Genomic DNA, 72089 nt, shown 5'->3' with positions numbered 1-72089 from the left:
CTGTAAATTTTACAACAAGGCTGCACCGCCGTGCAGCGTCGCCTTTTCACCGGGTGGTGGCGCCCCTCGGACGACCTCACCCAATCTTCGTTCACCAGCGCCCAGCTCGTCGTGTCGTTCACCGCACGCACCCATCGTTCGGCTTGCCCGCTCACCGAACTCGTCGTTCAACTCGCCCGCATATCGAGTCGCCCCCCCAACGCCACTTCGTTCACCGACGCACCATTTCACATTGCCCGGACACGTTCCACCAAACTCGCCCGTTCGTTTCTACTCGCCGACGCACTCCACCCGAGCTCGCCCTTCATCGTTTCGTCGTGCACGGGTGTGCTCCACTCGACTCACTTGTTCGACACGAGTCGTCGCACATCCACACGACTTCACCAACCAGCGTTCTCACCCGAACTCATCGTTTCGTTGTGCATGGGCGCGCTCCACCCGACCGCCCAACTCTCCGTTTGCCCGGCGTGTTCAACCTGCCCAGCTCGTCGTTCACCGGGTGCGCTTACCGCAACCAGCCAACACTCCGCTCGCCTGGCGCGTTCGCCCCAACACGCCAACCCACCAGTGCCCTCGTGCAGACCTACCCGCCGACCTACGGTTGCCACCCGTTGTTCAGCGTTTGTTCGCCCGATTGACCTGCGCTCCCCACGTTGGGTTCAACCCACCCATTTCGCTGCGCCTGCGGCCCATCCATTTGCGACTGCCACTAAATGCCTTAACCTGCGGCTTGGGTGCTTCGGCCTAAGAACTGCCTGTACCGGCACCCAACCTTTAAACTCCTCTCTTCGGCTCGCCCTTGGCTCTTCGTTGAGCTCGCACTTGCCTTGTGAGATCGTTGAATGATTGATGCCTTTCTCCTCTTCGCCCACGCTCTACTTATACCAATTCCCCATTGTGTGAGGGCATCGGCCCATGGCCCATCCGACCCACTGTTTGGCATTTTGGCTAACTTCTTCACGTCGTCCATGGCGGGGGCGCCCACACCCGAGACCACCCTGCCATATAAGTCCACCACCGAAACCTCCAACACTTAATCATTTTTTCCATCGAATGAATTCGCGTTTCTCCTTCAGTTAACCGGTTCGTCACACCATGCGGGCGCGCCAGCTTGCTGGTTACTCCAGCTCGCTGCCCTCGCCATCGTGTGCCCGTCGCCACGCATTTTCAACTCGGGGGCGTTACATCCTCCCCCACTCCAAGCCTTTGTCGTCCTCGACAAACCTTCATCCCAGCAACCACCTGTCACCAACACTGCCAATCAACCATCGTCGCAAAGTGCTACCAGCTCCAACATCCAAGATGCTCATACTGCCTACCTTCACTCCAATGTCACATAAACCATCGGTCTATGTCCTCCATGAACAACAACCTTCTTGATCCATGACTTCAACCAGTCCATATACTGCAACATATGTAATACGACCATCTCCACCATGTGTCGTTTCATCATGTGAACTTCTGCATAATACTCCAGCCAACACAACATCTCAGTTGAAACCAAGACATCTATCTAACACAAACTCGGCGCACTGCATGCCACCATGTCATCGAACTAGTTGGGTAGTTAATCCAATCATGATGCTCAACCCATGAGAATGTACCTTCTCCATGCCACCGTCGGTGATTTCTTCAGCATCCTGTCACAATCTTAAACTCAATCAAGAATTTGTCAAAGTAAGCCATGTTCAGGTCCATGGTATATCCGTCCATCTGCAACATGTTTCCCATGATGCTAATGCCAATGTGCTACAACGCAGTCGCATTCATTCCTGCATCATTCACCTATCAACATAAAGAAACCTCCTCCAAGGCCCCTTGTTAAGGTGGTGCAGCCCCTTCCAGAGAAGGTCCCTGCACCAACCTATCCCCAAGGTTTTCTATCAAGAAAGGAGGGCCAGGAAGTTTCCTCCCTGACTCTCATCCACCCATGTATCAGATTGATTTTACGTCCCCAAGTATCTGTGCATAGCCTCAACCTCCTCACATGTACAGCCAAGCTTCCCAATCTTGTCTTCCGTCAACTGGAAGTCATAAATGCCCATGGCATATCTGCCAAACTCCACTATGCCAGTCAGACCCCTACTTGCATAATATTCTCCAACCACTGCAACTAAAGAAGTATTCGAACTTCCTTCATCTGCAACTCCATCGTGAAGATCTTTGGTAGAAGATGCTCCTACCAAGTGTTCCAAGATTCGTGAAATTGATCTTCCACTTCCCTCTTTCTTCTTCGCTCTTGCAACGAAGTCAACTAACTTCTCTTCCTTCGTTGTTTGAGTCATACTCCCAAGTCCTCTTTGCTCCACATCCACATGCTTCACATTCAGATCTTTGGGATACAAAGTCATAGAAGCCATCCTTGGTCTATATCCCAAGCAACTTCTTCTATTCATCGGAACCAACATGGTTCTCCCTTCAGCTGTGATCAAGAGAATGTCTCGGTCCACCATCGGTATGGCTTGTGCAAGCTTCAGAAAATCTTGCCCCAACACCATAGAATGATCATCCAAGTCCACGATCCTCAAGTCCAACTTTCCAAACCAAGAGCCCACTCTCACCTGAGTGTTCTCCATCACACCAGTAACAGCTTTCATGGTAGAGTTTACTGCTTTGAAAGCACTCCACTCTCTTCCCACTTTAGCTTTCTTCCCAAAAGACTTTGTTGCTTTCCTACTCAGGAAACTATGAGTAGCTCCCGTGTCCACCAAAGCTGCAAATCTCTTGCCACATACAGTTACCTGCACAAAACTCAACTTCAAGGAATCACCATCTTCCTTTGGCTTGATCTTGCGCCTTACATCAGCAACCTTTTTCAACAATTCGACCTCAGAAGAGTCTATCAACTTATGCTTCAACTTGACTTCCTTCTTAAGGTACTTCACTTCCTTGCTTGGCTCCTCTAAGCAACTCGATCCTAGTCTGGCTTGATTTCCTTCAAGCTCACCCTCCATCGCTTCCTGCTTAAGTGCACCAACCAAGTGTCCATTGACTCCTTCTATCCGTAGTGAACTAAGCCTCCAGACATCTATCTGATTGTCTCAGTGGTAGTCCCCAAGTCTGTCAATGTAGTCGAGCTCATCCTGCTCTATCACAACGGCCTTTCTATCAAGAAAGTCCTTCTTCATCGCATCCTCAAGCTGCTTGACTTCAATCTCCGCCATGGTGCTTTTCTCCCTTAGTCGAACTCTTTCATCCAAGAGTTCTTGGAGTCCAAGACCATCCCTTGAATTTCTTCATCAAGTTCCTTGAGCTCATCAGTCTCCACATGAAGATTATTCAAGTCTTCCCACAAATCTGCCATGTTGCTCCCTATCTGCATCAAGGGTTCACACACTTGAACAATAGGTTCATAGTGTTTCTGCAGTTCTTCTTTCCAATAATCACCCATGTCTTTCAGCCTTTGAAGTGCTCCTTTGACCGCCCTCATATGTTCGGCAAGTAATCGTTACCCGCTTCACCTTCAACAATCATCGGTCTTCAAACCTAAAACTTCAACTGAAATCACCTACAAACCTAAATCACCAATCAGATTTCTTCTTCAATTCTAAATCACCAAATCCTGCGGAATACGGACTTCTGATACCACCTATCATGAAGTGCAATGGGATCATCTCCTCATCGTGGATTCTGCAAAGCTCTGATACCACTTGTCACGAAGTGCAGTGGGATTAGCTCCTCGTCATGGATTCTGCAAAGCTCTGATACCACCTGTCACGCCCCTACCCTGGCAGATCTTTCAACCGCACGATCGGGGGTGCGACACCACCGACCACTTTCTTTTTAACAATACTTGTGATCGTGGACTACGCCTACTCCTATACTTTAGTTCATTTTTCAACTGCTAAGTATACTTTCATTAACACGACGGAAACTTTCACATTAACCATAAACACATTATCATCATTTAACACAAGTACACAGCGGATATAACTTGGGAGGGGAAACTCCCTGTAATTATGAGTCTGCCTGAAACAATGATAATACTTCAATTTTTACAAATTTACATTCAGCCTATAAATTTTACAACAAGGTTGCACCGCCGTGCAGCTTCGCCTTTTCACCAGGCAGAGGCGCCCCTCCGATGACCTCACCCAATCTTCGTTCACCGGTGCCCAACTTGTCGTGTCATTCACCGCACGCACCCACCGTTCGGCTTGCCCGCTCACCGAACTCGTCGTTCAGCTCGCCCGCCTATCGTGTCGCCCGCCCAATGCCACTTCGTTCACCGTCACACCATTTCACCTTGCCCAGGCGCGTTCCACCAAACTCGCCGATGCATTCCACCTGAGCTCGCCCTTCGTCATTTCGTCGTGCACAGGTGCGCTCCACCCAACTCGCTTGTTCGGCACGAGGCGTTGCACGTCCACACGACTTTACCAACCGACATTCTCACCCGAACTCGTCGTTTCATTATGCACGGGTGCGCTCCACTCGACCGCCCAACTCTCTGTTTTCCCGGCGCGTTCGACCCGCCCAGCTTGCCATTCACCAGGTGCGCTTACAGCGACTTGCCAACACTCCACTCACTGGGCACATTCGCCCCAACATGCCAAGCCGCCAACGCCCTCGCCCGAGCTCGCCCTCGTGCAGACCTACCCGCCAACCTACGGTTGCCACCCGTCGTTCGGTGTTCATTCGCTTAACTCACCTGCGCTCCCCACGTTCGGTTTGACCCACCAGTTTCACTGCGCTGCGGCCTGTCCATCTATGACTGCCACCAAATGCCTTAACCTACGGCTTGGGTGCTTCGGCCTAAGAACCGCCTGCACCTTCAGCCAACCTTCAAACTCCTCTCTTCGGCTCGCCCTTGGCTCTTCGTTGAGCTCACACTTGCCTTGTGAGATCGTTGAATGATTGATGCCTTTCTCCTCTTCGCCCACGCTCTACTTATACCAATTTTCCATTTTGTGGGGGCGTCGGCCCATGGCCCAGCTGACCCACCGTTTGGCATTTTGGCTAACTACTTCACGTCGACCATGGCAGGGGCACCCACACCTGGGACCGTCCTGCCATATAATTCCACCACCGAAACCTCCAACACTTAGTCGATTTTTCCATCGAACGACTTCGTGTTTCTCCTTCGGTTAACCGGTTCGTCGCACCGTGTGGGCGCGCCAGCTCGCCACCCTCGCCCATCGTGCGCCCGTTGCCACAAGTTTTCAACTCGAGGGCGTTACAATTCGTCTCGGGCAAGAGATGGAGGAGCGAAGTGAATGCAGAAACATAGTTGCAAAGGAGAAGGGAGGCAATATTTCTTGGGTTTCCTTTTTCTCTGGTTGGGATATGCTAGCAAACAAATGTGTGGGAAGGGAGAATGAGGATTTGTAGAACCTCAAGCCTGAGCAATTCACTACCTGGGACACGAGCTCACATTCTCTGGTAAGCACAATATTGATAGAGAAGGACGGTAGGAGAGAGGTTGGCGTCTATGGGTTTGCCTTCCACTAGAAATTCTGAGAAGTAAGCCTCCCTCTCATTCATGTTTACGTGTCTTATCTTTGTTTTGTGAATTCTCAGTTACATTGGTTTCTGCTTTGACAGGGGGGTGTGTGTTGGGTGGACGCTAACAAGAATTGTGAGCCCTGTCGGAGGTTGTGAGGATCCTCGTTCTATGGTCGATTTAGTTCTTGGGAACATTGGATGTTGTTTTCAAGCTTCTTGTATGTTGTTGGGAGGTGGGGATTATTTTTCTGCCTAGCATGCATCTAAAAGTGTAGTGAGCTAGTCGTAGGGGGAGGTGGGTTAGTTCGGGGGTCCCCCCCTTTTGGTTTGGGCGTTGTATATCAAGTAACCTCACTGCAAGTGGTCGGTAGAGTCTTCTCGAGTTCTCCTAGTGTATTAGTCAATGAGCGAGGTCAAGGGTGGTTTGTTTGGGCAGATTACCGAATCAGTGCTTGTATTCTATGGTGGCAAGACACTAGAAAAGTGTTTGTTGACGTGGCTAAGGGTGGGCGGTCCTTTGTTCTCTGCGTAGTTGGTCCTGAATTTGTGGTGAGGGGGTCTTAGAGATTCCAGTGGGGTCCTGTGATGATATGACAAAGAGGGAGGCCAAGGCAGGGGGAGGCAACCGCGGGCAAGGTGTTGCTCACTCGGCAGCCCCGAATGAGAAGGAAGATTTGGTTCAACCACAGGATTCGTCACCAGGGCATGTGGGCCTCCCACCTCCCTTCAATTCATTGCAGGCCCAAATCTGGGTGGTGATAGCGGCATTGCAGCAGCAAGCAAGAGACAAACAACATGATCACAATGAGGTAATGAGTTTTTTGGAAGCTATCCAACATAATCAATGGCACAGCTTAGACAAACACATATCCCTTTGAAGAGGCCAAAATCGACTTCAGGAGCGAATGTGTGCTTTTGAAGGGAGGATGGTTCATATGGAATCGCATATGCACAAGGCTTTTAGATGTCCTAGAGATGGTGTTCCTGACAACCCAGATCCAGGTAATATGGTTGGTTGAATTATGATTTTGGGACATCTTTTGCTTTTTGGTCAATTTTGGGCCTTTTCGGTTGTAAATCTTCGGTCTTCCTATTTCGAAAGGTTGTTATCTATGTTATTTTGTTTGTGCTTAAAGACCAACAAATCCAGTAGGAGTATGAGGGAGATTTCTCAAGAGATGAGAGCTCCTAAGGCCGCCCGCGCACAGCCCTAACTGATGTTGCAGCTCTCAGAGACACAGGCCTGCTTCTCCTCAACGGCCTCCAGCTGTTGAGGATCGACTTCTTCTGGACTAGAGAGATCGCGCACCTCCCTGCAGCAAGCAATTAGTTGTTGTCCTCAGTAGCCCCTTGCTGCTAAGGCTCAAGAAAATGGATCCACCAGAGAAGGAAGATCATCATTCAGTCCTCCATCAGGAAAAAGAAGAAACAGCCAAAGCATTTGCCTCCCTCATTTCGGCAATGGGACCGGCAAAGAACAGACCAGCAGTCTCAAAGTTTGTTAAAAGAATGGAAGAAATACCAGAGATATCTCTTCCTCCGGCCCTCCCACGAAAATCAGCTCTTTCCCTGGCAGAATGAGGATTAGTAGGGCAGTTCACGGGGTTGTGGCCATCACCGAGGACTGTCCAAAAATGGGTAGAAAGAAACTGGTCGACTTCAATAAACAGGAAGATCTCAATTAGGTTTTGTGGCAGAGGATATTATACCTTTCACTTCGAGACCAAGGAAGATCGAGACTTGATTTTCAGAAATGGTCCGTATTTCATGGATACGAGGGGGCTGTATCTGAACAGATGGACCCCAGACTTTGATCCAGAAATGGATGTCCCAAGCGTTGTACCTATCTATGTTAGATTGCCGCACCTCCCTCTCCATTGCTAAGGAGACGACTCAGTTAAATCCATAGGAAATGCAGTGAGAAAGTACATCGATTGATGCGAGCCAAAGGAAAATATGCATGCATGCGCCCAAATATGTGTCGAATTGGATCTAGGGAGAGGCCTCCCGGAAGCTATCAAAATCAAAGTGGACAAGTAGACGCACATACAGTAGCTGGACTACGAGCAAATTCCCTTTAAATGCAAAGTATGTCATGAATACGGTCATTTCGCAAATATATATACAAAAAAAAAAAAGAAAATGAAAGTGAAAAAACGAAGGATCTGGAAAATAAATGGGAACAGGTTAAGAAAAAAAAACTGCAATCAAGCATCCAAACCACTCTTCTTCGCAGCCCTCAACATCCACAGAAGCCCAGCCTATCTCGCCGAATGTAGACCTTGCAACTGCAAACCCATTCGATCCATTGGATTTCTCTACTCCCCCATCTTCTCATTCCAAATCTAGATCTAGATCTCCTCATTCCCCTAACCCTTCTCCCCACTCCCCTAGAATCTCAAATCCCCACCTCTCTCCACCCCCCTCAGTAGACAGAATCTTAACCAGAAAGCAAGCAAAGGAAGCACTCCCTAATACACTAAAAATCAAAAAAAAGTGGGAAGGAAGACAAACAAGGAACTAAGGGACGAAGCAGCAACAAAAGAAATGGCTCTAGGAACACAACAACCTATGGACACTTTCCTAGGGAAGAGCACAAGGAACAATGAGAGAAGTCAACCCAAGGGGAAGGGCACCATGTACCACCAAGCAGGTAAATAATGATAATAGTCTCCTGGAATTGTAGAGGAATGGGGTCAACCATTAAGGAAAATGCAGCAAGAGATATATTAATAAATGAAAACCCAGATATTCTAATGATCCAGGAGACAAAGGCGAGCAATCAAGACACCGAAAATCTCAAAAAAAAGTTTGGGAAGTATGAAGGGGAAGCCATGCAGGCAATAGGAGCATCCGGAGGCATATGCACAATATGGAAAAAAGGAATATGGGAATTGATTCAAAAGAAAACATATCAGCATTGGATAATAACGGACCTCAAGAAAATCAGTACAAGGGAGAGATACAGGGTCATAAACATCCTTGCCCCCAATCACTATAAGGACAAAGAGCAGTGTTGGGCTTCTTTGAAGGAAATCTTACAGGAAAATCAAGCAGGGAAGGTGATTTTAAGAGGAGATTTAAATCCGGTAAGAAATATTGAGGAAAAATTTGGAGGAAATTATCAAACGGACCCCTCTAGGAACTCTCTAGAAGAAATTATGGAACAGCATAACCTTCTTGACATTCCCCCAAATAACGGGAAATACACCTGGAACAACAAAAGAGTAGGTAAAAGTAATATCAAAGAAAGGTTGGATAGGATATTAATTCAAGAAAGTATAGCAGCAGAATACAGCTCTATAAAATCAAAAATCATCCACACCTCTGCTTCAGATCATAAACCAGTTTTAATAGCTCTGGGTAAGCTGGAGAACCAGGGCCCGCTCCCCTTCAGATACAGCTCAACCTGGGACAGCAACATAGAAATAAGAAAGTTAGTTAAAACAGTTTGGGAACCAAGAGTAGAAGGTTCACCCCACTACATATGGGAGACAAAAATTAAAAATTTAAGAGCCAAGTTAAAAGAATGGGCAAGAACAGAGGAACAAACAAAAAAAAAGAAAAGAAAAAAGAGCTCCAACAAAAAATGGACATCATGCAAATGGAGAAAGAGGGCAAAGAGGAAAGAAGGCGGGACTATTTAAAAGAGAGAGAAATATTTTGGGAAATCTATAGGGAAAACAGGAAAGACGAAGAAGAGCCCAGATTGAAGTCCAGGAGTTTATGGCTCAAGGCAGGTGACAGGAACACTTCTTTTTTCCATAATTCTATGAAGATTAGAAGAGCCAGAAATCAAATAGAAAAGATCCAAGTGGAGAATCAAGAAATTAAAGGAGCAGAAGAATTAAAAAAAAGCATCCCACAAGCATTTCAAAGATCTACTGTCAACCACAGATGAAACAGCTGAGTATGAAGAAATTTTGCAGCACACAAAAAAGAAAATAAAGAGAGAACATAACACAGATTTGTGTAAAGAGCCAACAGAGGAAGAGATAGTGGAGGCCATAGGGAGTCTACACCCGGATAAAGCACCAAGACCAGACGGTTTCACCATAGATTTCTTTAGAAATCACTGGTATACAATAAGAAAGGACTTAATAAGAATGGTGAAAAGCACCTTCCAAAAAAAAAGATGGAAGGCAATACAAAATCCTCCTATCTGGCGCTTGTCCCAAAAGAGGGAAATCCCATTACTTTCAATAGATTCAGGCCCATCTCTCTATGTAATTCATCTTATAAGATAATAACCAAATTAGTGGCAAACATAATCAAGAAAGTGCTACCTCAAATCATATCTAAAAACCAAGGAGGGTTTGTGCCAAACCGGAAAATCATTGATAATGTCATAATTGTCCAGGAAGTTGTCCATTCTAGTATCCAGAAGCAAGAGAAAGGTAGGATAGTTAAACTAGACATGGCAAATGCCTTTGATAGGGTCAGCCACCCTTATCTCATGGTTGTCCTCCAGAAACTTGGCTTCTCAGAAGAAATAACAGGTGTGATTTAGGCATGCATCTCCACTCCATGGATATCCCCTCTCATAAATGGAAGACCCAACGATTTCTTCCAAAGCACAAGAGGTCTCAGGCAAGGTTGCCCTCTTTCCCATTTTTTTTACATAATAATGGCAGAGACTTTAGCAGAGCTCTGGAAGCCCAGAGGAAAGAAAGAGCTACAACAAGATAAGAATAGCAAAAGGAATAAAAACCATAAATCACTCCTTGTTTGCGGACGATACCCTGCTGCTGGGAGGAGCATCAACAATAATAGCCAAAGGATTTAAAAAAACATTGGATAAATTCCTACAGGTGTCAGGGGGGCTATTAAACAACACTAAATGCAGGATTTATGGCTGGAATGTTCCACCTAGAATTATGCAAAGGATATCCCAAATCATGGAAATCCCAGCACAAGAAAGATGGAGCCATTTCCTCTACCTAGGACTCCCAATCTCCAAAGAGAGCATGAAAGCTGAAATATGGACAAAACAGATCGAAAAAATGCAAGCTAAGATAAAAAATTGGGGAATGATGTGGTTAAATATGGTTGGAAGGGTGACTCTAATTAAAGCTCTTCTTGCAGCACTGTCGATTTATCAATATGCTATAATCATGGCACCAGCAAGCGCCCATAAACAGATGGAGTTAATTATAAGAAGCTTTCTATGGCAAGGTGGGAAGCAGGAAAACAAGAAGTTCAGCCTGGTCAAGTGGGATCAAGTAGTGTTACCATATGAAAAGGGAGGGCTATCTATTCGACTACCTGGACTAATGAATGCAACTCTGGGTATGAAAATAGTGTGGAGACTCATAACAGGGAAAGAATGCTGGTGGAAAAAAATCCTAATTAACAAATACATGGATGGATCCAAAGAAAAGTTGCTGAAAGGAATCAACCCAATCAGACAAAGATCCCAAGTATGGAAGCTAGTCAAAAAAGTAATTCCATTAATGAGAAGCCACATCTCAAAAATTCCAGGTAACAGGAAAACCATTTCGATATGGAAGGATTGGGTCATGGGGAAAGATCAAATCCAAAATGCCCCGGAAGTTGAAGGCATTCAAGAATGGCTAAAAGAAAATGGATACAACACTATCCATTCAATCTCTCTATGGAACCAGAAGGAGTGGCAGGGGTGGAAAATTCTAGCCATTCCAGGAAACCTAAAAGGACAATGGAAAAAAATCAAAAAACATTTAAAAGGGGCAGCTCCTACCCACTATGATGAGGAAGACAGCTATCTATGGGATCCAAACAATGGGGAGTACACAGTCAAATCTGGATCTAATATCCTCCAAGAGCAGATTGATCACCGGGAATGGGACCCCTGGAAACTAGCTTGGAAGTCAGAAAGCCTGCCAAAAATAAAAATTTTCATATGGACCTTGTTAAAAGGGAAAATTTTGATTGCAAAAAAAAAAATTTTAAAAGGGGCACTCAAGAGCCATCAAGATGCCCTTTATGCAGGCAAGCGGAAGAAAACATACAGCGTTTATTCCAAGAGTGTGAATTCTCAAAGGAATGCTGGAAGCAGCTAATACAGCCATTGGAAATTAACTTAAGCTTTGAAAAACCATTGCCGGAATTTCTCGGAAACTTGGAGAAATTTTACCCTTATGAAACAAAGAAGAAAGCTATGATTATAAGAATATGGAAATGTATACCAACAGTATTATGTTGGAAAATCTAGTTGGCTCGAAACAAGAGCATTTTCAAAAATGAAAACCCAAGAATTGAGAAAGCACTATCCAAAACTTGGGGAATGAATTCCGAAATTCTCAACGCAAAAGGAACTACACCAACGAATTATAGCATTCTCCAACAAGAGGAAATGGATTGGCTCAACAAGGCCATAATAAACAATAATGGGCAGAAAGGTTAGAGAAAAGAAAATACAAAAGGAAAATGGAAATTAAGAATGACGGAAGAGGAGTTGGAAAGTTGGAAGAAAACTCAGAATAGACACTGTATGTATTTTGACGGAGCCTCAAAGAATAATCCCGGAAAAGCAGGAGCGGGTGGAATAATTTATGATCCAAATGGGGAAAAAATAACCACCTACGAGTGGGGATTGGGACAAATGTCAAATAATCAGGCGGAAGCATACAGTTTACTGATGGGAACAAGGCTGATTCAAAAAAAAGGAATTCAAAATCCTATCATCATAGGAGACTCAGCTATCATAATCGAGATTATGGCTCAAAACAGGGACCCCAACAACAAGTTTATGAGCCGAATCATTCAAAGAACTCGAAGGAATTTAGCAGGATCTGGAAATGCAACCTTCAAACACGTCTTGAGGATGTATAATAAGCAAGTGGATCATCATGCAAATCATGCTGTGGAGAAGGAAGAAGGAATCGTCAGAGAGAATCAGGAGGAATACTATCTCAGCGTGCCATAACTCCCATCGAAAAATGACAAGAATGAAGTTTTGCTATACAATAGGACAGCGCAGAAGAAGTAGAGAGAAACATCAAGGAAGAGAATGTATAGCGCAACAAGGAATCCGCAGCCATCGGGAAATTCAAAAAAACTCTGATAGTCAAAGGAAAAATTAGGACAGCGAGGAACAGCACATGAAATATGTCAGTGATGGCAGCTCGAATCACAAATTTCAGGAGAAAAGCAGAGGCACTAGGGAAAATCGGGGCACACTGAAGGAACAACAAAAAGACAAAGGAACAACAGTAGAAGGAACAAACCAAAAAGAACAGCGCTAGAAGGAACAGCGCTGAAGGAACAACGGGCAGAAGGAACAGCAGTAAAAGGAACAGCAACCAAAAGGAACAGCAGTAGAAGGAACAGCAACCAAAAGGAACAGCAGCAGAAAGAACAGCAGGCCGAAGGAACAGCATAACGAAGGAACAGTAGAACAAAGGAATAGCAGGCCGAAGGAACAGCAAAACAAAGGAACAGCAGGCCGAAGGAACAATAGCAAGGAACAGCAAGCAGAACGAACAACAGAAGAAGAAACAGCAACCAGAAAAAGGAACAGCAGACGAAAGAAAAACAGACCAAAGGAACAGCAGGTCGATGGAACAGCAGCAAGGGACAACAAGCAGAACGAATAACAGCACAAGGAACAACAAACTTAAGGAACAGCAAAATGCAAAACATATGGAAAAGGCCACAGAATATACTCTCCCAGTTTACAAACCATAAATTTATGTGAAATATGCTATGTAAATTTGTTTTCTTAGCAGGTCAATATATAAAACAGTACTCTAGAATAGCTAAAAAAACTTATGAAGTTTTGATACCAAGCACAGAAGAAAGGTCTGCGTGTCTATTTAACCGCTCAATCTATCATATCAAAACAGCGGAATGTAAAAGGAGCTTGCTCCAAAAACTTTTTTGATAATATAACAACTATTCGATCTTGTTAAAAAAAAACAAAAAAAAACAAATCCAGTAGGAGTGAGGCCTTCAATATGATGAATGGGTGTAATCTACGATGTATTTTTCTTCTGAATTAATAGAAAGAGTTGATTCACAAATATATATATATATATATATAACGAGACCCCATAATTTGATAGTTGGTTTTTAAGTTTTCATTACAATGGATCAAGTTTGTCTCCACTTTCTTTCAATTTGATGATTGATTTTAAAGTTTTCATTGCAATGGGTCAAATCTGCCACCACTGCATATCAATTTGAAGGTTGATTTTCAAGTTTCGTTGCAATATGTAAAGTTGTCTTAGGCTAAGATTTTAAAAGAGTTAAATTTTTAGCATTTGGTATAATGATTCTTTGATTTAGGTATTCATTTTTAAGGTTTCTTTTAGCCATGCTATTTGGTCTCGAAATATGTTAAAATTTTAAAGTTTTTTAAAGTCATGATATTTGGTTTTAATTCCATAGCTGAAAAATGTCGAAATTTTAAGGTTTTTGGAATCGTGATATTTTATCTTTAACACAATGGTATAAAAATGTCAAAATATTAAGGTTTTCCAAAGTCATGATATTTATCTTTAACATCATGGTTGAAAATAATTGGAAGTTTTAGGTTTTTTGGAGTCATGATATTTTGTCTTCAACAATATCATCAAAATCTATTGGAATTTTAAAGATTTCAAAGTAGTGATATTTTATTTTCAATGCCATTCCTAAAAAGTGTCAAAATTTTAACCCAAAAAAAAACATTGATTCATCAACACATTTTGATTTCGAGGTGTTTTTTCATGTTTATTGCACAAAAAAATTAGTTTTTAACGTCATTGTTAAAAGAAAGATTGGAATTTTAACCCGAAAAATGAAGAAGAGTGTTGATACGACATAAGTTGCATCAACACTTTTCGTTTCGGTGTGTTTTTTCATGTTTATTGCACAAAAAAAATTGTTTTTAATGTCGTTGCTAAAAAAAAATGGAATTTTAACCCGAACCAAAAAAAAAAAAAAATTGAATGCAACATCAACACTTTTCATTTTTGGGTGTTTTTTCATGTTTTTTCTCAAAAATATGGGTTTTTTGGGCTAGAGTTATCATTTTGAGGTTACAGTTCTCGTTAAATTGGTAACTTTGTTGTTGATTATTTGTGTAGCATCGGGAGGTATTCTCACATGACTAAAGAATATTCAAGTCGGTCATAGATGCATTATGTAAATTTTTATTTCACTAAGACAAGTCATCCCAAGAAAAAGTCAAAGTCCACCAGCCAATGAAGGGGCATGTCCCTTGGGTTGTCACACCCCTTCTACATGTATAAATAAGATGCGTGTCTCATTTGAACACCAACCAAGAATAAGTCTTTCTCTCTCTTCATTATCTACTATTATTTTTGGAGGCCATACATGTGAAGGAAAGCCAAGTTTGACCAAGCATTGACCAAGTCGAGTTTTGACCAACAATCTAACCAGTCGCACGTGTGAACAATTGACCAAAATTTTAACTGCATGAAGGCCACATGTATGGATTAACCACATGGATTTGACCACAACTTTGTTAACCATTGACCGCAGCGCTGAAGTTGACCAGCCTAAGTTGACTACAAAGTTTGACCAAAGTTGATCGAGTTGGTTTCACTAATTTTGACCAGTATTATCTTGTTGTTGTTTGACCATGTTTCACTAGTATTTGACTTTGATTATTGGCATAGATTTCTAGACGAATAATTGATTTGTAAACTGCTAAAGAATAATTTCTCGTAAGAAAAGTTGTTGGATTTTCTCCCAATGCTAGGTTTTCCAGGGTAAAATTATTGTCTCTATTGTACATGGTCGTCTTTCTAAGATCTTCACTATTTCTGTTGCATCTACTATTGAGATTTTCTTAGTATAATTATTCAATGATAGCAATGACATAAAATACTATTTGAAAATCATTAGGAAGTAATTATGTAGCAGAAAATTGCATTCTACTGTACTTGTCATAGAATTTCACCTAAGGTGACATTCAGCTTTTCCGCATCAGTCTGATGGATTTCTAAAGTTGTTACTAGAGTTCTAAAAGTAAAAATTATATTGCAAAATCAACACTAGAAGCTATAAGGGTGTTGGGAAATCTTTCATTATTTCTCTTCGACTTCGGGATGTTAATGCTGCAAATGGAGAATGGTACAATATTTTTTAGGTAATTTTTCTAAAAAGTTGTATTGTAACATGCAAATAATTCTTTTGTAAGTTTAATTGTATTTTGGAATTAAGTGGGTTTGCATTGTAAATGGGTGCATTTTCGGTTTAAGCCAACACCATTCATTTGTTGAGCTTGAACTGTTAAAATAGGGGCCAAAATTGATGAGTTATTAGAGTTACTGAGCACTCTAATAGTCTCTATTGTTGACACTACAATGAAAATCAGCAAAGCCACTCTCCAATATTCAAGCTTGTTTACACGATGCACAAGAGAAGATTAAGTTTCTTCAACTTGAGTCACAACTCCAACGAGATTAACTACATCAAAAGAATCAACATTATGAACTGGTTCGTGTTCAGAATAACTCTCTTTTTAAGATTGAGGTTGATTCTCATCAATAGCCAACACTTGATCAGATCAGTGAGTCCATTTTAGGAGAAGATCTACATAAAGATGCACAGGTCGAGATTGCACTTCCCAAGTCCATCATCAAACCTTTGGATGAACTTATCAAGAAGAAGCATAGAATTAGTCTTGGATATGACTAGGTTGTGTCTTTTAACATTCCAAACTACTCCAAACCAATCCAATTTCAAAGTGTTGGGTTCCTTCATGACAGTCCAACTTCACCTACTCCACATCCTGGCCATGTGAAAAATCAACATTTTGATCTTCACCCTTGTGAGCATTCTAGAAAACATACTCATCATTCAAACAAATGTTCCACACACGGAACTCCTTCAAGAGAAAACATTCGCCTTGGATGGATCACTTCTTAGTAGTGGTCTTCATCAACCAAAAAGATATATCGATCATACATCAGAGTTCATTTTCGAGTATTGACATGTCTTGCAATGGAGATATCTTCATCTTCTCACCTTGTATCTAACAGAGGGTAATTGATAGTCAGCTACTAGCTTCAAAGATATATCAAGTGAGTCTAAGCCATGACCTGAACTAGAGCTAGCCGCCACAGCCTAGAGCTAAAGTCAACCATAGCCAAAGACAGTCATGTTCAATGGGCATGATTTGGTCGGTGGTCAACCTTAAACCACCACCCATAGAAGACTCGGTATCTGCTACCCAATTCATCAGTTTGTGGTCATCTTGAAACCATCATCGGGGAGCAATTGCACTTCGCAAAAGAATTCAACTTCTAGCTAGAATTGAAATTGCTCTAAGAACTACTTCAAGCCAAGTTCCAAAGTTGATGGTCAACCTTAAACCACCACCAATAGAAGAATTCGGCTTCTACTACCTCATTTGGTTTTTGGTCTTCCTTAAACCACCATTTTAGAGAGCACATCCATCCAATGGATGTCATACACCTTTGTATTTTAGATCTCTTCTTGGACTCATATATACCCCTTCATATTAAGGGGGAGAATGCTGGAAACATAATCCTCTTGGGTTATTAAACTTGCTCATTCACTTGAATGGAAGGCAAAAAGCCTCAAGTGAAGGCCAACGGTCATATAAGTCCAAGAGACCCCTTGGAAGATGAAAACCAAGAGTCGGTGAAATGTATTGATATGTATATTATGTTAATGAGATGCATCTCGCGTTTATTCTAATCTGCGGTCTTCTATTTTCATTAGTGTTCAACACCAACAATATCATGAAAGTACAATATTTAGATACAAGGTTTACCATAACATCAACCTTTTGATGGCTTCTTGCCACAAAAGATACTTAGATCAAAAAGAGAAAAGAGGATTCCTTTCAAACCCCAAATGTAGATCGTACAAAAGTGAATCAAGAAGGATTTCAATAATAAAGAGGATAAGAAAGAAAAAATCCAAATGTCCTGGAAATCAGACTGAGGCAGAAATGAAGACAAATTAAAAAGAGGAATCCTTTTAAGAGTCAAGACAAAACTCAATGTAAAACATGGACTGTTGTTCTATAAGGACAAAACCTCTCTTTTACTTGTAGAAAAATAGCCCAACTCAGATCTATTAAACACCAGAATTTTTCTCCATGAGAAAGAAGGCAAGAAAATCCCGGAGGCCAAGGAAAGCCAAGCATGGATATGCCTAAAAAGACAAGCCCTGAAAGTGATCTTTAATATATTTATCTACCCATATGTATAGCTGGTGCGACTTGTGCATTTTGCACATTTAATACATTTACTTGTCACTGCTTGAAAGAAAAAGAATCATTGCCTCATCAGATAACTAGGCTTAATACATCTCTTACTGCATGCATGTGTGATAGGCAACAAAAATGATTTTCAATGCACATCCACTATTGGACAATTAAGGGAGGATTCAATGGTGGAACAAAACACTAGGCAAGACCGCTTTCTTCCCTGACGATCTTAAGGAAACAAGCGTTACTAGGAAGACGGCTAATAACATGAGAGGCAAACAGCAAAATCTGGTAAAAATAAACATTTTTACGTTCTCTTTAAGAGAAACGCCTTCAAGCTGAATACGTGAAAGTCAGTTAAAGTTGAATCTCTTTGTATCAGTCATGTCGGTGTTTTGTGGTCAAGCTATAACATTGTCATCTAGATTGAATTTCAATATTCACCACCAAATCACCATTTAAGGTTAGCTGTATCTTATCCAGGACCACTTTCGGATTTTCTAGCAATTTCCCCAGAAAATACCAATAAGATGCTACATCTAGTGTTAGTGACTATTACAAGCAGTAGTATAGGAGGTAACTTCTCTACGTGGCTTCCTTTCTTCTAATCCATCTGCAAAGCTTCCTTTCAAATGACAATATTTATATTCTAATTGATAGTCAAAGAGACCTTATGGGACAATTCATTCCGTACAAGATCTTTTGAGCCATCCAGGGGCTCTCACCAGTTGGAGCTCCAATCTAAGGATATTTTCAACAACATCATTAGATAATACAGCAATGCTTCGGCACACATTTTAAGGATTTGTGAAGAGTAAACTTGCAATTTCTTTACGAATTGTCCATAAAGACTGTCTTTTCAATTTCGGGAAAAAAAAAGAGAGAGCTAAAATATCCACGAAGCTAGAGAGTAGAACTCACATGACAATGTCAATAAACTAGAAATTTTATTGGCTGTCTGTCAATTTAAACAACATTAATTGATTCAATAAAGATAACATTAATAGCCTGCAGCAGCCAACCCTAAAACAGATACTAATATGCATCAACATGGTTATACAAATATATATTACAAAATTAAAGTCACCATAGAAAGTACAAGAAATTCCCTGAAAACAGATGAAGGCCTGTGCAATGAAAAGTTACACATCTCAAAGAATGACGCTAATCCTGAAAATCCTAACAGAATTAACGAGTTGGCTAAATGAAGCGCGTGACGGCATTAAAGTGGTAGAAAATTGGTCATAGATGTGATCAACTGCGTCCACAACAACACATTTCACTAAATGAAACTTGCCAAGTTTTTGATAATCAATCACTTATTCGATAATCATTGTCCTCCTTAGCATGTTGTAAGTGCTTTCTCTTTTTGCACCAGTACCTACTGAGCCAGCCAGTTATTTGATTGAAAGCAATCAAACTTTTCAATGTGCTGCGCCCCTGAACAATCCCATCATGTAAACTTCTAGCTGATCTTGCTATTGCCGGTTTCATGATGTCTGCCTGGACTTTCGCTCGATCCTGCAAGGAAGCTACTCCAGTGAACAAGGAAATAGTTGGCAATACTTTTCTGATAGATTATGAACTCGATAAGAACAGGCTAATGTAGCCAAATCCTCCACTATATTCAAAAAATTAAGCTTTAAGCAATGACAAAATTAAGACGTGACAAACATGAAAGGACATTACAAATACGCGAAGCTGCAAAAGAAATGCCTGCAATAATAAGTAGAAATTCTCCTGTATATTTAATATGATACTTAATGGCAGCAAATGGAAGATTTCTTCTAACTGATGACAGTAATTTCTTTCAGGGTTACCATGCTTTTTACACGGTTTTTAATCTGAACTCAAGACCTATCATGTAATGATGGGATCAAATTTTTCAATGTGCAAACATTTTTACAGTACAAAATTCCACTAAATAATGCATAATTTCTCTTTCAGTACCTGAAATTAACATGGACATTAAAATAATTTATTTATGACTCACATTGATATATTTTTTTGTTATTAATATTTATTTTAAATGCAACATATCAACTCCATATTAAGCATTATTAAGCATTGAAGACTTTTAATTTTTTATCTTTATATTTTTTTTTCCGATGGAATATGAGAAGACCCTTTGGGCGTTTCCCCTCATTTCGAATGGTACTTGGGATAAACCATCTAGTTGCAGTTTTGGCAACCTAACCCATCAAGGATATCCAGTGAGGCCCACTAATCCACAGAAACAGCCAGCCAAGGGACTTGACCCTATGACCTCTTGTTTATAGTTCACGGCACTCAACCACTCAAGCTAACTTGTTAAGTTTTATATCTCTCTCCATATATAAAGTTGATAAAAAATCATTTTAAGTGGACAAAAGTTTTATTTATGGCAAAGATGTGTCAACTCTATGTTAAGCATAGAAAGAATTACACCTCCCTCATATTGGGCTATAGAAAACCCCTTTCCACACTCAATATATATATATATATATATATATATAACTCATCTATTGCTCACATTGATATATGTTGTTTGTTATTAGTATTTTTGTAAATGCCACATGCCAACTCTATATGATGTATTGAAAAGGAATTACATATCTCCTTCATTCTAAGAAGTAGAAATCACCTATTAATATAATACATAATTTGTCACTTTCAATTACTTTCTCTTTATATATACCAGAAAGATTTGATCCCTCTCAATGTTTGAAAGGTCCAGAGTTAAGATGAATCTAGACTAGTTTAATTATTAATTATAATTATAAATATAATTATTAAATTTATATTTTATATTATTTTATTTCGTTTTTATTTTATTTTTATGTAATTCAACCCAGTCAAAATGTTTTATTGATAATTATTAGTTATTTTATTTTATTTTTTCATATCTTGATTTGTCTGGAGTTCAGATGCATCTAGGCTAGTTTAATTATTAATTATTAATTATAATTACAAATATAATTATTAAATTTATATTTTATTTTATTTTTATATAATTCAACCGTTTTATTGATAATTATTAGTTATTTTATTTTACTTTTTTATTTTTATTTTATTGTATTTTGATTTAGTCAGAATGACACAGGATATTAGATTACAACATCTCTACCACACTGAGGTGGAGAGCACCTCTCAGCACAAAATACTTCATAATACGATGATTACCAATTGAACTTGGACATCATTTTAATTAACTTTAAAAATATATAGTTTATATTTCATGTCTCAAATATACTTATACTTCATAATACGATGATTACCAATTGAACTTGGACATCATTTTAATTCACTTTAAAAATATATAGTTTATATTTCATGTCTCAAATATACTTAAGTATTATTGTTTTGTTTGATAAATATTGTTTTTATAAATTAATACAAATTATAATATATTAATAGTAATTTATGTTCAAATTTTTAAAAGAAATATATAATAAATATTTATTTATTCTTTTTTAAATTATTAATTTTTAATTGCTGAAATTTAAATTTGTAGATTAATAAAAAATAATTATTGTCTTAAACTTAATTTAGCATAGTCTAATTAATAGATGAAATGGCATAGTCTAATTATTATTTTTTTTACATAATCGGTTGTTGTTTGTATTCCGAAAAAAGATTGGAGAGGCTAAGCTCCATTGTTACAAGGCGTTATGCCCGGGAAGGAAAGTAAGGAAATATTACAGGGAGGACAAAATTCCCCTTTGCTTCTGTCATTCTTGACTTTAGGAAAACCTGAACTAGTATAGATTCTAATAAACTAAAACAGTAAGAAACAGAATTTGCAAGTCATGCTTAGTCAATGTTTATATGACTGATTTGGTGGGCTGTAGATTCTTCCGGATTGCCTTCAACACTTACATTCCTTAGATTTGAAGAGCTGGTGCTGGGAGCGTTACTTTTTTCCATGATGAACTTCAGGATGTCAATGGACTCTTAGACATGACTGCATCTATTTGAAAGGTCATTGAACTGCTCCTGAAGGGAAGAAACTCTGTGGAGAAAGAGATTGAGGCCGGCCTCATGCTTCTCCTTAGTGATCTGGGCTTGGGTGTCGATTTTGGTGTCCAAAATCTTCTGGTGAACTCGGATTTGCTCCAGTTCTGCCTGCAAATCGGCACAGTGTAAGCAGTGCTCATTTCTCGCTATAGCGTATGGCCAAACTAAATTCTCTGTGCGCAGTAAAGGTAGTGTGATGCAAGAATGTGGTTCCAAAGAGCCTGGGAAGAAAAAACATGGAGGAGGTTTAACAGAAATGGAAATGAGGGAATGGGAACGAAGGCTCAGTGCAATATAAGACCGGCCGAGAGCAAACGAGGGATGGAGCGGATGCAACCAAGGAAAGGGAGAGTTGTGATTCTGAGTGAAGAAAAGCGCGAATAAATAGGCAGGCTCCGACGAGGGGATAAGGAAGAACGGGGAGGGAGTCACGAGAAAATTGAGAGAAGGATCACGGGAAAAGAATGAGAGAAACAGAGTACCTTGGGTGATGGGACAGAAAAGAGATTAGTGGATCGAATTTAGAGATATGGTGGTAGAGTCATCATCCTGATGGATTTCAATGAAGATTTTTGCAGCGACCAGGATCTAATTCTGCTTGAGTACGCTGCGAGCAACAGTGAAAAGGTACCCAATGCTATTAATAAATTTAGCAACCGGTCTGAGTATTGATTTTCTTCTGATCATGGAAGATAGTTTTGAGATTTGATGGAGTTGCATAGGAGATTGCGTATGGATCTGGTGCAGGCTCTCTTTGCACAAATATTGACCTCCTTGTTGAGGGAGCAAAGAACATGGTAGAAACGGACATCTATCATATTCTGGGTTAGAACTTGACACCGATTGATAGTTTTTTGTAGGAGCACATTGGAGGCGCTCCAGCTGTAAACCATTAGAATTATGATGGTGGCCGAGTCTCCAAGGACCATTGCAGTGCTTATGCCAAGTTTTTGAAGCTGAATGAGCCCTTGGTATAATGCGAGAGCTTCAGCCCTGTTATTGGAGAGGGGGTCTAATCCCCATTCATAAGCCATTTTGATATCTCCATTGGCATCGCAGATGATTCCACCAGCCCTTGCCATTCCTGGATTAGATTTGGAGGCCCCATCAAAGAAGAGATAGTGAGTGTTACAGTTTCTAAGCCAGATGGAAAACTCCTCTACTTTCAATCTTATTTTCCAACTGTGATTAGAGTTGTTGCGCTGGCTACTAAAGTCACTCCTGCTTTGGCCACTGTTACTTTTATCCAACAAGTACCCTATGAAATTCCTTTCTTCAACACAGAAATCAGCAATGTCAATTTTATTTTGACTTTTGACTGAGATGGTTTCCAATGTAAGGCTCCTTGCCTTGCTACATAATTTCCTGATATTGGTTTCTTGGTCTTTGAAGACCATGCGGTTTCTTGCCAACCATATGTTCCACAAAAGAGAGTAGGGAAGAGCATCCCAAACTCTTCTAGCAATGTTCTTCTTTCGTTGCCACGGATAGTTCCTCTTCCAAAGATGCAAAACTTCAACAATGGAGTTATGGGGGCTCCAAGGGAGATGGGTGTTTAGAAAGATTTCTTTCCAACAGGGAGTAGCAAAGGGGCAAGCGATGAAAAGATGTTGGATGGTTTCTTCAAGTACTTGGCAGTTTGGGCAGCGGGAAGGACCAATTATGCCTCGTTTTTGCAAATTATCAGAAGTGAGAACTTTCCCTTTTAGGAGGACCCAAATGAAGAATTTTATTTTTGGAATGGTCTCTGATTTCCAGACAATTTTCCAATGCGCCCAAATGGGCATGGGATATTCATTGTTACAGATATGATGGTGGGTAGCTTTGATTGTGTAATTGGAGCCTGAAGGATCCCAACGGAAGCCATCGTTACCGTTTTTTTTTATAGGAGCAATGTTATGGAGATGGGTTTGGAGATGAGCAAAACTTGCTTCGAGATCAATGGGTATGGCTGGAAAGATCCATCCAGTCCCAGTCTGAGATTGAGTGTCCCACTGAGATATCTGGTCCAAGTAATGAAGCCCTATGTTGTCAAAGAATGATAGAATCTGCTCAGTTCCAGGTTTGCTACTGATAGGCTGTTGTCCCATTATTCTGTCTACTCTGATTCTGATATTGGTGCCACCCTTGGGGACTTTGGAAATATTTTGGGCAAGAAAGGGGATTGCTTTCTTGCACAACCTCCAGATTTTGGAGCAAGCTCTGTTAGGGATATCATAGTCCAAGAGGCGTTGCCTTCGAGATTTTAGATATTTGGCTTCCAACACATTTTTCCACCATGCAGATTGGCCACTAATGAGTCTCCGAACAATCTTGCCACCAAATGCCAGATTTAAGAGCTTGGGTGATCTGATTCCTAAACCTCCACGTTCCTGGGTTTGAATGACCTGCTTCCAATTTATAAGATTGTACTTCTTCTTTTCATTTTTTCCCCCTTGCCAAAGAAAATGACGGAGGATGGCTTCCATTTTGTGATGAAAATTGGCAAGAGCTTGCAGAAACGTGAATAGGTATAAGGGTAAAGAAGAAAGACATGTTTTTAGGAGAACTAGGCGGCCTGCTGGATTGAGACAAGAGGAGCCCCATTGTTGCACATTCCTTTTCATTTTATCTATGATAGTATCCCATACTTCAGCTTTCAGAGGACCAGCACTCACTGGCATGCCCAGATAAGTGAAATGCCCCCAGTCTAACTTGCAAGGGACCCCAAATGTGCTGGCGATGTTATGAAGGACTTGAGCAGAAGTGTTCCAACCATAGATGCAACTCTTGAGATGGTTGACCATACCTCCTGAGTAGCTCATGTATTTGTTTAAGAGAGCTTTGAAACGACGAGCTATTATATTGGAGGCTCCTCCCATTAACAGTGTATCGTCAGCAAATTGGGAGTGATTTATGTTTTTGACTCCATTCCCAAATTTAATACCTATGATAAGACCAACTTACCGATTATAGTCCAAGGCCTTACTGAAGGACTCAGCCATCAAGATGAACAGGTAAGGAGAAAGGGGACAGCCTTGTCTTAGCCCTCGAGAGGATTGAAAGGAAGGCCCTGGTCTACCATTAATGAGAGGAGAGATCCAAGGACCTGAAATGCAAGCTTTGACGAGGTCAAGGAAGGGCGCAGCAAATCCCATTTTCTTTAGAACAGCAAGAAGGAATGAATGTCTAACTCTATCGAAGGCATTGGCTAAGTCCGGCTTTAGAATGAAACCTTTTTCTTTTCTAGATTGGCTGAAGTGTATAGCTTCTTGGACAAAGAGAATGGAGTCAAAAATTTGTGTACTGGCCAAGAAGCCTCCTTGATTTTCAGAGATGAGCGAGGGGAGGAGAGGTTTAAGACAAGAAGCGAGGATTTTGGTCAGAATTTGGAAAGATGAATTGCAGAGTGAAATGGGTCGAAATCGGGAGAAGGATGAAAGTCTATTCTCTTTAGGAAGGAGGGCTAGATGGGTGGCATTGGTGAAACCTCCAATTTTTCCCTTGCGTCGAGTCCATTTTATCATCTTGACAAGGTCTTTTTTATTATTCCCCAATAAGCTCAGAAGAAGCAAATGGGGAAACCATCTGGGCTAGGAGCTTTGTCTGGTTGGAGTGTCCAAATAGCTCTTCTTATTTCTTCTTCTTCAATCTCCTTGATCAGGTTTTCATTGATTTCCTTACTGATCTCAGTGGGGAGGTGTTGCAATAGATCTGAGTAATCTTCCACCTCTTTCGTTCAGTTAAGAGAGCATTGTAATGATCTGAGGCTGCCTTTCTAATAGCACCTTGAGTGGTTTGGAGATTGCCTTCAGCATCGATGATGGAGGTAACATTGTTCCTAATTTTCCTGACAGTGGCCTGCTTATGAAAGAAAGCAGAATTTTTGTCACCTCCTTGCAACCATAGTTGTCTTGATTTTATTCTCCATTTTTGCTCCTCCGCTCTATTGGCACGATATAGCTGGAAGTAGAGATCACCTTCGAGTGCTTTGTATTCCTGGGAGAGCCCTTGTTCCTCTGTTATGCTGTGACTTTTTTCCAATTTGTTTTTTATTTTAGTTTTGTCCTTCTCAAGTTCCGTGTAATAGTTTTTTGCCCATTCCTTCAAGGTGCATTTGGTCCTTTTTAACTTGTTTTCCCATATGTATCCCGGTGATCCTTCTATGTGCTGACTCCATGTGTTTTTGACAATGTTTTCAATAGTAGGAATGCTGCTCCACAGTGGGCTATATTTAAAAGGTATGGGCCTTAAGGGACAGTGGGCTTCGAGAACAAGAGTTGTGGGCTAATGATCAGATGCTAAGTAGGGGAGAACAACAGCATAAGCGGTGGAGTAAGATGAGAGGAGCGTGACATTCACCAAAATCCTGTCTAGCCTTTCCATGATATTTCCTTTGCCCGGTCTGCGATTATTCCAAGAAAATCTGCGATTTTTTGGAACAACGTCAACTAGATCATGATCTTGCATGATGGTCTCCAACTGTGTTCTGTAAGGGTCATGAGAAAAACAACCTCCTATTTTCTCATTGGAGTGCAGTATGAGATTAAGGTCTCCACCAAGAATAATATTGTTGTTTTCTTCTTCATCTATGTCAGTTTTGAGGGAAGTCCAACACTGCTCTTTGTCTCTATAGTGTATTCGTGCATAGATGTTGGAAATAGCAATCTTTTGGTTATCTATTAAGCTCTCTAGAGTGACTTTAATCCAGTACTGGCTGACTGTATCTGTTATGTGTTTCCAAATGTTGTGGTTCCAGAGGGTTGCAATTCCCCCGGAGGCACCCCTTGATTCGCTTATGCATCCATTATACTGCTTGAGCTGACCAATGATTCCTTTCATTTCCTGGTGTCCTTGTTTTGTTTCTTGTAGCAATAGGATTTCTGGTTTCTCATGTATTATTAGATCTTTTAGGGCAACAATTTTGGAGGGGTGCCCTAGTCCCCTGCTATTCCAGGATAGAACTTTCATCATTGAGTGTGAGGGGTACGGAGAGTTGCTCGCCCTCCTTGTTCCTTATGCACTGCTTCTTTACTATTTTGCCCCAAAATGTAGGTTTCTATGGGGTTCTGCGTACCCATGGCAATATCCTTTTGAGCATTTTCATCTCTCTGTTGCTTTGAAGACTTCCTTCCTGGCCCTTGTTTTTTTTGTGTGTCCAGAGTTACACCGTGCTCTTTAGAAGAACTCCTGGTAGATCTAGAGGAGGGAGGATCGTGGGAAAAGGAGGAGGAGATTAGCAAAGGGGGGGTGGGTTCATTGGCATCAGCTTGGGACATGGAAAGGGGGTTATCTTCAGGGGGGGAAATGGCGAAAAAAGGATTGGATGAAATAGGGGGAGGGAGAGGATGGGTGGGGGAGGGAGTGGAAGAGTTTAGGAGAGATGAGGTGGAGGGGAAGGTTGTACTAGTCTTGGGAGGGACAGCTCAGGATTAGCCTTGGGGCTGGGAGCAGTCTTCTTTTTCTTGACCGTTTCTCATTGCTCATCTTGTGAAACATTTTAAACATCAACTAATTTAGAGCAGCGATTGGCAAAATGGCCATATTCGTGACATACCTTGCATTTAAACGGGATCTGCTCGTAGTCCAATTGTTGGATGTGCGTCCAGTCATCCACTTTGAGTTTGATGGCCTCAGGGAGGCCTTTGCCGAAATCAACTTCAACACATATTCGGGGGCAGGCTTGCATGTTATCTTTTGGATCACTACGATCAATAAATCTTCCAACAACATTCCCAATGGCTCGAGCCGATTCATCTCCCCAACAGTGGAGAGGAAGATGAGGGAGCCGAACCCAGACCGAGACCGCACTAGGGACATCCAATTCGGGGTCAAAATGCGGAGTCCATTTGTTGAGGTATAAGCCTCTGGAGTCCATGAAATATGGTTCGTTTCTAAAGATAAGATCCTTGTCTTCTCTTGATTCAAAATGGAAGGTGAAATACCCTTTCCCATAGAAGCGGATGGAAATTTTGCCTTGTATTTTATCAGACCAGTTTCGTCCGACCCACCTTTGCACTGTGTTCGAAAAGGGCCAGAGACCAGTGAATTGTTTGATGAGACCTCGTTCTGCTAAAGAAAGTGTTGCCATACGAGGGAGAGCAGAAGGATCACCTCTTGCAGAACATCTAGCCTCTTCACAAACTTAGAAATTGTTGGGCGAGAGCGCTGAGTAGGTAAGGATTTGACTAGGTCGGAGAAGGCTTGTTGGGCAGCAGCCACCTCCGGGATTGCATCCGGAGGGGCCATGGCTGAGGGCCGAAGGCTGAAAGAACTGGTTCAGCGGCAGCGTACTAGCAGCTCCGGTTTCGTGACCTAGCGGCAGCCAGTGGGCACTTTGACTAGTTCTTATTAGTTAAGACCGAACAAGGCATAGTCTAATTATTAATCCATTTATAAATTAGAGTATTTAATTCTTGATTGATTTATTTATAATTTTTAAATTTCACTTATAAATTGAGATGGACATTTCAATATATATTATTTACCATAATTGTTGTTAAATGGATCTCTTATATAAGGCAGATTTGTATTTTCATTCACTAAATCATTAATATATATAGCTATATTTTATATTAATTATTTTAATGAACCACACACATAATTTATTTAATAAATTTATCATTATGATAAATTTTGATGGTTAAATTTAACTACTCAACATTAATATTAGTTATTTATTATTAATGGGGATTGATTTTAAAAATATTATTAAATTATGAATTTTTTAATTCTATTAAATTAAATATTATATATAAATATCACTTCAGTTTGTAACTTACTAAATTATTCATTTTTAGTCATTGGATTTGATTGTGTTAAAATGGCTTTTAAGAAAATTGTTATCACCCATGATTTGGTTATCGTGGATAGTTTTGTACATTATATTTATCTGTAAAAAAAATTCGTATGGTTTTGTGCATTATTTTTTCCCATCATTTTGTGTTATATTTACCCACTTTATTAATTTTTCTTTATTAAATTTTCTTTTATAAATTAAGATGACCAAGGTAGGTCATATCTCGGTCATTGTTAGTTGGAATTATTTGATGTTTATTTACATTTTATATTTATATGTTTTAATTTGAACATATCAAATCAACATTTAATTTTGTTTTGTTTTGTTGTGTCTAATATCTATATGTGTGTGTGTGTGTGTTTTTAAACAGTAATGAGTACATTCTACTAGGCACAAATCGGTAATTTTATAGAAATAGCTGCCACTATTCCACCATTAGTAGAACTATTTCATAAACGTCACAAGGGGCCAACATGACTCCAAAGACTTGAACCCACGCCACTTGGGACACAAATCGTGAACTATACTACTTTATTTAAGTTCTTTTGACATATATATTAAAATATGTTACTCATTTATGGTTTACATTGAAATATTTCGTTTGTTATTAGTATTTTTGTAAATGTCACATGCTAGCTAACTCTATATGATGTTAACTCTATATGGTGTATTGAAAAAGAATTATATATCTCCTTCATTATGAAAAGTAGAAATCTCTTATTGATGGGAAGTTATTTAGTTAGACCAAATGTGTTTGGCTATTTTTTAGCCAATTTAGTTGGATTAGGACTTGAAGCACTTTATTTCACTTTTTCACATATGCATTGGTCTTTGTGTATGTACTTGTACCTAAAATCTTGAGACTTATTTTCCTGTAACTTATGCTTTTGAGCATCTCCTATGATCGGCCTTTTATGGTTACTGTGCATAACTTCAGTTTAAAAACAGATGTTCAACGGAGTTAGAAAGTGGCTACCGACCTACAGAAGCCATACTGGTCATGTGCCGAAGCCCATCCTCTGCCGCTCTGACAGCCCTAGTAGAACGCCTGACACCTTCAGTTATCTCCTGGCTGTGAAGTAATGGAAAATATGTTAACTAAGGTCTGCTTTGATTTGGAAACAGAATATTATAAGTCAGTTCGCATATAGCACGTTCCATTCCAGAAATAAAACACAAAAGACAGCAAGCAAAGTTACAGAACAAACCCCAAATCACTAAGCTCCATTGTCAAGTCACTGATTTCCATCCCTGACAATCTCACAGCAGCCATTGTTCCAGGAAGCTCCTCCCTAGTAACATCCAGTAGGTTTGCCAAAGATTCAGCAGCCTTCTTGAAAGCCTTTTCCAGTCAGAGAAAAAAAAATCAATGGTCAGACCGAAAACCTTCAGAGCAGCTGATTACACTTTTAATTTATAAAATTTAGTAAATTATTTCAAAGAAAACTTTACATTAGTGACTTATGCAAGGACATTTGATAACGAACAAAGCAGTTAGACTTTCTTTATGACATACAACCAAATTGCCTATGGCGTTAAACTCTAAATCTTGACCAACAGGGTGGATCCACATACCATCAACGTTGGTATGGCAGCAAAAAACAAGCAAGAAGCAGATATGGAAACCTGCAAAGAGAGATAAAAGATATCAGTGATTCAGTATATGAACAACTGCAGTCATCTTTAATACGTTATATTTATAATTATCCATAAAAATTGGAAATTTACTCATGATATAAGCAGAGAAGAACCATACTAACAAAGAAAATATAGAACAGAAAAAGAATATCAGCATGATAAGTTGATGTTTTGACTGACGTTTCGATTGAAAATGACACATCTAAAATGAATTAGAAAATAAATCTCATCCAATTCTCCAAAGTAAACACCACTCTGTACAAAATCAGTTTAACTCAATTATATGCAGTCGACCAGTTTAATCATATTTGCAAAAGTCGTTTGCAGACAAAGAAAACTGCTGAATATATACTCTTTCATTTTGTAAGTCATAACGCAGAATGTCATTCTTCCCACATGCAAAGAACAAAGGATTGAAATGGCTAGAGGACAAAGTCTTTGCCCGAGAACAGTGGAGATCAACACTAAAACCTTGCATATTAAGCGATGACAATCTTTGACTATGTATCAAGTATTATTTTATCATATTACAATACTAGCTGTTTTAGAGATGAAGAGTTTGGTCAATGGGTATACATTTCCAAACACAAAAGAAAAACATGGGGAAATTGTGTCCACATCGATGAAGACTTAAAAAGTTCTCAAGAAACAAAGAATCTCCCTAAACTTTAATCGATAGACAGTTCATTTTTGCTTCCCCGTCTTCCTACTGTTTCTTTAATTTATAGACAATTCATTTTTGCTTCCTCATGTTTCTGCTGTATCCCATATTTTTTATCATCTTACAATACTAGTTGTCTTTGACATAGGGAATTGGGTCAATGGGGTTGCAGTTCAGCAGGCAAGAGAGTGGCATGTCAGGCCACTCACCACACAATTTAGCAGTTGAGGCCAAGTACAAGTACTGGGACAATTTGACAGAACAGTACATCCCCATCTTTGCCATTTAGATGAACAGAAACGCTTGATCATTGGTTCACCACTTTAGGGCCATTTTGCCTGTGCAAGCAAGGTTGCTTGCAGTCCCCGACTTCTTCAGACAGGCTGTAATGCTGGAGTTTAAAGGATACAATTCCAAAAATAAAAGAAAAACACGGGGAGCTTGTGTCCACATTGATGAAAAGCTTCTCAAGAAAACAAAGAATCTTCTTACACTTTAACTTATAGACAGTTCATTTTTGCTTCCTCGTCCTTCTGCTGTTTCTTCCCCCATTGTATGACTTTGGTATTTTACACAAACAACCTTCATCTAGCTAAAGATAATCATACCCTAGGATTCTCATCTCATCACCTTTTGCTTTGCCCTCAAACACCTACAGATGATCTATTCCAAAAAGATACATCACTATTCATTCACTGATTTATTTTAGCTCTTTCTCCTTGTTACCCCGCAACTTATTTACTCTAGCTCTTTCTCCTTGCTATCCCCTTGAAAATGCATGGTTGTTTTATTTTTTTCCTGGCATCTTTCTCTTACTAGCAAGGCAAATGCCCCATGGGACACTGATTATTAAAGGTTGCAAGAGAAACTTGGAGGCTATGCATCTTGTTCTATATTGCCCAATCATCATTCCTGTCATCATCCATGGCAAGAAAAAAGGTGTAGAAGTATTGTTGGCTTGATGAAGGTTTTTCAAACATATCTCACCATGAGGTTCCATTTGGGCATGTCACCCACCAAAGAGCGGGTAACCCCTAGGAGAAAATATTTCTCCTCTTTGGAAAGCTACCCAGCGAGCAGCCCTATGATGATCAACACATAACACTATGCTAGGATTCTCCACCTATTGCTCCGGTCAGATCTCTCTCCCATCTAGCATTTCTTCTTGAAGGAAGGTGGGTCATCTATCGGTAGGTACTAGGCACTCTAACCATTCTTGCAATCATGGGCTTTCATTTAATGTTATGGGCATACTAATCGCAGGGCAAACTGGATGATTGATTGATCTTCATTGTGTTCTTGTTCCCACACCACCTGGTGTTGAAGAAAAGGGTAACTAGGTTCGGTATTTGTCAATGTAATTTTGATCTTTGTACTTGTCAATAAAAAAAATATTATTTTTATAGTTTATATGAATGAGTTTCTTGCTCATTCTATAGGTCTAGGAAAGTCAAAGAGTCAAAATTATATTGAAGAGCTCTTCTTGAGCATTTATGTAATGAACATGAGTCAACCTAGTGTCAAGCAGCCCTCCAAGACAAGCACCATCCTTCAAAGAAGAAGCCTGCAAACAAAGCAATGAAAAGACATCATGTTGGCCTGCAAAAATATATTAAATAACTAAAGGATGACATGTCGGTTCACCTGGATAAGTCGGCTCAAACTGGAGACATAACCACTATATATACCCAGCTGGGGTATCCGCAAAAGACACAGGAAAAATCTCGGATATCTCTGAAGTTTTCGGAGGTATAGTTCAGGACTTCAGATGGCACAGTAAGACAGAAAATCTCGGATAGCTCAGTGAAGACAGTATCTCGGACTTGTCTGAGATATCTCACAGGATCTCGGAAATGATGACAGAGCCTCCTCCTTGATGGCACAGTCTCGGTGAAGGAGAAGATTTCGTTGAAGTAAACCACAGTGGCATAAACAGTCTCGGCATAAACATGATGGGAAGATACTCTGTCTCAAGAGTGCAGTAATATGATCTCAATGAAGACACAGTCATAAGACTATAATCTCAGTTAAGGGTGCAACCATGAGACAGTCATGATCTCGGTGAAGTTAAGGACAGACATCAGTCATATATGTGGAAACCTCATTGAAGGTTTCAAATCTCGATAAAGGAGCAGTCCTGAAGCAGCTACGATGATGATCTCAGTAGTAACAAAGGAAGAGGATTGGTGTCTTGGTCTTGGAGTGGCATAGAGGGTCAAGTATAATGGTCTTGGTGTTCGTCAATTAGAATCTCTATTAGAAGAATTATGTGTGGGTTTTCCTCTCCGAGAGGGAGAGACTTTGGCCTGGCAGAATGCCAACTTCTTGTGTTCTTGTCTCTTTGTTTTGGTAGCAGATTGATGAACACACACACTCATAATAAGAAGAAGATCAAGATATAATAGTAAAAGCATTTCACAAATTGTTATCAAGTATAGAAGAATCTATCTAATGCTAACTGCCCTAGATTCTTCAACATGGTATCAGAGCTAAGGTGCTGAAGTCAAATGAAGGGCAGCAAAAGAGACATACAAGGATCTGTCTTCAAGGACATCAAAGCAGGTTGAAAGGATTAAAGGAGCAAGTATACAACAAGCAGGTCTACAACAGTCATGGAGTATCAACTTCAGTAATTACAGTCATGCACTCAACTCATGCTCAGTTTGATGGAGTATATCAGTGATCCTCACTTCTTGATCACTGAACTTTCTCCATATAAGATAGTCTTGGATATATATATATATATATATATATATATATATATATATTGCAGAAGTAATCCAAGGAATACCTCTCACAATCCATGATTACATCACTATCTCAGTATAGTTATTACATCAAGGCAGTTTCGGTGATGAGACAGTCTATCTATACAATGCCACCCACAGTTTAGTTATGTTATTCATTGACAAGTTTGGGCTCTCAATACATTGCCTCTCTACACAATGCACATAGACATCACTGTGCAGTGCCATATCAATATACTTGTCACAGTCTCGAATTTTGTCTATGATTATGATCTCAATAGCATGGTGCTCGGATCAGAACATAGTATCACTAACATGTCAACAATATGTTGAAGTCAAAAGTACCTTAAAAATGAATTGGGAAGGTTGTGAAGCAGTCTCGGTGATGTCAAGACCACTGATGTCATGGTGCTAGAAGGTCTCCAAGGAAGTCGTGATGAAAGGATACTAATGATGGGCTCAAGCAAAAGAAGCAACAAGGTGAAGATCTCCTCTTCACACACCAAGTATCTTTCAATTTTATAATCAGAGTTGGTTAAATGATTTCATGCATCTTCAGGTATCAAGGGTACTTGGCTGCCATGAGTACTATCATTCAATCTGAACCTTGCACTTTTGAAGACACTGTCAAACACCAGGTATGGAAAGATGCTACGTCTGAGGAATATGAATTGATCATGAAAAATTATGTCTGGGACGTGGTGCGTAGACCCAAGGACAAGTCCGTGGTCACTTCAAAATGGATTTACAAAATTAAACATGGAGTTGATGGAAGTGCTGAAAAATATAAGGCAAGGTTCGTGGTTTGTGGTTTCTCTCAAAAGGAAGGAGTGGACTATGATGAAATATTTGCACCAGTTGCTCGATATACCACTATCCGATCCATAATTGCTCTTGTTGCCAATCAAGGATGGAGCCTACATCAAATGGACGTCAAGACTGCTTTCTTGCATGGCTCACTTAAGGAGGAAGTCTACTTGGAACAACCTCAGGGGTTTGAAGTACAAGATAGAAGGACACATGTATGCAGGTTGAAGAAAGCCCTCTATGGGTTAAAGCAAGCCCCTAGGGCTTGGTATGAAAGGATTGATAGCTATCTTATGAAGCTGGGATTTACAAGGAGCTATGCTGATCCAAACCTATACTTCAAGGTTGAAAAAGACATGCCACTTATTTTGGTCTTGTATGTCGATGATCTATTTTTGACTGGTGCAGACCCTCTCATTTATCAATGCAAGAGGGAGTTGACTTTCGAATTCGAGATGAAGGACCTAGGACTGATGCATTACTTCCTAGGCTTGGAGGTCTGGCAAAAGCCAGGCGAGATTTTCCTTTCTCAAGGGAAATACATTGTGAAGCTGTTAGAAAGATGTGGTATGGTGGAATGCAAGACTATGTCTACTCTGATGGAACTAAATTTCAAGAAGCTATGTGGAAGTGTTGTTGGTCCCGAATTGGAAAATCCTTCTGAATATAGACAACTTGTGGGGGCCTTGATGTTCTTGGTAAACTCTCGATCGGACATATGCTTTGCTGTAAATACTTTGAGTCAATTTATGGTTGAACCTCATCACATACATTGGGTTGCTGCAAAAAATCTCTTAAGATATCTTCGTGGCACTATCAACTATGGATTGAGATAAACTGCCAGGAATCTGAGACTACATGGATATTCTTGTAAGAACCGAAAAACAGATGTACAGAAAACAGTAATGAATTTTAAAGCATGAACCTGTGACTTTTTTTAACAAAAACCTGACAAAATCGATTTGAGGTACCTACGTGCACTCCTGCAGTTGAAGATGCCTCCGGCTACGCTGCTCTAGTTACCGAGAGACCGATTCCACCCAACCAAACTGAGCAGAGCCTGGCTGCTCAATCCAGTAAGCTTCTCAACAGAAGATGACTGTCCCCCGTGCCCAGAACCTCAAAACGCTCAAGCTCTTCCAATGGCTGATTCCCTTGCCTTCAGAATTCTTCCTCCTGGTTTTTCTCCGTCGTTCCCCCCCCCCCCCCGCTCAACCCATGACCTGCGGTTTATATCCTCGAGTTTGGCGGTGGCTGCCCTCCCACATGCAGCCACCGCTCACCCTGCTAATGCCACGCCTCCACCTACGTATCCAGGTCTCGATTCAAGTTGTGAAATGAAATACGCCTTTTTGAATCCATAAGATATTTATAAATCGTTCTTTTAATACGTCATTACATTTGGATATGCACGTACCATCAAACTTTATTACGTTTATATATATTTTGATCATATTACATAGTTTTATTTATATTTGTTTTAATATAAAGTTTATTTATATTTGTTTTAATATAACATTTAGGACTTTATACTTGGATCTTTTGTAATTAATTATTTATATTAATACTTAACCTTTATTTTATTAATTTATTAATATGATTTTTATCAATATTCTGGAGCATATAATATATATAGTCCTCTTTGATCTAACCATACATTATGCAATATTGATGAATGAGTAGAACTTCTTTTCCCAGAAGGGTCATGGTATTTAGCACTTATAATCAATTTAATATAAAATACTAGTGCGGTGTGCGACACATGCATATGTAGCTATCATATGCATGTACCGTATACCTGCTATTATGCTTGCGTTCTTTGTATTTATAGATGGGTCGTTACAATTCTGATGTTGACTAGGCTGGCAGTGTGGTGAATAGAAAAAGCACGTCAGGATGTTGCTTCTCTTTGGGATCTGCTTTAATTTCTTGGATGAGCGGGAAGCATAAATCGGTTGCTCATTTAGCACTTATAATCAATTTAGTATAAAATTACAGTGCGGTGTATGCAACACATGCATATGTAGCTATCATATGCATGTACTGTATACCTGCTATTATGCTTGCGTTCTTTGTATTTATAGATGGGTCGTTACAATTCTGATGTTGACTAGGCTGGCAGTGTGGTGAATAGAAAAAGCACGTCAGGATGTTGCTTCTCTTTGGGATCTGCTTTAATTTCTTGGATGAGTGGGAAGCAAAAATCGGTTGCTCTAAGCACTGTCGAGGTCGAATATATAGCTGCTAGTATGGCCTGTTGTGAAGCTATTTGGTTGAGGAAGCTCTTCAGTGAGCTATTTGAGCATGTGTTGGATACCATCGTCATTTATTGCGATAACCAAAGTGGGGTTCGCCTTTCAGAGAATTCCGTGTTCCACGACCGCTCCAACCATATTGATATCAGGTACCACTTTATCTGGGATATGTTACAATGGGGAGCAATAAGGCTCCAACAAATCAAGAGTAATGAACAGGTTGCTGACATCCTCATGAAGCCTTTGGGAAAGGCCAAGTTCTTAGCCTTCCAAGAGAGACTTGGAGTCGTGGAAAGACCTTCCCGTGAGGGTCCCGCTTGAGTTGGACTGTGAGCTCTGGGAGCTCCTAGGGTACTTATTGGAGTTATATGAGCACAGGGTGAGTGGTTCACCTTCCCCTGTGGAGTATATACCCCAGTTGATTGAGCATAGGATGAGTGGTTCACCTTCCCCTATGATTGATGACATATGCATAAGATGAGTGGCTCACCTTCTCTTATGGCATATGAGTAGGATGAGTGGTTCACCTTTTCCTGCAGACGCCCCAGCATACATCCTACCCTTGTAGTCTAGGACTCTTGGGAAGTACCTCTCATTTGGGCAATGAGTTGGGAAAAATGGTTAGGGACCATAACACTACAAATGGACGCATCGCGTACTACAATACTCCCTATGTCTAGGATGAATGGTATTCAATAACTTGATCGCTCAGGATCAAGTCCAATTGGGGCTCTACCCCTGGTTATGTGGACCGACTTTTGTCAATGGAGAGTGGTAATGTCTTGTGACTCACTCTTGATCGATCCTTCTTATTATCTATATCAATCTTCAGCAGAGACAAGACGAGATGCAAAGATAGTACATGATGATCGAGATGCCATGATGATGGATGGATATTGGCAGGTGGAATTCTCCCTAGTTGAGAGGGAGTGTTAAAATGTGCAACTAAGGCCAAATTCCACTTTGGGCAGCTCATTGGCCTTAGATGATTATTGGACAATATTCCTCTTTTCGAGAGGACCAAAATCGACCCTGGAAGCACTAAAATCAGACAAGGAAAAATATGTTTTTGAAGTCAAGCCCACAAGAGCACAATTGGTCAAGGTCGGCTTGGGGTCAATTAGACAAATTGACCCCCCTCCAACGCATATAAATAAAGGAGACCTTCATCCTCATTTGGCACATTCACTCACACAACATTCTCTCTCCTCATCTGATTGGTTCATACATCTAAGGCAGCTACTCATCCACATGCGCAAAGTTTCTTGGGCTAATTAAACTTGCGTTGACTTTCTGTTGTGAGGAGACTTTGACCAGTGTTGACTTTTGGACTCTAGAGGGACTGTTTGACTGCGTTTTGACCAACGATAAGTTTGTCTAAGCATGCCGCATTAATTGGCACAAAAACCGAGGCAAAAGGATCTATTTGAATAGGGTTGACCAGAAAGTTGCAAGATTTTTTTGACTACAGGTTGACTACATGATTTGACTGGGTTTGACTGCTGATTTGTTGACTAGTTTTACTGCTGTTTGACCACCAAGCAAGGTTGAGTTTAACTGATTTTGACTGAGCTCAAGAAGAGGAGTTTGACTATTGTGTTGACCATTGACTATTGCCTGGTTAGGGCAAGTTGACTACTGTTGACTTTTCATAATTGCAATCCTTCATCAAGCTAATCAAATTTACATTGGTTTGGGTAATTTGTAAAAGTCAAGTCACATTGACTTTGACTTTCATCATTGTACTCTATTGGACATTCTCTCTTTGCTAAACATTTGATATTTGATAATAAGAAGGATTGATTATGGGTTTTCCCCATCTCGGGATTTTTCCCTGGCTTTAGCCAAATATTGGTGTTCTCTTGTCTTGAATTGTCTTTTGCATTTCTTGTTTATGTTCTATCTACAGTTACTGTCAATGTGAAATAATGGTTTATGTGATTTCTATTGGAAATTAAAGTGGAATTAACATTGGGCTAATAAAAGGACATTGAAGTAATTGTTGCAAGTATAGAACATACCCTTGTTATCTAAAATTAATAGATTTCCTTAAACCTAACACTCAATATTTAATTCCCAACAATAAATTACTTATTAAACACACAACTAGTTTCCTAATAAAAATATTCAGTGGATGTAAATAATGATATGAATCACAATAATACAAACAAATATTTGCTCAACAAATCAGTTCATCTTGATAAAACTCAAAACCTACTTGGGCTCCCGTCCTAGGATAATGACCCATCTGAGAAAATACATAATACAATATTTTGTATATGATCCGACAAATTCTCTCTCTCTCTCTCTCTCTCTCTCTCTCTCTCCCTCTCTCACCCACACACAGATCTAGACCTCTAACCGTTGCATTCCCTCTGACCAAGCAGACACTCACTGATCAATCTTTTGCTGATGTTGTGTGTCTATCTCCTCTTCTCAACCTTGCTTCTATAACTTTACATTGAGCCCAAATTCTTATCCTAACCCTAGTATCAAATTGATTGACGACCGAGATTAGATCTTGCCTCCCTTGAGATCAATGGCTAAGACTAGAACTTACTAAAGTAAATTATTTTATTTTTGACAAAATTTCTCTCTCTCTCTCTCTCTCTCTCTCCCTCACAGATCTAGACCTCTAACCTTTGCATTCCCTTAGACCAAGCACACACTCACTGATAAATCTTGTGTTGTTGTTGTGTGTCTATCTCCTCTCCTCAACCTTGCTTCTATAACTTTACATTGAACCCAAATCCTTATCCTAAGCCTAATATCAAATTGATTGACGACCGAGATTAGATCTCGCCTCCCTTGAGATCATTGGCTAAGACCAAAACTTACTAAAGTAAATTACTTTACTTTTCCTAAGTTTTATTAGCTCAATAAGCCAACATATTAATATGTTCTTTTTCCTAAGTTAGACTTAGGCTAAGTTACATTAGCAACTTGCTCAACCTAGAGCAAGTGTTCTAAGGAGATGTGGGCAACTTCTGCACGCCTAGACACAAGGCCTGTGCAAAAGTACCTACCCGAGCTACAAACTTCAACACCTCGCCTTAGCAAGGGAGGTACTTCTGGAAGAACCTCCTCTAGCTAGATTTGTCTCCAATACTACCGTGTCATCTGTTGTTGTAGCTGCTCCCTCTGAACTGGAAAACTTCCTTGCTACATGCTTTGGAATTTGATTTGAAGACCTGTTTCTTCCAACCATGCTCCTAGGATCTTGCTCCTGAGCATCCATCAATGTTAGCTCATACCAATTGGCCTTGAAAGATCTAGAAGAGGCCTCCCACCCATCTTCCAAATTAGAACGTCGATTCCCCAATATCAACTTAGTCTTCAGAGCCTCCTACCCAATCTCTGTCACTAACATTGATCCTTGATCCAAGATCCCCTTGGATCTGCTTATAGGCTGGACCTGTAAGATGCACAACTTATCCTTCCTGACACCATGCCTGACTACAATGTCTTGGGTTGTCTCTTCTGGAATTCAACATCATACCTTGCGTCCTCCAAAGCTGAGACTGAGAGCAAGTTCGTCTTCTGCTCTAGGACATATAGCACCCCTTCCACCTCCAAAGGTCCTCATGATTCTAGCTGGAATAAAATTGTTCCAACCCCTTTCATTGCATGCATGGTACTCATACCAACTCTCACTTGCATGTCTGAATCCATCTTTGAAACACTAAGGAATACTTCCCTCATCCCCATCATATGGTGAGATGCTCCACTATCTAAGAGCCATGCATCTTTTGTAACTGTCTTAGAAAGGCATGACACCAAGGCAAAGTTCCTCTCGAACTTCTCAGCCAACTCGTCCATCTGTGCAATGGTTGTCTTTCCCTTGCCTTTCTTTCTGTCTGGACACTGGCTTGCATAATGGCTTGGCTTGTGATATGCGAAGCACTTGACTTTGCTCTTCTTCCCATCCTGAGAGGATCCTCCCTCTCCTTTGTTCAGTTTGGCAACCCCCTTGCCCTTTCTTACATGACTTGAAAGAGCAATGTTCTCCTCATCCCTTTCACCTTTTACCTAGTTGCCATGAAGAGCCTCCTCATGAGTCTCCTCTTAGGTGAAGTCATCCCACAACCTATCCTAGGTTGGGAGATTCTCCCGTGCCATGACTCCTTTAACGAAGGCCTGCTCTGTGAACCCATTCAAAACTATCCTTATCAGTTCTGGTTTTGACACATGCTCCCCTACTACAACAATCTCATCTTGTACTTGAGAAATTCTAGTGAGATAAGAATGTCGATTTGGGGTAGCATGGGATGTGCTCTAGGCCTCAAATTTTGTAGGGAGGCTTGGGCACATGTATTCCAAAGAACCCAAAAAGCGTTTTGAGAAATTCCACCCAGAAACGATTTTATTAAGATAATTAATATTTTTTAATGGGACCCTAAGTCTAAACTTAGGAAATTAAAAATATTAATGAGTATTAATCTAATTGTGGGTGTAACTTCTAGAAGAAGCCGAGGATCAAGCTACAATGATCTTAGCTATTAATTAGCTTTTAATATGGGCCGTTGAATGTCAACAAGAATATTATTTAAGATAGCTTGAGGGTCATTTGGAAAACACATCAAGAGATCAAGAGATCAAATTTCTGAAGTGAGAAGTTCTCGGGAGGAAGTTCTGATCAGGGAGATTTCTTGCAATTGAGGGGCAGTGATAGCATCTGGAGAGAGAGGTTTTCTTAGCCGGAGAATCATCAACAGAGAGAGGTAGAGAGTGATCCAGTAGCCCAGACGCAGAGGTTGACGCAGGGCCACGAAGGGCCACGCAGAGGCAGCACAGAGGGTGAGAGGGAGTTCGAGATTTCGCTGGGGAGAGTTAGTTTCAGAAGTCGAGAGTCGAGGTGTGAGACCAGGAGGCTGAGAGCAGAGACTCCGAGCAACAAATTGAACAACAGACTGGGTGACATTGTACCAAGAGGATCCATCGGGCCATCAACATCGGGCATATGCTCATCCATCAGAAGTTCTTCTTTTTCAGTAGCATCATCATCCTTTCTTGAAATGGGGAGATCTCTAGCTTTCCCGAGTGCAGTGTCTTCGTCAAAGGTAACATTTCTACTTACTTCTACATCTCTTTGAACAGTTACATAAATTTTGTATGCCTTTGAATTTTCACTGTATCCAACGAATACACCTTTCTTCTCAGAAGCTTCCAACTTGTTCCTTTTCTCTTTGGGCACATGAAAATACACAAGATAGCCAAAAATTCTAAAATGAGAAACATCAAGTTTCTTACCAGTGAAAACTTCTTCGGGTGTCTTGAAATCCAAAGCTTGATGAGGGCTCCTATTTTGAACATATACATTAGTGTTAGTAGCTTCTCCCCACAAGAATTTTAATAGACATTGATCATAAATCATGGCACGTGTGGCTTCCATAATAGTTCAATTCTTTATTTCAGCAACACCATTTTTCTTTGGACTATATGAAAGAATTGTCTCCCTCTTAATGCCAACCTCTTTGCAAAAGTTATTGAATTCATTGGATTCATATTCGGCTCCACTCTCAGTCCTCAAAGTCTTGATCTTTTTTCTTATTTGATTCTCCACGAAAGCTTTGATAGAACAAAACCACTTGAACACTTCATCCTTCCTCTTCAAGAAATAAATCCATGTTTTGCATGAGAAGTCATCCACAAAAATTGCATAGTATGTGTATCCTCCTAATGAAGTTACGGGAAAGACACCAAACAGGTCAGAATGGATCAATTGAAGAATATCAGTTGTCTCGCTTTCACTAGAAGGTAATGGTCCCTTTGTATGTTTCCAAGATGCACAACCTTGACAGACTCCTTCATGGTTCATATGAAACTCGGGCATCCTTGTGACCATTTTCCTTACCCAGTGCCATAGTTCACATTGAATAGAAGTATCACTTGCCAATGCTCCCAAAGGGCTTCCACCAACTTGATAAAGACCATCAACCCTAAATCTAAGAGTAAAAGCATCTTTGAAGTTTCTATTCCATACACGTACATTTCCATCAATGAAAGCTACTTTGAAGCCTTTTTCTTCCATCGCAGAAATAGACACCAAATTCTTCTTCAAATCGAGCACATACAAGACTTCTTGAAGATGTATGATTTGACCACAGTTCAAGTGAAGAGTGATAGTTCCTATCCCTTTTACGGGGTAGGTGGCATTATCTCCAATTATAATCTTTAAATTAGTTTTCTTTTCAACTAAATTTGAGAGGGCCTCCTTATATCTAGTGAAATGCCTTGAGGCTCCACTATCAATTATCCAATGATCCAAAGTATTTGGAAGAAAGGTAATAGATGAAGCAGAAATAAGATAGAACTCATCTTTTTTTTCTACGACATCATTTTCATCATACCTGGCATTTCCCGTCCTTTTGGGAGGTCGATTATTTCCTTCTCGAGTAGCAGGAGCATTCCTCTTTCCTTTATTGTTATAACTTATACCTATTGTTTCTTTGATTGTCATTACTTTTGTGATTGTTGTTGTTGTTGTCATCCCTTGGAGGATTTTTCGTGTGAGGACACTCTCTAGCATAGTGGCCGAACTTATTGCAATTGTAGCATCTTCCTTTGCCTCTTCTTTGAATCCCTTCTTAGATCCTTGAGCTTGTCTCCTTGAATTAAATGGACCAGCATCATTCCTTCTTTTAGCATGTGCAGAAAAAGATGTAGGTTCATTTCCATTGTAGGACATATCTCTCTCCATCATCCTTGTTTCCTCTAGAGTGCATCTAGCCAGAAGCTCATCAAAACCAGGTATCCTGTCATTATTGAGAATTGTGGTGACAAATGTATCTCGTGGTCTTGAAAGACCTCCAAGAGCAATGAGAGTGACTTCCCTGTCAATGATAACTTCTCCAATAGATAGCAGGTCATTATTGACTTGAGTTATTCTCAATAATAAGATTGGATAGACTCCCCTTTATCCATCTTGACATCCTTCAACTTGTTCTTGAGAAAGATGATTTGATTTGCATTATTCACTTTGATCCCAACCAACTTATTAAACATCTCTTTAGAAGTTCCCAAATCAGAAATATAGGCAACCAAATGTTTTTGAATGGAGTCAATCAAAATTTTCTTAGCTTTGACCTCACCTTTTCTATACTTTGTTCTAGTAGCAGCAAGTGCATTTGAAGGAGGCTCCACCACTTTCCCTTGCACATAGTCCAATACTTCATGCTCCTCCAAGGTCAGGTCCAAAGTCATCTTCCATGCATGATAGTCAGACTTGTCATTGAGCTTATCCTCAGTCTTGAAATATGAAGTAGTAGCCATGGAGACTAGTCCTTGTCAACAAATATCTTGGTGATTGCTTTTTCTCTTGCTTGGGCTTGTCCTCACTTGAGCTCTAATACCATGTTAATTTTAGATAACAATGGTATGTTCTATGCTTGCAACAATTACTTCAATGTCCTTTTATTAGCCCAATGTTAATTCCACTTTAATTTCCAATAGCAATCACATAAACCATTAATTCACATTGACAGTAATTGTAGATAGAACATAAACAATAAATGCAGAAGACAAGTCAAGACAAGAGAACACCAATATTTGGCTAAAGCCAGGGAAAAACCCCAAGATGGGGAAAACCCTTAATCAATCCTTCTTATTATCAAATATCAAATGTTCAGCAGAGAGAGAATGTCCAATAGAGTACAATGATGAAAGTCAAAGTCAATGTGACTTGAATTTTGCAAATTACCCAAACCAATGTAAATCTGATCAACTTGATGAAGGACTACAATTTTGAAAAGTCAACAACAGTCAACTTGCCCTAAACAGACAGCAACCAACGATCAACACAGTAGTCAAACTCCTCTTCTTGAGCTCAGTCAGAGTCAGTCAAACTCGGCCTTCCTTGGTGGTCAAACAACAGTAAAAACAGTCAACAAATCAGCGGTCAAACCCAATCAAATCATGTAGTCAACCTGTGGTCAAAACAGTCCTGCAACTTTGCAGTCAACCCTAGTCAAACAACTCCTTTTGCCTCGGTTTTTGTGCCAGATAATGTGGCCTGCTTGGACAGACCTATCCCTGGTCAAAACGCAATCAAACAATCCCTCTAAAGTCCAAAAGTCAATGTTGGTCAAAGTCTCCTCAAAACAAAAAGTCAATGCAAATCAAATCAGCCCAAGAAACTTCACACGTGTGGATGAGTAACTGCCTCAGATGTACGAACCAATCAGATGAGGGGAGAGAATGTTGTGTGAGTGAATGTGTCAAATGAGGATGAAGGTCTCCTTTATTTATATGTGTTGGAGGGGGATCAATTTGTCTAATTGACCCCAAGCCGACCTTGACCAATTGTGCTCTTGTGGGCTTGACTTCAAAAACATATTTTTCCTTGTTCGGTTTTAGTGCTTCCAAGGTGGATTTTGGTCCTCTCGAAAAGAGGAATATTGTTGTCAATTTTTGGTTAACATGTTCATTGCTTAGGACAATTACTTCAATGACTCATATTAGCCCATTTACAATTCCATTTCATTTCCATTAGCAATCACATAAACCATTTTCATATTGACAATAATTATAGAAAGAACATAAACAGTAAATGCAGAAGACAAGCCAAGACAAGAGAACACATGAATTAGGCTCAAGCCAGGGAAAAACCCCAAGATGGGGAAAACCCTTGATCAATTCTTCTTATTATTAAATATCAAATGTTCAACACAGAGAGAGAGTACAATAATTCAAAGTCAAAATTGACTTTCCAGTTGAAGATCCAAAATCACTGCCCTTAGACAAATTGATGGCCCAATCAAAACTGCAATTCTGGCACTCTTTCAACAACAAGCAAATTGTGCCCTATCTAGTGGTCAAGGCATCAGCAAAGCAATCCCTCTTGAGCTCGGACTCCTTTAGCAGCAGACGGAATCCTGGTTAGGGCTTATTAGATCATCATAATAACTCCTTTTCTCTCCTCTAGACCTCCTTCAAGGGTTGCGGCCTCCCTTCTAGCAATCTTGTCCACTCTTCTAGGTTGATTTGTGCTAATTCCAAACCTCAAACTTGCCTCAAGACCCATCTGCTTCCACATGACAAGGTCTGCGGCCTACTTGGGCTAATCCTTACCCTTCGGCCCTCCGTCCAACCTCTTTTAGGCCTACAGCCTACCTGAATTAGCCTCCTATTGTTGTGTTCCACCTATAAAAGAGAGATCCCACACAAAATAGCCCTAACACACCTTCTGAACTGCCCTGAAGCCTGCGGCTTCCTACTTGTAGCTTCTCATCCTGGCAAGAGACAAATAAATTCGCCCTAAAACAGACCCAAGCTCCACGTCTTACCTCCTCCTCTACTCGGTTGCCTCAGAGATGCATATGCTATGGAATGATGCATATGGGATGCATCTAATGAAGTTGGGGGTCACCTCTATTTATATAAGATGGAGAGGGGTTCAACTTGTCCAAATAACCCCAAGCCGACTTTGACAAATTATACGTGAGTGGGCATGCCTTCAAAATTATATTTTTCCTTATTCAAATTTAGTGATATTTAGGTCGATTTTGGTCCTCTTGAAAAGAGGAATTTAATGCAATAATTACCTCTATCAAATGAGCTGCCCAAAGTGGAATTTTGGCCCTAGTTGCCAATTTTAACATTCCCTCTCAAATAGGGAGAATTCCATCATCATGTCATCCTATCGTCATGAACCATCTTTGCATCCCTTCTCAACTCTGTTGAACATTGATATAGATAATGACGAAGAATTGAACAAGAGTGAGTCGCAAGACCTTACCACTCTCCACTAACAAAAGTCAATCCACATAACCAGGGGTAGAACCCCAATCAGACTTGATCCCAAGTGATCAAGTTGTTGAACATCATGCATCCCAGACATAGGGAGTACGATAGTACACAATGCAACCATTTATAATGTTATGGTCCCAATCCTCTTGTCCCAACTCATTGGCCAGATGAGAGGTACTTCCCACGAGTCCCAGACTGCAAGGGTAGGATGTATGTTGGGGCATCTGCAGGAGAAGGTGAACCATTCATCCTGCCCATATGCCATAGGAAAAGGTGAACCACTCATCCTATGCATATCTCATCAATCATAGGGGAAGGTGAACCACTCACCCTACACACATGTCAACCATCATAGGGGAAGGTGAACCACTCACCTTATGTCTCATCATGGAGTATCACAGGGGAAGGTGAACCACTCACCCTATGGTCACACATAGCTCCAAGAAGTACCCCAAGCCCCCAGGAGCTCTCAGAGCTCAATGTTCAACTCAGGCAGGACCCTCATGGGAGGGTCTTTCCACAACTCCTAGTCTCACTCTAAAGGAAGATAAACTTGGCCTTAACAAGAGGCTTTGTGAGGATGTCGGTAACCTGCAAATCCATCCTGAAATGATGGAGCTTGATTGCTCCCCGCTGTACCATATTTCAAATAAAGTGGTACCTGATGCGAATATGCTTGGAACGGTCGTGGAACACGGGATTCTCTGAAAGGCAAATCCCACTCTGCAATATACAACGGTGGTTTCCAGCACATGCTCAAATGGCTCACTGAAGAGCTTCCTCAACCAAATGGCTTCATAATAAGCCATGCTTGCTGCTTTATACATTCAGCCTCAACAGTGCTCCCAGAGCAACAAACTTCAGTCTTTGATTCATCCACGAAATAAAGGTGGATCCCAGGAGATACAGCACCTAGATGTGCTCTTTCCATTCATCACACTGCCAGCTCAGCCAACATCGAAAAATCCATGGAATCTTAGATTCTCGGCAGAGTACATCAAACCATAGTTAAATAAGCAGCTACTTAATATGCGAGGCTTAACCATAAATTGTCACAGAGTTTTCATAGCAAGGTATATCTGATCAGGTGTTTTAACAAGAACACCAAGATCCCCACAAGTTGTCTATATCTGGATCAACAGCTTCTCCATTTTATCAGACCTGTCTTTCATTTTGACTTTAAAAGTCAACTCCCTCTTATATTGATAAATGAGAGGATCATCATCTGTTGGATAAATATCATCAAGGGCTGCATCTTCGACTATGGCTCCCTCTAAATATCAGGAAAGTGACTTTGCCCATAGTCATCGAGTTATCTGCAACCTGCTACCTATCCTATTAATTCTTTGGTCCATGTGCCAAAGTCATCAATCATAATCATACAGTTTCTCAAATAACAAGGATATATTGAATCATCATGAGAGTCATCAGATCATAATCAGTTGTCATGTCTTGCCTTCATCAACGTCCTTTGACATGGTCATCCTTATTGTAATAATCATCGGGCAAGAGTCATCAAGCCATTTTGCCAGGGTTTCTATAGCTCCCTCTGAAGTCTTACTTCAGTTGATCATCTAGCCTTCAACAGTGTGTTGTGGCAAATGAATCAGCAAACTTCTAGAAGCTTGCTTCAAATCAGAGAGAACTCTGAAGAATCATCATGGTCTTTCAATCAGGGTGAAGATTATCCAAAACCAGCTGCTTTATTTCTTCAGTGCTAGATGACTGCTACCAATTATAAGGGGGTCCTTCTCATCCAGGCATTTGTAGCCATACGACCATTCTTTATAAAACCCAGGCTTTACTTATCAAAGTGCCCAATGATCAAAGCCAAAGTCCTCTCAATTCCCTCCTTCAATTGCTTTCTTCAGGAGGGACCTTTGTCCTTCATGATCATAAGGGTTGCTACAAGAGCTTGCTTCAAGATGCCATGTACTTACTCTCAAAAGAAGAAACTCCCGAAGTTGCTCATATTGCAACTTTTATCATCATATTCTTCCTGCTTCTTTAAGAGTGAAAACTTCAAAGCCAAAGTCTGTTCATAAGGTACTGCAATCTTTGTTGATCCTCTGCCATTTTCAAGACTTTCTTCCAACCAGTCGAAGTAGACTGCTTCTCAATGTGTTTCTTTAAACAAAGAATGGTTGCTCCTTTTCTTGCTTCAAAACTTTAGGACATACACAATATGCTACTGCTCCTTTTATTACTAACAGCTTCAAGACACCCGGAGAGATTTTCAATCAAGGAGGCTATTCCTTCTCAAGGTTCTTCTTTATGTCCTTTTTATTACTGAATGTAAGCCTGCAGTTTCTTCCTTTCTATAGACAGAGATTCAAATTCTTTGTCAAGATTACCTTTCAATAGTATCCCTGCTCTAGGTCTTCAAGATAAGACATTGAAAGTTTCAAGGAGACAGTTTCTTCTCACAACTGAAAGAGGAGTAACTCTGTTATAAAATGCTTCCACTGCTTGATGCCTGAAGCTTTCCTCCTTTCCAACGAGACCAAATATTTACTGATGAGTATACCCTTGGGTTTCAGTATAGACTCTTATTCAATAATAATATTACCACTGTAAATCAAAAATCTTCACAGGTCGGCTCCGTTGATATAAGTAAATCAGACAGTGTATATATGTGTGTGTGTGTGTGTATGTCATTGTAGAATGTATAAATCATGGATCTTATATCTTCACAGGTCAGCATATATTCTTATCACTGTAGGATGAATAGATGCTTTAATCCTTTAATGATACTGTCCAAGACTAAGAGCAGGGTAATGAGCCTTTACTTATGAGATGATAAGCCTAATGATCCATTGTCCTAGGTCTCCTTCATGCATAGGAGTCTCGGCTCCTCTTCCTTTATGACAGAGGCTTGAATTAAGTTCCTTTTAAAAATGAAATTGCATTAGGCTCCTTCCTTTCTAGCCTTTATTTGTATGTTCAGAATTTAGAGTAGCTCGGACCTCACACTCAGGTATACATAGAAGATCATGTACAGATTCATGCTCAAAATATCCTTCCAACAAAATCGATTTTGGACTAATCAATTTACACAAGTGAAGACTCAGAGTTTTGATTCTTTTGGAGACTGTCCTTTATCGGCTATCAATGTGATACTTATGTATAAAATAATGCCATAGAATTTCGGACCATGTACAGAGGATCCTTTATTTGTATGTTCAGAATTTAGAGTAGCTCGGACCTCACACTCGGGTATACATAGAAGATCATGTACAGATTCATGCTCAAAATATCCTTCCAACAAAATCGATTTTGGACTAATCAATTTACACAAGTGAAGACTCAGAGTTTTGATTCTTTTGGAGACTGTCCTTTATGGGCTATCAATGTGATACTTACGTATAAAATAATGCCATAGAATTTCGGACCATGTACAGAGGATTTGTCTCGCTTCTAGTGTTGATAGGATTGTCGATAGGAAGGCCTTGAATGCCTTGCAATACTAGAACAGTCCCTTCACAAAACTTTGATAAATTCACTAATCAATAATGATTATAATGTACATACCAGTGTTGTGAAGTTTCTCAGCAATTCGATGAAAGATGCAGATCTGGTGGTCTCTCTTTTAACCTTCACTTATGCCTTCACTTAGCTAGACTAGGTGTGTTGCCTTTGATGCAGAGATTAGGGCTACATAATGATGCCCAAAACCTTCGGTCTGTTCGGTCAGAAGAGGGATGTTAAATTAGCCTTTCGATGCCTGTGACTTTACTTAAGTGACCTTATTTCCTACCCTCTTTGAAACTCAGAGAAACCACGAGTCTTAATCCCCTACAGTGGCTACTTCAATATGATCAACAAACCTCTTTTCTTACCATGCCTTGCCTTGCCCCTTCCACTGTTGAACTCGGCCTTGCTAACCTGCATATTCTCCAAGTGAAGGAGCCCTGAAACAGTCCTTGTTGTGACTCGGTCTTGCACAAGGTTACCTATAGTTCTCGACTTCTGCTCCACAGACAGATAGAAATCTCAGCCTTGTAGGATACTTCTCTACCTTATAACAGAGATCCTAAACTTGGCATCCTTACAGCTGAAGACTACACAAAATCTTAGCAACCTTTCCTCTAAACTTGTGCCAAAATCAATACTCAAAACAAAGATATAAATCCATCCTTTCTTCTGCTCCTAATCAATTCGGAAATCTGAGGTGTGTGATGTCTTTCTTGAGGAAGATTTTGTTCTTACTGAATATGCCAAATGTGCACTCATAGACCACTTCATGTTATCTTACTTTCAAACATTCAGAGGGAGGAGATCATGAGACTTGTCAACAAACTTCTTAGTGATTGCTTTTACTCTTGCTTGGGCTTGTCCTCAACTGAACTTTGATACCATGTTAATTTTTGGTTAACAAGTTCTTTGCTTAGGACAATTACTTCAATGATTCATATTAGCCCATTTACAATTCCATTTCATTTCCATTAGCAATCACATAAACCATTTTCATATTGACGGTAATTGTAGAAAAAACATAAACAGTAACTGCAGAAGACAAGCCAAGACAAGAGAACACATGAATTAGGCTCAAGTTAGAGAAAAACCCCAAGTTGGGGAAAACCCTTGATCAATTCTTATTATTATTAAATATCAAATGTTCAGCACAGAGAGGGAGTACAATAATTCAAAGTCAAAATTGACTTGCCAATTTGAAGATCCAAAATCACTGCCCTTAAACAAATAGATGGCCCAGTCAAAACTACAATTCCGGCACTCTCTCAACAGCAGGCAAATTGTGCCTTATTCAATGGTCAACAGTGGTCAAGGCATCAGCAAAGCAGTCCCTCTTGAGCTCGGACTTCTTTAGCAGCAGATTGAATCCTGGTTAGGGCTTATTAGATCACTGTAATAACTCCTTTTCTCTCCTCGATACCTCCTTCAAGGGCTGTGGCCTCCCTTCTAGCAATCCTGTCCACTCTCCTAGGCTGATCTGTGCTAATTCCAGACCTCAAACACGCCTCAAGTCCCATCTGCTTCCACAAGACAAGGTTTGCAGCCTACCTGGGCTAATCCTTACCCTTTCGAACCTTCGTCCAAACTCTTTTAGGCCTGCGGCCTGCCTGAATTAGCCTCCTAGTGATGCGGCCCACCTGTAGAAGAGAGATCCCACACAAAATAGCCCTAACACACCTTCTGAACTGCCCTGAAGCCTGTGACTGCCTACTGTGGTTTCTCGGCCCTGCAAGAGACAAATAAATTCACCCAAAAACAGACCCAAGCTCCACATCTTGCCTCCTCCTCTACTCGGCTGCCTTAGAGATGCATATGCTATAGAATGATGCATATGGGATGTGTGTAATGAAGTTGGAGATCATTGTTGATTTGGGGTAGCATCGGATGTGCTCTAAACCTCAAATTTTGCAAGGAGGCTTGGGCACATGTATTCCAAAGAACCCAGAAAGCATTTTGGAAAATTCCACCTATAAGTGATTTTATTAAAATAATTAATATTTTTAATGGGGTTCCTAAGTCTAAACTTAGGAAAATTAAAATATTAATGGGTATTAATTTAATCATGGGTGAAACTTCTACAAAAAGACACAGATCAAGCCAAAACGATCTAAGCCTTTGATTAAGATTTAATCTAGGCCGTTGGTTGTCCAACAGAAAGACATAAGAAGGGGCTTGAGGGTCATTTGGAAGACACACTGAGAGATCAAGGAAATCGATTTTTCTGAAGTGAGAAGTTCTCAAGAGGAAAAATTGATTAAGGAGATTTCTTGCAGCAGAGGGGCAGTGAGAATCCAGAAGAAGGAATTTCCGGAGAGTACAAGGCAGAGGGAGAACAGAAAGACGTCCAGAGGAAGGTTGACGCTGGCCCACGCAATGCTGATGCAAAGGCAGCGCAGTCCTTGAGGGGAAGTCAAGTTTCCCGCTGAGGGAAGTCGAATTTCGGTTGCCGAAAGTCGGGGTGTGAGTCTGGGAGGCAGAGGATCGATTTTCTCAACCAACAGAGGATCCGGGAGAGGGGCAGCATAATACCCAATCGGGGTGACACAGAAACTGTCGAGAGTGACGCAGTTTTGCGCAAAGACCACACAGAGGGTGACGCAGAGCCTCCAGTTCAACAAGATCAGTCACTGATTCTCCAGTGACAGGGTGAGATCATTTCACCAGTCTTTTGTTCAGTATTCTCTCTGTATCGGATTGCTAGTTGAGCATCCTAGAATTGTACTCAGATTTTCTCCTGCATAATAATAAAACCCTCAAAGCTACTGCACCGGTTTTTCCGCATTGGGTTTTTCCGGGGACATTTGTCCAAAAATAACGGTGTCCTATGTGTTTCTATTTCCTTGCTCGGTTTCTATGTTTCAGAATCATATTTAATTTGGTGTAGGCTGCTTTAGTGATTTACTTCAATGTTTCAAGAAGAAATCCGAAATAAGCTTGTAATGTTATTTACAATCTAGGTGAAGTAGATTCAGTTGGTTGCAGTAGGATTCCTGAGATTGTTAGATCTAGGAATTTTCATAGTCACCTCTATTTACATAATATGGAGAGGGGTTCAACTTGTCCAAATAACCCCAAGCCGACCTTGACAAATTACATGTTAGTGGGCATGCCTTCAAAAATATATTTTTCCTTATCAAATTTAGTGATCTTTAGGTCGATTTTAGTCCTCCTGAAAAGAGGAATTTAATGCAATAATTATCTCCAGCAAATGAGCTGCCCAAAGTGGAATTTTGGCCCTAGTTGCCAATTTTAACAATTGTCCAATAATCATACAAGGCCAATGAGTTGCCCAAAGTGGAATTTGGCCCTAGTGCACATTTTAACAAAATCTAACAGGCAGATCCTAATCATGGATCATAGCCTTGGCTGCGTCAATGATGGCGTTATTTTTCCTCTCTACCAATCCATTTTGTTGTGATTATATAGAACTGTCAACTCCTTCTTAATCCCTGCCTTCTTGCAGTAATTCTTTAAGTCATTGGAGGTATACTTGCCCCCATTATCTAACCTCAAAATCTTGATCTTCCTCCTCATCTGGTTTTCCACAAGAGCCTTAAAATCCTAAAACCAATTGAAGACCTCATCCTTGGTCTTTAGCAAGTATATCTCGAGTTTTCCTGGAGAAATTGTCTATGAATAGCACATAATAGCAAAACCCTGTCACAAACTCCACTGACATAGGACCACTCACATCTGAATGTATCAGATGCAACACACCCTTAGACCTGCTCTCACTACTTGGAAAAGAAACCTTGGCATAATTGCCAAGTGCATATCCCTTACACACACCATCCTGCTATACATTGATGATTGAACCCTAGAAGACCAGTGACCATCTCCCATAACAATGGTAAAGCTCTATAATGCAAGTGACTCATCCTCATGTGCCATAGCTCACACAGGTTGTCATTGTCATGCACTAGGGTTCATACTGGCTGCCCTCCCAACACGTACAAGTTACCCTCACTACCTCCAATCACTCTCTTTGAGCTAAAGCCAGATCCCCTTGGCCTAACAAATACCTATCCACCTATAAAGTCAACCTCAAAACCCTTGTCCTCCATAGATGATACTAAGAGTAAATTCTTTTGAATCCTCGATACATACATCACCTCATTCACCTCCATTGGACTCCCGAAATCCAACTGACATTGTATGTCCCCACTCCCTCTACTACATACTTGGCATTGTCACCAAGCTCCACATGTAGGTCTCTATGGTCCTTTTCCATATTGAGGAAGAGATCTCGAGATCCCATCATGTGACAAGATGATCCAATGTCCCCAAACCACACCCCCATGTAATGATGTCAAAAAGTTAAGATATCAATGAGAATTCTTTATCAAACTTGATGGCCAACTCATCCATCTGTGCAAATGTTGCCATAGGTGCCTTTCCCTCGCCCTTCTTCTTGTTCATATATTGACCTGTAAAGTGGCCAAACTTGTGACATGCAAAACATTTCACTTTGCTAATGTCCCTCTTCTTGTCAGCTTGTGAAGTATCTCCTCCACTCAAGGTTTGTTTCGCCTTTGTCTTTGCCTTCCTTGCCTGATTGGAAAGTGCAAGGTTCTCTTCATCCCCAGCCTTACGCTGTCAAATAGATAACGACTCCTCCCAAATTTCCTTCTAAGTGAAGTCACCCGATAGTCTACCTCAATCAGGGAGTTTCTCTCATGCTACAGAACTTGGCACAAAGGTATCCCATTGTTTTGTGAACCCATTCAAGGTTATCCTTTCAAGCTCTTCATCTAGCACAGCTTCCCCAACAACTCTAAGCTCGTCTTGAACTTGATGAACCCTAATGAGATACGATACCATCATGTCTAATCTAGTCATCCTGGTGTTCCTTAACTTCTCCCTCAACACCATTTTTCAGTTCTCATTATCACTATGGTATAAATTTGTCAAAGTGATCCACATCTCCTTGGCACTCTTCTTTCCTGTTGGGTGAGGGGCCACATGATCCTTCTCTGCATCCATGATGATACAACTAGTTTTCACATCCTTCAAATTATGGGTGGTCGGTGTTGTAGCATCTGTAAGGGGTGTAAGTTTTTGTAAACTCCCATAGATTGTTCTCTATGAGTATTAGCATTATGCCCCTTCCAACCAATTTTCGTACCTTAACCTAATAGAAGTCATTCTCCTAGATCAAACCCTCAACCACAAAACCCTTCAGCTGAAAAATCAAATTTGTCGTTGTAAACCCTTGTGCTACTGATTTTTCTCTTTATAGAACTTATCCTCGCTTCGATACCATGTTAATTTCTAAATACCAAGTCTCATTTATTTTTTACCTCAATTGTTTTATACCCAAAAAATATTTATGCTCAAATATTTCTGAAATTATGTAGCAGAAAATAAATAGGAAATCACTACAAGAACAATAGAATTTTTCTGCCCAATAAATCTCCCTTCACTTTTATTAATTTGGAAAATTTAGCGCCTTAACCTACAGAGAAATACACAGAAATTAAAGTAATTGTTTGTACCTAGAAATGGCCCACTAGAAATTTGGCCTATACCTGCAAGTCTTGGCCTCCTCTTCGTTGTATGGAAACACCCTGTAATTCTCAATCTCCTTAGCAAACTTAGCCTCCAAGTCTCAACCAAACTAGAACTTGACTTCTCTCTTCAAGTTTTGTCCTGCACAAGATTTCGACCCTGTTCTTCAAGTCCTAGCCCCCTCCTTTAGATTCTCAACCTCCTCATATTTCCTCTCTAGAAAATCCTGCTGCACACTTTTCCCATTCTCTTCAGTCACTGAAGCCTCTCACTTCTTCACAATGTTGTGTCTTCGTCCTCTACCTTAGGTAATCTCTCTCTCAATTACAATGTTGTGTCTTCATCCTCTCCCGTGTTGAGAAATCAGTAAGGCAGCAAATAGGGTTGATTTTTCTTACTTGATAATTGCTTGTGAATATGTGTTGGTTTCTTATTACTTTATTATGTTACTCTTCATCAAACAATTACCAAAACATAACCCATGAAGATCACAAAAGAGACCATGAACACAAGATGTAGGCTCCAAGCCATGGCAAAACCCCACAATGGGGAAAACCCAATCAACTCTTCTCTTCTTATAGAATCAGATCAAAGTGAGAAATCTAGGACCAAAAACCAAGACCAAGACCTTCCACAAGACCCAAGTCAGCCCTCCTTTAAGCCTTTCTCAACCAAGTCAAATATAATGAAGTCAACAAAGGTCACAGCTTCTTCCAATCAGAATTTCAGCCCTGCAACTTCGTAGAATTGCCCCAGCAACTTCGCAGAGTTGGCCCAACACCTTCGCAGAAACAGAATTTCGGCCCTATAGCTCACAGAATTGCCCTAGCACTTCGCGCGTGTGAACAAAGATAGACAAAAGTTCAATTTTTCTTTCTTCTTAGATCTTCACTCTCTCTTCTTAGATTCTAGCTCTTTCTTCTTTGATTTTCACTTGCCTCCTTGCTCTTTCTTGCATAGAAATTGAAGTTTCCAAGTGATAACAAAATTAGGTCAAACTGCTCTCTATATATACACATCCATGAGGTCGAAAAGTCCCTTCCAAGGCTGATTTGTCCAGGCATGGCTGACTTGGTCTTGTGGAGAACAAATGACTGTTTTGACTCAAATAAAATTCTCTTTTCTTTTTCTTTCAAAAGTCCAGATGGGACTTGACTCTAGTACAATAGATTGACTCATGACAAATATTCTTTTGACTCAATAAACCCTAGAAGCATGAAGAACATGCTTGTCTAGTGAAAAAATAATAATAATAATAATTTATTTTTCTTCGTTTGCTTTTACATGAAATATACAATGACACAAGTACAATGATAACTATGAAGACCAAACTTAGTTACATTTTCCAACATCTCATAGGTTCCTTTTCTAATTTCTCATTGAACCAAATCCCTTATCTCCAAAATGATTGAGGGCTAGGGTTAAATCCTAACCCACTTAGATCAACAGTGGAGATTAGATTTAAGTCACTTAAATAATTAAATTATTTATTCTTAGAAATTTTTACCAAATAGCCAATATTAATTAATTTGTTTTTCCTAAGTTAAAACTTAGAAAAGAAATCATAATACTTGCTCCTCTCAAACAAGCACCTAAAGAGGACTCTCTCCTGCATGCTAGACACTCAGCCTATGCAGAAGACCTTCCAATGCTACAAACATCAACAGACTTTGAGCACATCTAGCACTCAGTGCCAGGCAATAATGGGGAATATCAAGTAAATGATCCAATGTTTTAAGAAAATCGCAATCTCCCATGTCTACGGGGAACTAACACTGAGACTGACTTGCTAACCAAGGGAGCAGCATTAATAGACCCAGCCATTTTGCACATAGAAACATGTGATGGGAGGAACTGCTCCACACTAACCACAATCCTTTTTTGAGTCCAAAGAAAGGTACACTATTTTCTTAACCAACACTCCCAATCACATTTCTACAGAACTGTTTTGAATTGTATTGACCATAATGACTTGTTGCATAGTGGATCTCTTGCTGAAGTAAGTTGTTTCATTAAGAGCACAATGATAGAAATCAACAATAAAAGCATAGAAGGTTGGGGGCACCCGCACACACAGCTAAAAGTGGATGGAACCTGTAGACCCAAAACTGGAGGAAGACTTCTCCAAAGAAACATATTGATTATATTTATAAAAGATATAAGTTACAAGAGAGTGGGGAACCCTTATTTATAACAAAACAGAGAAACCCTAACTTAAAGCCTAAGTTACCAATAAAAGTGATAATCGTTACATAAAAATGGCCTTTTAGTTAAGTTGATAGAAAAGGATATGAATACAGATACAACTACAACAACAGAAAACTGAACATTTTTGAAACGACATAACTAGGAAACAACATATAAAATATGTCATGATAAAGTTTGGTCTCAGCTAGACATCTATCCCGGCTCTGTAGTAAAAAATACAAGAACAAGTATATCATTACCTGTTTTTTATACTAAAATCCTGTTAGTGCATAAAAAATTAAAACTTTGTTGAATTGTTATTATCTTAATTCTAAATGGAGCACGCTAATATGCAACCCAGTCCAGGAGTTTCAAACATTCTGCATAAATAAAATAGTGAGGTTGAAAATCTAAAGTCGTTGAATCCAGTGGCATGGCTATATCAATAGTGACAGTTTATCAAAGCATGAGATTAACTTGTGGGTTTAAGTAGTCTCTCATTGTGAACATCATATGCATGATTTGGAGTGTATTATTTAGTGAGTTTATGTTAGAACTGAGTCACTGACAGGCAACCTGTTGAAAACAAAGGGCAAACAGAATGATCTCATATGAGATCCAGATGCAAATGTGTATCCTAGTTGGATCCTATCTGAGTTGTAGCTGGAAACTAGATGTCCCCAAATCCAACACAAGGATCCACAGATCATGAGACCTACCTAGACAGATCCTGTAACTCTGAGAATTTTAAGCCAGATTTACATGGTAATCCAAAAGTTGGTGGGCTGGGTCAATGGTAGTGGTTGGAAAACTATCGTCTTTATGTGGTTGACCTTGTTCTCATGCGATATGTGAAACTAAGCTTACCAGTTAGGTGGAGGTCATTGGAGATTCCATCTATTCATTGGTTTCTGTGAAGACCACACATTTATGGAGTAACTACCTCACCCCTTCGGCTAAGGGGGAGGAACAAGTATAAAGAGAAGGTTTGGAACTTAAGCAAGACATCTAGTGTAGAGTTTTTGGGTAATCTGGGCATGAATTGATGAGCATACCTTCTCAAGAAAGCTTAACATTAAGACTAGTTTTACCTTGGTTTACATTTGATGTTCAAACTGTTGTTCTAAACTTTCACCAAGTTGTATTTTAGATATATATCTTCTTTATTTATTTTACTATTGATGTTTTATTGTGTCAATATAATCGAATTTATTGTGCTATGAATTGTGGAATCTATTGCTGCAGACTGGGTCCCACTTATTTCGTTATTTCAATAAGATGGTTTGTAATCAGGTTGTTTTTGGGTTTATATCATCCAAGTTCATAGCATGCCTCTATGGGAAATCATTGACGCCAGGTGGAAGGTTAGTTGCATTTGCCTTTGCATACTGCTTGGTACTTTCTAAACCTAGCCTTCTTTTATGATGGAAACTTTTGTTCAGATGGGGAGGTGATGAGAGACCTGTTTGAGCGCGTTGACAAGGTTTTCCCTGGTGAAGAAACTCAAAACATTCTCATTTCACAGTTTTGAGATTACAAGGCCCCAAAGTGATTGTTTTCCTATGTTGGGGCAAACAAAGCAATAAAGACTGTCACTAATTACCATCATTTATTCCTTAAATTTTCAATGTTTGATTATTTATTCATTTTGATTTTTGAATTCTGAATCATGAGGGTTCAAAATTTATAGATATAAACTCTATGTAATATAGAGTGTTGTGTATGCTAGGTGTATGGTAGTTAAATTTTGTATGTGGTATCACGACATCATCTATGTAGTTTGGACTCTGAGAATTTGATAATTCGTATTTTGAACAAATTGTAAAATTACACTTTAATGAGAAACTTCTATCTTATCAAATTTTGTGTTTCTCTGTATTTGTCCATTCAAAACCATACTCCTCTTTTCCGGAATAGGAATTTCTTTGATCACCAACGCATAATCTCCAAATTCGTGCAAATGCAATCTAGCCTATATGATCAATGAGTTTGGTGAGGAGTTCAATTCCAATAAAAACACAAAACCATGACCACGGTACCTCCATTATATGGAACAAGTGATGAGTTAATTGACCTAATACAGAAAGAAACTGTAATGAAAATTCGAATAAGCAATGAAATAATGAGAGTAATGGGTGTTTGAGTGATATAAGTAATTATACTTACCACGCAGGCGATGACATTGAGCAGCAAGAGATGTCGATGAGTGAGATTCAAAGTAACAAGGGAGGTGGGAGGGATTGGAGAGGGATTGCCCACTGTTGAAACGAGAGACGAAGAAGGTTGCGGAATGTCTCTGGAAACACTCACTGTGCTCGCAAAGGGACTCGAACTCCGAAACTGAACCTGTTGCACCTGGGGTTGGTTCATGACCCCCATAGTTCTTGGTATGGAAGAGGGCGACCGGGTGGTTAACCTGGGAAGGGAAGGATTGCATCTCCCGGACAGATTGATGATGAAAGCCATCATTATTTTTATTCTTCCTTACATTGAATGCACCCCTGCTAATTCAAATGCTCTGTAGCTCTGCTAATTTCGCCACACGCACTTGGCAAGGCCCGTAACATACGAGTTTCGACGATATATTTTAATGGAGATGTGTCAAGAAATATGGTGTACTATTTGGAAATATGGGGAAATCTGCCTGTGTGATTATATGAAACAAAGCAACCATCACACAAAGCAACCATAATTTTTGTTCAGAAGTGCTTGGCCTTTAACCAAGTGCGCTAGGCGTAGTTACACGCAAGTTGATTGAACCTTGACTAACTCACAAGGTTGTGGTCTATCTCATCTCATCTAAATGATCGATTAAAAAATGAATAAAACATGTTGTAAATATTCCACGGATTTGCACAAGTATTTTAGGATGCATGCACCTAAAACACATCTAAGTCAAAATAACATGTGCTTGAAAGTAGTGCCCATCACAAACAAATTTTGATAGTCAAAGACACATTGTGGGAAGGAAAGGAATCTTTAAAATAACACCCTTTTTTTAAATAGTAATTGTGATAAAAATCATGCATTATATTAAAATGTGAAACATAAAAATTAGAGCATAAGATAACATAATTTTCAAGTATAAGTGAAGATATGTATAAGCGGTTGTTATTTGTAAATATGGTTTAGTCATGGTTAGAAAACTAAATAACAAAACATTAACTAAGAAAGCAGCTTTTAAACATAAGTGCATGAGTAATTAAACAAAACAAAAACATAACGAGAATAAAATGAGAAGCATAGAATTTTTATCATTAATTGATAAAAGAGAATGGGGTTTTTTCTAGAGACACAATAGGAGATAGGAAGCTGCTGTAGCCCTTTGATATCTCTTAAAAGAGGGTCATCTTCTTCTTTCGTAGTAGGTGCCTTCTTTCCTAAGAAGTTAATGGTGGAAGACCATAATTGTTAAAGAAAAGCTAGAATTGAATGAGGAGGGTCAAGATAATTTTTCCAACAGGGCCTTGCTCTTCTCTTCCTATAAAAGGCTCCAATTATCGTGGTATTTATAAGCAAATTCAAGCCTATCATAATCTTGGCCATTAATGAATTTTGATTCTTGTGTGGGCTTCTTATGCTTGGAGGAAGCATGAGAAGTTAAATAGGGACTCGTGTACACTCTTCAAGTGTGTAGAAGCTTGGGGTCTAGCCATTTGAGTTGTGTACTTGTGCTCTAACACAAATCATTGTGATTTCTTGCACCACTAGTTCTTGATCTATTGTTTTCAATGGATCCACATAATTGTCAAATAAGCAGTCACATGATTCTAGTAGTTTTGCATAGTTTAATTAAAACTTGATTTGTGACAATTAACCAACTACATTTGTGCGGCTTATTAATAGCTTTATGGAACCTTTGCTTTGCTTGATAATTATCATTAGCCAACAATCACTAGTGTAGTTGCATGGGAAATTTTTAAGTGATAGCATTTCCCCTTATGTATGAGGTTAGAAGCAAATGCATGGCTGAAGTACATCATTGTTTTCTGAAGTTGTAATGTCTAATATTGTTGGGAAAGAAATCTTGATCTAGGAGAGGAGAGGGTCCTGAAGGAGAGATGGAGGGGTCCACCTACTACACAATCATCGTGTTGAAAGAATCATATATAATATACAAATAAGGCGGGCATGTCCCATGCTCGTGATCATGATTTATCAATGATAATGGTTACACAAGCAATATCTTGCCAAATATGTTGAGAACATAGTTGTTAATGTTGAAGTAGATCACTACATTGCCCTCGAGGGTGATTGTGGTAGTAAAAGAGGTTGTTGATGCACATACTCCCATGGACTTGGCATAACCAGAAAATGTGTGAACTTTTCTGTTGAAGTATGTCAATTAGGCCCAAGGATCTTTGATGAAGATGGGAAACTACAAATGTTGTAAGGTAAGACTCACCAAAACGTGGAGTAGTGTTGAAGTCGAATGTCAAAGAGGTCAATGGAATCAGTAAGCAATAATGGCTCTCATTGTTCCATCTGAGGTCCATCACTAAACATGTGAATGAGAACCAAGATACTACTTCATTCCTAGAATATGAGAGCTAACGTTGATAGGAAAGAAGACATGACAATCCAAGGAGAAGATCCCTAAGAAATCCACTTGTAGTTGATGTAGATACTGAAACGTGAAGAACTGAAGTATGGACATGATGAATGAGTTCAACAAAAATAGAATGAATATTGTGGACATCCTTTCATTGGAGCATAATCGATGATGGCAGTAGTCAAAACAAAATAAGACAAGCAAATCCCTAGGGTGGGAAAGATGTCCAAGGAGGTACTTAGACGAGTCATTTTTGGCTGAGAAGATGAATAGGTCTGCAAGGATATAGGTGATGATGCATTTCAACCAAAAAACATGGTTCAAAACCATTAATGGGGTATCGAGCAGATAGTGGTTAGCGATAAATGGGGATACTCCAACCAAGGGTGACTAGGACTACCACTAGGAAATGAATGAATAAGGTGGTGAAATGGGAATTCTCTACTTCCAAAAAAACTTTGTATTCTTAAAAAAGGAATTGATTAAATGACGGTTGGGATGTATGATCATGGAGACTAGTGCCCCAATGAAATGGCAATGTGTGTAATGGTGCAAGTAGGCAACTGCAAAGGCTGGGGTCCCCATTTGCTAATCTCAGGGTGGGGGTGATGGGTGGAGGGTGATGCTCGAATTGGTCTACTGGTAATGTTAAAATGAGAGGCTAAGTGCAAATGTGGTGGTGCATCAATGATGATCAAAGTGAGAAGTGTCTATGATCATAATGGTAGGTCAACAGTATGATGAGAATGAAGCATGAAGTGAGGTCTCAAGACATGCAAACAAACATCTTTGAGGCAAATTAGGAGGATGGAGCATGGATGTTAGTAATGCAAGGGGCGCTACCATGTGAGGCAATCCATGAAGGTGGGAAGAACTACCAACTATGTGCAAATGCTTGCAGTAAAGAAGGTCATGCAAGCAATTGGGTTGGGATGAGAGGGCCCTATGGTGATTGCAAGGGGAATAAGTTGTGTATATGTAAATATCTTAGAGAGGGAATCCACCATGCTAGTTGAAGAATATGATACCTTGGGGGCGAATATGTTGTTTTATACCATGTGCATAGGGGACCAGAATGAACAGTAAATGACATCCTACATACACAAACCAATAACACCAAATGAAAGTATTGATGGTATAAATATAAAAGAAAAATAATTTCATGACAATGTAGGGCAGCATAATTCAGTGTACCTAAGTAGAGGCATGAGTGATATAAGGGCATCAGGGGAAAATTTGGGAATGGAAGAAAAGAAGACATCAATGCATAATGTGTAGTGCACCAAACCCAATGCTATCAACAGTTTGAAAAATGGAGTTCATGGGCCATTAGACAGTGTGAGGGAAGTTTGATGACTAGGAGTATAAAAGGGTAGTGGAGCAAGTACAAGATGAGCCATATCATGGAAAATATAGTTCATGGCTCACTAGAAAGTGGCTCCACAAGTCTTGAGTCTGAAGGGCGTAACATGATGCACAAAGGAATCCCAAGGCATGGTGAAAGTTCTCTTGTACTAATTTGTGTGGTGAATTCAAATTTGGTTATATCTTGATAAGTCATTCATGAAGGACAAGGCTTCATGTCCTGTGCAAGCATCAATCACCTAATTAATAAAATATGTAGGGAAATTATCTTTCAAACATGCTTTGTTTAGATCCTTAAAAGAAATACCAAATCAAATAGTGCCCTACTATTTCATAACAGGGATGGAGTTTGAAACCCATGATGTGTAAGCAATGGGGTAGATGAAGTATGTTTTGTGCATCTTATCAATTTCATTTTGAATATCCACAACTTTAGAGGGGTGCAATGGGAGTTGCTTTTGCCAAACTAGACAAGCATTGAGCCTTGTGTCAATGTGGTCTTCCATAATGGTGGGGTACAGAGGGGGCATTTTGGCATATGACCAAGCAAAAATGGCTTGAAATTCTTAATAAATAGTTGTATATACCACAACCTCTTCAAGCAAACAAGTTACCCCGAGTGATAACTCTTTAATGATGCCAAGTTTAGTAGATATGTTGAACTTTATAGTTGGCAAGATATAGGCCATATTAACTTCTTCAAAGGCATCCAATGTAGGAATAGGGTTTTTGAACCAATCAACGTGGCTAGGGGGGATAAAATAATTTGTTTCATCTATACAAACATTTATTTCCGGTGGTATAAAGGGTTTGAATTCCCCCTCTAGTAAAAAGAAGTAGAGATGGTGAATGTTGTCCCAATGGTGATCAAGTGTTATCAGGCTTGATTCCATAGAGCCAATAATGGAGGTAACTAGACAAATTGCATGGGTTGGCACTTTCCTCACTAACGTTGAATTCATGATGGACGAATCGATCTCAACACCGATAAATGATGAGCCTATGGCTAATGATATTGCCCTTGTGAAGGAGGAAATGAAGTAGATGTGCTCATGGTTGTTTTAGTCTTTGAAATTAGGGGAGGTGGTATTTATTTCTTTGTTCCTTATGGTATGGCAAGTTGTACCTCCAATGGTTGCTTTGTTGTGGGCATAGCCACAGATTGAACCAAATCATTCATTGTATAATTGGAGGAACTTGGGGCACCAGTGGAGTTCGTTACAGCCTCAATGAGTGGTTGAACCATCTCATATTGGGTAATGGTTGGCATATGAGTCATTCTTCGTATGTGGTGTGCGATGATCAGGGGACAATTGTAAGTGAAATGGTCTTTGCCAATGCACAAAGTGCATGGACATGCCTACCATTGATTAACCAAACTATTCACATAATAAATTATTCAAGGAGCATCCTCACCATTTACAGTCAGTGGAACTGTTGGAGCTATCATGGCCATCTGGTGTAATGCAACCAACACATCCAAATGTAGAGGTAAATCGGGACAATGATGTGTATAATGAACGTGTTGAGCACAAATGGCGCATGGGTGGTTGTTACGCAAATATTTAGTCTGCATGGGCACAACTCTGTCAATTGATGAAGGGGGGAGAAAAGTAGGTGCTTGTAGGGCATGAAGGAGATCCTTCAACTTTTGTAAGGGTAGGACATAGGAAGGTAGGATAACCATAAGCGTTACAAAGGGAAAAAGGGTAAATAACCCTAGGGGTGGAAGTTATTAAGCAATCTTGTTTCTTTTTCTTCTTACCCAGGCATGTTTCTTGGTGTCATCTTCAAATTAGATGTCATGGTGGGAGATTGGTCATCCAATGACATGGTAGGTTGAATGTAAGTAAGCATGGTTGGTGGCATGGAGGGCATGGTAGGAGATGCCAAATACCAAACAAGCAATGTCAAAACCATATTAGGTAGGGTTCGTGCAGTTATCACTTGATGTGATGCAAAAATAGGTGGCGAGTACAAGAAAGGGGTTTGAGTGATAATATAAGGGATGAATAATGTATCACTCATAGAATTCACATCTGGCTCCATCACCTATGGTTGATTCACCTGAGAAATTTATGTGAGAGAAATGGTAACCACATAAATAAGGGCAGAGTTAGAAGTAGGCATCGTGGGGGGGGGGGGGTCTCCAAGGTATGTATTGAGGAGAGAGAAGTATTTAAGAATTCCATGTCCTACTTTTGTGAAGAAAGGGACAATTTCATGTTGCAACCCCCTAAATGGTAACAAACAATCTATGGAGGGTGATGGGTGATGCTCATAGTATGTTAGTTGGCCTATGGTGATGATCTTTTCATTGTGGAGAAAGCTCATTATATGGGAGGCTAAGGAGGATATGGCCTTCATAGTATACATGTAACTTTGTCCAAACAAAATTTTATAATCTAGAGGGGCACCAAGAACCTCAATGTCGTTAAGGATTGTTTTCCTTGCAATTTCCATAGGTACATTTTGAAAAAGGTTAGTAGGTCGTGAAGGGAAACCATTATTTTCCCTCAAGGTGATGGTCGAGGTAACAAGTTCAGGGGATTTGAGTTGCTTCCACGTGATTTTAGACATGACACAAGTAGATGCAATTTAATTAATGATGTAATAGTGAATGATGACATTGTGGATGGTGGCAGGGATTTAGAAGGCGACAAGTGATGGGAGTCAAAATTCTGAGTTGTTTAAATTGAATGTGACTAGACATGAATAAAAAATATAAATTGCCCCCAGAGTTGAGAGAAATTCCTTCAATTGTGTAGGAAGAATTTGAAGAACCTCCAATGTTGACTTGGAAACAAGGATTGATCTAAGTCATCAATGATGTTATAACTATGCATCACTTTTGCATTGTGAGTGGTGCACCTTGGTGATCCCTTAGTCAACTGTATGGCATGGGATCATCAAGGGTGCAGTGGAAGTAGATGCCATAACATTGGTCAAAGTGTGATTGGGCTCTTGAGATGAACTGCAATCACAATTACTAGTTTGCAGTAAGATATCCACAAAATTCATATAAATGTTTTGATTAGTGATGACTTGTGGATTTCTTACTGCAAAATTATTAAAATGATGTGCACCAATATCTTATTGGTTAGATATGATCCCTTATTGAGGAAAGGGAGTTTGTAATACTACAAGTTGTTAGGTGTCTCCATGTTGGCCACTAGGGCCATGACTACCCATAGCCTCCTTCATATTCTTGAAGTCGACAATCTGGGGGTACTGGTGCATGTAATGACCATATTCTTTGCATAATGCACAAGGGAAGTTAGTCTGAAGACGATTGTTCTTTCCTTGTTTCTCTAAATTGATATTATCTCAATTTGAACGTTGATTCTCATTTTGGACGTTGCCACCACCCATGAATTCCATCACTTGGGATTAGTCCCCTATCCTTTGTTTCCTTTCTTCTTCTTCTTTCTTTTCTTCTTCCAATTGTTTTGATAGGAAAGGGGGTTTGTTGTATTAAGTTTCTTAAAGGCATGTTCTTATTGTGGAGAGGAAGGTTGAATGAACTTAACAACTGTGTTATGTTGAGGATATTGGTTTCTAGGGTTAGATTGGGTGGGTAGGAAAAGGGAAGTAAAGGTTTCACTGTACAAGATCCCCATACGAAGTTTCTAATGTTGACATCCCATCATAATTTCATAAGGTATAGTAACTTGTGCCTTGCGTGGGAGGGGCAGGTGATGTAACAAGAGGATTTTGATAATACCTGCTTATCATGGGTGTAAGTATAGGTGGTATCCCACCCATGGTAATAAATGTGAGGGAATGAGCATATGGATTTCCATGACTATTATATGGAAAGTGATGCTCAGGGTATGGGTTATGTTGAGTAATGGACCTAATAAGTCCGTAAGTAAAATTTGATGCCATTGATTTCTCTTTGTTGAAAGGTTGGGGTCATGGGGCATTGTGGATTATTGTCTATAGGTATTCTAATTGTGCATAAATTGGCTGAAATTGTTGAGCCTTGGTAATGGATTATTTTTCGTCTTAAGGCATAATGGTTGCGACATCCTTTTTTGTGACTAGTAAAAGTGATTTGAGGAAAAAGTCTAAAAGAAGTTTGTTTGGAATTTTTATTCTGCAAATGTTGTAGTGTTTGTACCACTCATGGATGTGATCTGCGATGTGGCTATATGATGTTTATCTAAATTTGGTTAACAATTCTAGTCTTATGTCATGATGGACCAGAAACTAAAAAAATGTGAGAAAAGACTTTGCGAGGAATTCAAATGTATTGTGGATCCCTGCCTTCTCACTTATGTACCACTTAATCGAGGGGCTAGTTAAGGTACACTTAAAACACCTCAATCATATTGAGTCAATAGTGATACTATTTGATGAGAACCACAAATGAAAGTTCATTACATGGTTCACAAGGTCCTTTCTTAGCTTACCTTCAAACTTTAGAATATTTGAAGGTAGTCTGGATGGCATTGTGAGCTAAGTGTTGTTATGTGCTATGAAGTCATTTGTTAGCTACTACAAATCCAGAAGTCTCAACGAATAAATAAATGGGAGGTTGGAGGTGGGATTTAGGTTTTCCATGGCCTAAGCCTAACAAGTGTTGGATGTAGGGATAATTTAAGGTATTGTGGTACCTAACAATGTCACCCCTAATATGGATGTGCCTAATAAAGCTAGATCAAATGGTGATCACTGAGATGAAGACTGGGGCAAGTGAAGCTACAAGACCTAGGAATCCTCCTCCCAAAGATGGGAGACCTTGAAGATAATGAGATAGTCAAGGTCCAAAATGGTCCCCTATGGTTCTTGATGTAGTGTGCACTCTATGGGGGATTTTTAAATGTGAGTCAATGCATAAAACAAAGGAAAGAACAATGATTTATGATTTTAATGATATTCTTAAGTTGTGGGCAATTTATTTATTTATTTATTTATTTTTATTTTTTTTAAATTATGGTTAAAATGGGTAATAACACGTGAAATCCCAAAATAACTAATGTCTTTTCACTCAGATAATAACTATGCCTTTCAAAAAATTTCAATAGTGAGGGTTGATTCTACTAGAAGAAAACTAGTGAAGGTTGAAAAGAGGGTTACAATGAGGGGTAATGTGATATGTCCCAAAAAGGCTAGTGATGCTTCTAATAGTCATTAAAATTGCCTCAAGGTGAAGTTGCAACCCATAATAGCCACCTTGGGTGGACTCCCTAAGTTTTGTTACTAAGTTACCTCCATCTATTATAGGTGAGATAAACTTAGCTTCTGGGTATCAACTGCAAATCTAGAAATCCTACCAAGAGTTGGGATACCTAAGGGGGATTGTAAGATCATACATATAAACCATGCCCCCTTCCTGGGTTTATTCTCACCATTGGATTTTTGACAATCAATGGTGGAGGATTTAAAGTTTCCTAAAAGGACAATTTTTATGACTCCATTGTAAAATGACTTAGGGGGATTATTAGATGCCTATCCCCGAAGTGTTAAATTAAACTACAAAATTCTTTTATGGCTCCCCAATGGGGAACATTAATATGTTAAGTTAGATTTTATTTTAAGTGACTTTGAGTTGGAATGATGGCCCAAGCTCGTTTTCTTAGGGTGTGAAATGACAATCTTCAAAAAGACAAACCCAACTTTTTTATTCCTTAATATCACAAAGTGCAAGGGAAGGAGCAAGCTTGTATGAGGAGGAGTTAAAAGAAGTTGAATGTGTGAGGTGATGTGTGTGTAAAGAGAATAATGTGTGAATCCCAATACATTTAGTGAGTTGTCGATATGTGGATATCATTTGATCATTACTGTCCAACCTACTAAACTGGGTGATATTGTACCTTGTAGCGAAATAAAAGATATGTGTATGATGTGATGCTTATTTACCCTTAATTAAATTATGTGGTTTATCCTCTAGTCCTAATGGAGGTGAAAATGGTTCCTATTTTTTTTATTCCCCTAGATCACCAATGGCGCAAGGGGAAGAGCCTATTCAAAAAATGGGAGATCCACTTCAATTCTTAGGCTAGAAAATGGCTTAACAAGAAGTAAAGGCCATGCACATGAAAAAGCACAATATTGATTTTTCTAGTTAGTGGCTATTGTCGATCAAACGACCTAAACTAACATGCAAAGAATTTAGGAGGGGAAATATTACTATTGGCTACCACCCTACTCAAAAACCATAGAGAAAAATTAAAATGATGAAAAACATAGAGGCACATGTGTATATATTTGATAATCGTGTGGTTTCGAGTAATCTACAAACACTGGCTTTAGGATCTGTGCATATATTTCTTCAACAACCGTGTGGTTTATCCGCTTAAAAGACAACAAAAAATTTGCCAAGTAGAGGACAAATGAAGGCTCTCGCACTATCAACAAAGGTTGAAAATGAAATATAAAATGAAATTGAATTAGAGAGAAGGCATGCAAATAATAAATATTAGAGAAATGAGAGTGTGGATTTGTCAATTGCTATATAATTTTGTTAGAAGGGTATCTCAATTTTTATAGTATGCACAAGTTGTTGTACCCACACATATGGTTAGTAGTTGTTAGAAAACTAAATAACAAAGCATAAACTAACAAGGCAACATTCAAACATGACTAATTAAACAAAACAAGAACACAACGACAACAATAGGAAGCAAAGAAATTTTATTATTAATAGATATAAGAAAATAAGGTCTCTTCTACAGACGTAGTTGGAGATAGGAAGTTGGTGTGGGCCTTTGATATCTCTTGAAGGAGGGTCCTCTTCTTCTCCCTTAGCAAGTGTTTTCTCTCCCACGAAGCAAGGAACCTCACGAATGCTGGGAGTCCTCAAAGAAATGCTAGAATTGAATGAGAAGGCTTAAGACAATTTTGTTAGCATAACTCCAATATTCTCTTATTATAAATGGATCCAAATGTTGTAGTATTTATAAGTAAAATCAAGGTTGTTGTAATAATAGCCCATTAATGCCCCGGATGCGGGTGTTTAGCGTTGCATTCACTGCGATGAGACTGGAGTGGGCGGAGCCGAGACGCCACCTGCCAGCCTTGTATAGAGGACCGAAAGCCATGTGGAGGGAGGATCATATGCAGGTGGGTTTAACAGGGTGTAAGGGAATGTTTGAGGTTAACATTAATTCGCCGTCCCTCCTTGCACGCGCTGACTGTTATCGGCTCTCGGCTCCCATGAATGCCATAGTTATGGCGGGAGGGTCTCGAGGCAGGGGAAAATGCTTATTAACCAGTTTCCGCCATGGTTACACTCTGCTGTTTCTTGTGTTGTGTTGGATGGTTGCGGGTGCTGCTAGCGCGAAGTCTCCATGGTGGTTGGGCTTTGGCTCTACTTCACCGTCCCCCGCTATGGCTTTGGGCACCCGTCCGCAGGCCTGTGTGTTTGGTCTGCGTTACACCTCTCCTGTGGTTTGTTCTGTAAACATTCACGGTGCTGTCATGCCTCGGCTCCGCCAAAGGATGCTCAGCCGCAGAGGCACCGCGCGGGGCGCTCCTTCTCGCCCTTCCTCCGATGATGCCGCCTTGAGTCAATACCCACACTCTCGCAGCGGAAGAGGGAGCATTCTGAGGCCCAGCCAACTTCTCGAACCCAGCTCCCCAGGCTCCTCGCCGTCGCCCTCCTTCGGCTCAGCAATCTTCACCTTCAACTGTTCCCTTAATCGCCCACGGATCACTGCACATGTTTCAGTCCTCTTTCTAGAGGAAGCCCAAGAAGAGGGCGAATCCAGTGCTTCGATGCCAATTGCAGGCTCTCCGCGAGAGATGGAACCGCTGGCCAGCATTGTCAATGACACTACAATGGCATCTGTTCCTCCGGTCACACACGAAAATGAGGTGACCCAAGCTCAGGACCTAGCTGACGGGGGGTGTTGCAGGATCGTGGAGGAGATACTGGATGTTTAATCAAGCTTTGCAGCTTCTTAACAGGTTTTGCGGCCCAGTTGAGAGGGATTTTTTGTCAAATGTGTCGATCTTAGTTTCTGCTATTGTGGCGAGGTCAATCTTTTGTTTCTGTTGTGTTTTTTTGCTATTTGTGTTCCTCTGGATCCCCAGCGTGGGACTGCAAAACAAAGTCTTTTCCAACATCTGTGTATTGGACACTTACTGTTTCAAGCGGCCTTCCTTTCAGGCCAGCTGGCTCATTATGCTCACTATGTTGTAATTTTACACTTTTACTGTGAATAATAATATAGTCTTATTTAGAAAAAAAAAAAAAATAGCCCATTAATGAATTTGGTTCTTGTGTGTGTCAATCAATTTAATTTCTTAAATTCCATACACCAAATTATAAATCCAAGAGTCCAAACTTAGAGATAATAACATTGTATGTGCATAGCTCGAAACATCAATGGACCTTATAATCTATCACTACATAATGGAAATAAAATGATAAAAATCACACAACTTGCAAACCAATGTTGTAGGGTACTTATTTATGGATGGAAACCTAAAGGATAATTTTTTTGGGGCATACGAGATAGTCTTTCACTCAAATGTGGGTAAGTGTTCCTATCTTATTTACAAAACAAATCTCAAACTATGTCTTCAATGATACCTAGTCCATTGTAATTGTAATTGTTATCAAAATAAAGACATTTAGAAATAAAATCTAAGAGATGTCTGTTATTTGGAGCATCAACACAAGGTCCCCTCACCATAGATTGCAACCTTTCACAGTGACCTAACAAAGTGCTTATGCAGCCAAGGAAGAGTTACAATGCATGCCATGCCCTTTAATAAGCAATTTGACTCAAACACTAGTATAAGTGC

The 72089-nt window shown here is 39.9% G+C and overlaps 2 protein-coding genes across 3 annotated transcripts; one reads left to right on the top strand and one right to left on the bottom strand.

Annotated features, from left to right (window-relative positions):
* Positions 1-11866: 11866 nt before the first annotated feature.
* LOC149192344 (uncharacterized) lies at positions 11867-12352 on the top strand. Its single transcript, XM_089406907.1, has one exon. It carries the CDS (start codon positions 11867-11869, stop codon positions 12350-12352), a length of 486 nt encoding a protein of 161 aa, XP_089263033.1.
* Positions 12353-18539: 6187 nt separating this feature from the next.
* Positions 18540-60182, bottom strand: LOC149192343 (uncharacterized). 2 transcript variants are annotated; one of them, XM_089404554.1, is made up of 5 exons: positions 59582-60182; positions 29967-30017; positions 29600-29733; positions 29372-29463; positions 18540-19149 (listed from the first exon to the last, which is right to left on the bottom strand). In XM_089404554.1, the coding sequence occupies exons 1-5, from the start codon at positions 59882-59884 to the stop codon at positions 18929-18931; spliced, it is 801 nt and encodes a 266-aa protein (XP_089260680.1). In that variant the 5' UTR covers positions 59885-60182; the 3' UTR covers positions 18540-18928. The 2 variants fall into 2 exon arrangements, with proteins under 2 accessions (XP_089260680.1, XP_089260681.1); XM_089404555.1 differs by having other exon boundaries at positions 18937-19138; positions 59582-60180.
* Positions 60183-72089: the final 11907 nt, after the last annotated feature.

Source organism: Pinus tabuliformis, chromosome 2_2, assembly GCF_031772625.1.
Source record: "Pinus tabuliformis cultivar Carrire ecotype Pingquan chromosome 2_2, CPIR1, whole genome shotgun sequence".
Taxonomy (NCBI): Eukaryota; Viridiplantae; Streptophyta; class Pinopsida; order Pinales; family Pinaceae; genus Pinus; species Pinus tabuliformis.
Note: the sequence above shows the minus strand (reverse complement) of the source record. Positions and strands in the feature narration are given on the sequence as shown.

Coding starts and splice junctions, on each gene's coding strand:
- LOC149192344 (XM_089406907.1), top strand. CDS start 11,867: ATGACGGAAGAGGAGTTGGAAAGTTGGAAGAAAACTCAGAATAGACAC.
- LOC149192343 (XM_089404554.1), bottom strand. CDS start 59,884: ATGATGGCTTTCATCATCAATCTGTCCGGGAGATGCAATCCTTCCCTT. Junction 29,734..29,966: donor CTGCCATACCAACGTTGATG/GTATGTGGATCC, acceptor TGACTGGAAAAG/GCTTTCAAGAAGGCTGCTGA. Junction 19,150..29,371: donor GACCAGTATGGCTTCTGTAG/GTCGGTAGCCAC, acceptor TCACTGGAGTAG/CTTCCTTGCAGGATCGAGCG.